Raw genomic sequence first — 60,948 nt, 5'->3', positions numbered from 1 at the left:
GAACAAGAAGGGGGAAGGTAGGAATGCCATCATGGCGTCTCTATTATTTCTATAAGCCAAGCGGTTACAGAAGGGCAAAAGAGCGATTAGTAAGCAATTAATAACCTAATTAATAACCTGGTCTATACCTAAAAGCCAGCGGTTTACAGAAAAGCAAACAAGCGGTTAGTTATCCTATCTATCTTCTAGGGGAGGGGTCTTTCATTCCCCCCTTTTTCTTTATCATGGATAGAATCTTATATCCATTCGTCCTGTTCTTGCACTAAGTGGGGTGCAAGGGGCCAGCTTTTGCTTTCTCCTCAGCCAGCCTCCTGCTCCTTTATTTCCCCCTGAACAATCTTTTTTTTTTTTTATGGTAAGTTGTTTATTGTAAGATAATTTACAAACATCTTGCTGTCGTTATTGGTTAAACAATGGACCAACAATTTCTTCTGACAAGGACAGCAGTAAGCTAAAAATAAAATCAGCTGGCTGAATTATTCTTCTTTACCTCTTGTCTGAGGATGAAACTTGGTTTTCATTAATCCAGAGCTGCTGCACCAGAGATGATTTCAATCAACTCCTTCGTGATGACAGCCTGGCGGGTGCGATTGAACGTCAAAGTCAGTTTGTCAATCATCTCGGAAGCATTCTTGCTGGCGTTTGTCCATAGCCGTCATCCTGGCACTTTGCTCACTCGTGGTGGACTCCTTTAGCGAATAGTAGATGATGTTGGCCAAATTGTATTCTTGGTAATTCTGCAGCACGTCAGCATCGACATCATCATAGATGCTCATGCTCTCAGCACTTGCAACGGTTTCAAGGGAAAAGATAGGTTTTTCTTCTGTCTTGTACGAGATGACAGACCTGAACCGATTAAAGATGATAGACCCTTCGTCAAATTCATATCCAGAATTTAGCAGTTCAAGGGCAATGATGGATGCATCTCCAAAAGTAGGAGGTTTTCTTCCCACTTCTTTGAAGGACACCAGAAACTGGTCCAAGTGAGTCCTATGAAGTATACCCCTGATTTTATCACCAATTCCAACAAGCATGACTTCCTTCCCGGCTGCTGTGAGCGTGGCCACCTCATTTTTCATCTGTTTAGCAACCGAGGAATGAATAGCACCACAGAGCCCTCGATCTGAGGACACACCGATAAGCAGGTGCTTCTTGTCTTCAGGCACCTTAATATCAGCTTTTTCATACAGAGCCAAAGATCCTATCCCGTACACTCGAGCTGGTTTCAGCTCCCTCTCAGCTCGGGCATATTTTGCTGCTGCTACCATTTTCATAGACTTAGTGATTTTCTGGATGTTTTTGATCGACTTTAGTCGTCTGGTAATATCTTTTAAAGTTGCCATATTTCGAACTTGGATCCATTGCGGCTGCACTGCCCAGCCCGAGAGCACAGCGACGCCCCGCCCGAGAGAGAACATGGTGGTACCGGCCCGGCTGAAGGTCGGTCAGACCCCCCCTGAACAATCTTGACCCTGAAATCTTTAAGGGGGTTGAAGGTGGAAGGTCTCATCTTCTATAACTTCTTCGTGCTGAATAGGGGCGTAGAGCTGTCCCTACCTGCTCGGGTCAATATTGATCAGGGTAGGAACGTATAGGGGAGTTATGAAAGGTGGAGGCAGCTGAATCCAGCGCTGACAGTGAAGAGGCGTCCTCGCGCGCGACAAGGATTGTCTGCTGTGGTGTAGTCATTGCAGCAATGGAGTCTCGGCACCAAGTAGAGAAACATTGAACAAAGCAACATATTAAGGTTAATGAGGTGATAAGAATAAGAAGCCCGAAAAGGAGATTCGGCCATAGTCCTCCTTCAAACCAGGAACTTAACCAATCACTAAAAGAGAGAGAGGGATCTTGTAGGGCCTTAATCTGGGTGTTCATATCCTTTATTATTCCTGTGACATTTTTGCGATAGTCTGGGATGTACACGCAACATTCTGTTTTGATGATTGCACATGTGCCACCCTGGGCTGCTGTCAGGACATCTAAGGCCATCCTATTTTGTAGGACTGCCTTGCGTATCTGTGACACTTCGGTATTAAGCAGAGAGATGCTATTTAGTGAATCATTGAGTGCCTTTGTAGTATATTTATTAAGGGCTTCTACATGCCACATGACATCTTTTAGTCCCGCAGATGGAACAAAAATGGATGCTAAGTAATCATACCATTTAAAAACAGATCGCTTCCATCTTTGTTTTAAATTGGAGAGATTAGCTGGAGTTGTAATGGTTTTAGTAATGCGCCCATGGATCCAGGCAAATCCTAAAGTACAGCGACCTATCCACCCTGGAGGAAGCCAGGGCCACAGGTTGGTTCCACATATCCAGTGGGTTCCGTTTGGAGCTGGCCATCTAATGCCAGGTCACCTTACCCAATCAGTAGCAAAACATTCAGTAGCCTGGAGTACTATTATTTGGGAACACATTTCTAATGATAGCCATCCTCGATACTGTGTGTTATTTGTCCAAGTATCCTACGTATGATTCTTTTGTTCCCAGCATAAAACTGCCTTTTAACTGAGCTGTCCAATCGTGGGTGTGAACCACAAATATGTATCCCGGATCTGATATATGCCATCTTCAGTATAGCGATAAGGAGGGTTTTGTAACTTAGGCCCATATTTGATTGGGGAGTTATGGCTTGATAGCAATCCCCTTTCCTTCCAAATAGCTCCATGGGCATGTAGTACCAGGAAAGCATATTTGGAGTCAGTATAAATGTTAATTCTTAGACTTTGGCAATTGCAAAGTGCTAGTGAGCACTATGGCACACCTAGCTTTTCTTATTTTTTTCTATGAAAACTACTGTCATCAGAAAACCAACTGTCATTCATATTTTTAACAGGGGTATCTTAAATCTGGCCAAATAGAGTGAGCAAGATCAAATAAAATACAAAGAACATTTTTGCTCTATAGAGAAAGAAGTACAGTGGTCAGGTTCAGGCATACAGGTAACTAGGTTTAAAGTTTGACAAGTTTTAAGTATTATTTCTGGCATATCTGTAAGTATGGCCCAATATTTAATTAGTTGGCCTCCATCACACACTGGTGGCCTTTGATTTCTAAGACAAATCTGGACCTGATGTGACATCATTACAGTCAAGGACTGTCCCCTAGTGAGCTTTGAGGCTCTTTTATAGGAGGGCTGTTCCATGCTTAGCTAAAGCATCTGTTTGCAATTGCACCTCAACAGAGGTGGCCTCTAGGATAAATATGACTAAGGGATGAAACCAATAAGACGACCTTTGAGTGGTCCAGCCTTAACAATATCCTGATTACAGAGGATCACTGGCAAGTGAGAAAACTTGTCAAGAGATAAGGGGAGCCCCCCATGGATCATCCAATCCACTCATAAAGAAAGTGGGGTCATCCATTATCTCCACAAGTCCATAGTTAATCCTATGGAGTGTGGTATGGTGGTTTTTAGACAATTTCATTATCCCAGCCACACATAAGGTGTTAGTTAAGTTATACAATTGTAGGGGAATCAATCCCATTTTCCAGTTGTTTAATCATGTGCTGTGGGGTCTGCTAATATCCCCACAAAATAATAAGATCGACTAAAGAAGCTATTGTGCAACTTCTCTGAAGTTTACCTCAAATTGTTTAGCTTAGATAAACAAACATTTAAAGACAATCAAATCTAGAATTTAACATCCATAAAAGTGTGTTACTAAAACAATTTTTCTCTCTAAAATAACCCTCATTTCCAGAGATAGCCAAATCAGGACTAATTCACTTGTGAAACAAGTCCAGTTTTAACAAACTTGGCCTAATTATTTACATAAGCTCAGCAAGAACAGTGACTGTGATCAATAGATCTTTTAGAATCTGCTTTGCTGGAACTTTGTATAAGGAATCTCTAGGTTGAAACTTTTAGTAGCCTCTCCGGGCCAGAAGCCAAGCCCTGTACTTGCCATGAGGCATGCCTGCAATACCTTTGGGCGAATTCCTCTTCCCGAGACTGCACCTACCAAGGAGTGACATTCTTTACTCACCTGGTGGGGCTGCTGGGAACTCTGTAAGCAAGGTATCAGGCCAACAGTCCCAAGGGGCTTTATGGCTCCAGGTTTCATAAAGTCAACCTTAGTTCCTTAAAGCTGTCTGGTCATATCTGAGTCTTTTCAAATATGACATCCCAGTCAAAGCCTTGGTAAAATAACCTGTGTTTCCAATTCTTTCCTGTTACAAGGAGAACAGATTCTTATTGAACTTATGCAAATGACTGATTGCCATGGAAGAAAGAATACTTACTAAGACCTTTTGGTTTCAGAGGGTTCAGATAGAGAGAAAAGGTGAATGCTTTGAGCACTTTTACAAATGAGCACTTTTACATCTCTATAAGTTACAGATAACTAGGAGGGAGTATCCCTAGTCTGTAAGAGCAAACAGTAGAGAGAACCAGCAAGGTTTAAAGTAAGACAAAACATTAAGAGACACAACACTATCATCTTTTAGTTCATTTAGTCCCATGTTACTAATTCTGGTGAATGCGGCTTTAGTCCGTTTTGGAAATTCTTACCCATTTCAGTTTTAGGATTTTCAAGTATATCTGTATTTGTCCTGAAAGTCCTTTATAGGAATCTCCTTGAAGATAAAACTCATTTTACCAGAGAATTAAAACAATTATAAATTACAAAAACTCAGAATAGATATGGTTAGAGCTAAAGAGACATGGGAGTTTACAATTTAGCTGCAAGGAAATCAGGTTATTTCTGTGATACATAACATTTCCATAATTACAGTATCAAGCGGTGGTCTCTCAAAACGTTAAAACTTTAGGAAGTGCATAGAATCTCTAGAATAGTTATAGTATTTTCCCAAATGTAATCCAAGGTTTATCATTGGTTCCGTAGTACTTCATGAGCAACTTCACATACCAAGGAAAAGCCTGAGTTAAAGAGATTTACAATTTAAATCTTGTCAACATTTGCTAAAATCTTAGAAAGTTTTAAAGCACATGCCTAAATATAATTAGGGATGTTAAACACCTGATAAAACTGAACATAGAAACTCGTTTTTCTGGGCAGGCAAAGAGAAAACCATTTACATTTTCTTAACAACAGATCAATTGATCTAAGAAAACATTGTCCTTTTGAACAGAGAATTTCAGTCTTGTACCAATGTACCTTTAAAACCCATTCATTTCAATCTTCGTTCATTCTTGACTATAGCTAAAATTCCTTTTCTGAAGATTTCCCTTCACAAACCTTCTACAACTTTCCTTTGCATTCAGGTTTTGTCCCAAGTCATTTCTTTCTAAACAACCATCTCATTTAGGACAAAATTACCTTCCCTTACCTTCCACAAAATGTATTCCCATTCCTTAAGTCTTTCTTACATATCTCCTACTTTCCTACATACAGAGTTTCCCTTTATTTCCATCAGTCTTAGTTACACTAAGCAGAACTTTGTATTCTTAGAAACACCTTTAGTTATTAACCAATTGTGAACTGTTACAACAGAATTCTTCAGGTGGCAATTTATGAATCAGTTAAGTAGAAAACAAGCTTACCAGCAGATTTAAATACTCTTAGTTTCTTTGCAGTAAGTAAAAAAGCACAAACCTACATCCAGTAATTAATGACTTAGCATTTTATCCTGTTTGGTTAAGACCTAGATGTCCACAATTTAATTCCACTTGTCATCCAAGCAAAACTTTAAAACTTTCAGGTTACCAAAGACTTTGAAAGCTACTTCAGCAATTACCCATTAGAACTTTGAGACAGACAATTAACCATCAGTTTAGTCATTTCTTTGCTAACAAATTTTAATAAATAACATGAGCTTATTTGACCTTTAGTAAACTTCGATAGAATAAAGCTTCACATTTACTGCTGTTAACTTCAAAGATGCATCTATCTTAATTAAACCAACAGACTTAACTTAGTTCCAACACTGATTTACGTTCCACCTGGGCCCACTCCGCTTTGAATGTTTACCTGAGACATGTGTGGGAAGATCTGGAGTGGGTGTTAGGTCCAGGGGGTTCTCTTCTTGCTCCTTGACAGTGAAGAGAGAAGGAGCTGTGGTGCATGATCTAGAGGCTTGTCATGCAGGTTGCACGCGCGTTGGTACAGAAACAGAAGGGGAAAACAGAGGAAACAAAGTGCTGCCAGGAGGCAGAGAAAAGATTCCCGGTTTCAGAGCTCATAAGCCCCAACAGAGGAGCAGACGCCATGCTTTCCCACCAGCAAGGGGGGAGGGGTTAGGCAGTCCAAGTCAGGCCAGAGAACACAAGGAAACTTCCCCGAAACAAAGAGTTTCGGCAGCTGCTTGGGAATATTCCTTATAGTCTCTGTCTTGAGTTAGACCAACCCCAGTTGGCTCCAGTAATAGCCATTTACATGGGAAGTGAGTGAGGGAGAAGCCCCCCACATCTATTAGGAGAAACAGAGAGAAATAAAGCCAGAGTCCCCTTAAAAAGAATGTAACCTTCATGACCAGTACAAGGAACATATATCCACATTTAAAGACATAACATGGAGACATACATTGTTGGCCTCCATTCGGAGTCAAAGAAAACACCAAGGACAATAAGTAAGACACACAAAACAATTAACAAGAAGGACGCTGCGCGATTTCGGTACCGAACCGAGAGTACAAATCCAACCAGCCCAGGGGAACCACGAGGCCCCCCTGAGGCGGACAGAACCAGCCCAGGGGAACCACGAGGCTCCCCTGCGGCGGACAGAACCAGCCCAGGGGAACCACGAGGCCCCCCTGCGGCGGACAGAACCAGCCCAGGGGAACCACGAGGCTCCCCTGCGACGGACAGAACCAGCCCAGGGGAACCACGAGGCCCCCCTGCGGTGGACAGAACCTTGATCCCTGGGGCGTCCCCCAGGGTGGCAGGGGAGAAGTCCGAGTTCGTCAACTCCTTCTCAAGCTGCCTACAGAATACAGAGCAACAACGCGCGCTGTCGTACAGTCCTATACTACCGAAGCATAGGCAAAACAGAGGCCTACAAACGAGAACACGAGACTGGATACAAACGAGAACATGAGACAGGAGACAAGAATGCTGGCCAGCTTACCTCCCGGTGGGAGTCAGTTGGATCCGTGGGCAGGAGTCCGATGATCTCGGTGGGACCTCCAAATGAAAGACCCGCGGATCCCCTTACCCAAGAATCCAACACTGCCACTGGATGCAATCAGCAAGAGGTTCTTTATTGTTACGCAGGCGCCTACGGGTGGTCAGCAGCTCCTGCTAGCTGAGCACACCCGGCTGGGGTGGTGCCGGGTTTTTATAGACAGGTACAAACAAGTTTTGGGTGGGGCGCAACTGATTGGTTGACAGTTAGAACTTTTGAAAAAGGCATACGTGGAGTTTGCTGATTGGCTCTAAGGACCCACGCGCGGGAAGAGAGAGGCGGGAAGGGGGAACAAGCTGATTGGTTCTGAGGGCCCGCGCACGGGAGGAGAGAGGCGGGAAAGGGGAACAAGAAGGGGGAAGGTAGGAATGCCATCATGGCGTCTCTATTATTTCTATAAGCCAAGCGGTTACAGAAGGGCAAAAGAGCGATTAATAACCTAATTTACGCCTAAAAGCCAGCGGTTCACAGAAAAGGAAACAAGCGGTTAGTTATCCTATCTATCTTCTAGGGGAGGGGTCTTTCACTTACATCATCCATAATCCCCTTTGTCCTCACCCACCACCGAGTCCACCCCTATTCTGCCTTTAAAAACTCTGACTGTAATCTGGTTCGGGATCCAAGTCCCTACTCCGTTGTGCCGGGTATACTTGGGCCCAAGCTTAAGCCTGTCAAATAAACCCTCGTGTGATCACATCCGTGCTTGGCTCCTTGGCGGTCTCTCGGGGGCAAAAACTAGGGCATAACAAAAGGACGCATCATCACTGGCATTCCCAATGGACTGAAAACAGGATTTCAGAATATAACTCTAATTTTGGAAATACAGTAGATACACATAAACAATTCAATCACTATACGATCTGTAGAGGCTGCTTTTAGGCAAGGAAGCTTGAGCAAAGGAGTGGAGGAAGAGCCCCAGTGTCCCCTTGGCTGAGTCCAGACAGTCCCAGCAGGACAACCATGTACAGTGAGCACACACACACTGCACATTGCAGACAAGCTCTGCTGTGTCCTCTTGCCTGCTGATCTCTTACATACTCAGGAAACTTCCACCGCCTTTGTCCTGCCTCAGGGAATTCCATCAGCGCTGCTGGACGGGCTTCCAGCCAGTCATGGACCCATGTCTGGGACCCCAAGTAACTGACAGGGACACTACACTGAGATGCCCTGAAATCCAACAACAGAGCTCCTTCTCTTCACACTGCTCACTAGTAATAGCTAGTTTACACCTTTCTTTTCTTTGAATTTTTAAGATTTATTTTTATTTTCATCTTCTTTTAAGATTCTATTTATAGGGGCACCTGGGTGGCTCAGTCAGTGGGCATCAGCCTTCTGCTCAGGCCAAGATACAAGGTCCTGGGACCACCTCCTACATGGTAGGGGGGTGGAGGACTATGATGTGGGGGTGAGGTGGGTGGGGGTGTGTCTTTGCTCAGCGGGTAGCCTTCTCTCTCTGACCATAGCACACCCTACTCATGCATTCACTCTTTTTCTTATAAATAAAGAAAATCCTTTTTTTTTTTTTTTTAAAGGAGAGAGCCAGATATGGGGCTTGATCCCAGGACCCCGGGATCATGACCTGAGCTGAAGGCAGAGAGAGGCTTTAACCATCTGAGCCACCCAGGCACCCCAATAAAGAAAATTTTTTACAAAGACTGTATTTATTTCAACAAGAGCCAAGTGAGAGAGTACAAGTAGGCAGAACAGGAAAGGAAGAGGGAGAAGCAGGATCCCTGCCCACCTGGGAGCCAGATGTGAGGCTGGACCCCAGGATCCTGAGATCATGAATGACCTAAGCTGGAGGCAGAGGCTTAACCCACTGAGCAACTCAGGTGCCACAATAAATAAAATTTTGAAAAAAATATTGTATTTATTTCAGAGAGAGCGAGCGAGAGATCACAAACAGACAGAAAAGTAGAGGAGAGAAAGCAGCAGGATCCCTGCCCACATGGGAGCAGGATGTGGGGCTGGAATTGTGCAATTCCCCGGAATTGCGACCTGAACTGGAGGCAGAAAGCCGACTCTTAACCAATGGAACCACCCTCGGTGAGCAAGCTTGATTTATATTTTAGAGGAGATGGAGACCGGTAGGAGAGGGAGAAAGAGAATGTCAAGCGGACTCCCCTCTGGGCACAGAGCCAGAAGCAGGGATACTAGTCCAGAACATTGAGATCCTGACCTGAGCTCAACCAACAGTCCAAGCTTAGTCCACAAAGACCCCCAGGCACCCTCCCCTAGTGGATTTTAAGTAGAATATCTCCTTCATGTGCTAAAGATGAAGACACACACACACCCTTTCTTAGAATGAGAAGTTTCCAAGTTTTCCAGGACTCATACCCACTGAGCTTATATCTGCATTTCCTTACTCCCCAGCTGCATACAACTGATCGAGAATCTAGACGAACCTGAATCAAAAATGATTCCCCTCCCGGATATCCCAGGACTGCACCTCATCAGCCACAGCAATCTTGGACTCGACAACTTTCCCTCCAGATCCGCCACCAATGGAATTTGTCACTCCACGTGGGACTTTATTTTTTATTTTTTAAAAGATATTGTTTATTGATTTGACAGACAGAGATACAAGCAGGCAGAGAGGCAGGCAAAGAGGAGGAAGCAGGCTCCCTGCTGAGCAGAGAGTCTGATGTGAGGCTCAATCCCAAGACACTGAGATCAGGAACTGAGCTGAAGTCAGAGGCTTTAACCCACTGAGCAATCCAGGCGCCCCCTCGAGGATCTTTAAGTCTAAGTGACAACTAATGATACCCTATTGAAGCCAGGTTGGGGACACAGGACAGAAGGCTCTAAGACATAGAGAAGCATTCTCTATGCAAGACTTAACCGTGATTATCACTTCTGAACAGATCTTAAAAAAAAAAAAAAAAAAAAAACCCACAGGTGAACGCAGAAGCGAGAAGCACCCAGATTCGAGGCATCCACATCTGCAGCTTCTAAACGCGATGGTCTGCGGAGAAACAGAGGACACGGCTCTGCGGGGACACCAGGCTCACCTGAGAATGGGCCATTTCTGTCTTAACCTCCACCTCCAGATTTTGTTCTCATGAGGGATCTGTGGAAAATCACAGCTGCATCAGGAGAAAATGCCCTGAAATCCAACAACAGAGCTCCTTCTCTTCACACTGCTTGTCTGCAGTCAGGACTTGGAGATGCAGAAAAGGCCCAACTTCCCAGTCCTTTGTGTCCCGAGCAGCCCAGAAACTGTGAGCTCCCATGAGGACACCCATCCCTGCATTTTCCTCACCTGCTTTGTGGGGGGGGGTGGAAGGGGTCCCCTCCCACCGCCACTCACAACTTCAGCGTCAGCATCGAAACAGTGGGCTGATGGACCCAACCTTCCCAGACTCACGGAGCAGAGACCCTGTCACCTCTCCTGGACCAAAGCCGCAAATCCACTTTCAGAAAACCACGGAAAGCCCTCGGGCTCCCCCTCCACTCCTCACTGAGAATCTCTGGAGCCCTTAATTAACACAACAGTGTTGTTTTCGCCCAAACCAACCGACAGAATCTGAGGGGGAGGCCCGCAGAGGAGATCCTTCTTGAAACTCCACAGGTGACCCTGCTGGGAAGGAACAGGGGAGGTGACCAGGCCAAGCAGGGGAACCAAGGCTGAGGCTGGGAGCAGAGTTCGAGCCCTGCCTTCCCACCATCAGAGTTTTGGGAGACTGCCTCCTCCCCCCTCTTTCTGCTACACAGAGGAAGACCCCTGACAGACAACGTTCCCATATAAAAGTAAATGTCTCTTGCAAAATAAAGGCTTTCAGAGCTTTTCCTTTATCTACCTTTGATTCAAAATAAGCGTTCAAAAATAATGCTCAGGCCAAGAGACATTTTCCCTTCAGTAAGAAGGGGGACATATATTCCCCTTCAGTAGGTAAGTGTTTCTGTTCTGTTCTGTTCATAAGGACCTGCCACACTGTTTTCCACACTGCATACCCTTTTTGCCCTCCTATTGGGGATGTATGAGAATTCTAATTCTCAGCATTCTTAAGAAAATTGGATGTTGGGGTGCCTGGGTGGCTCAGTGGGTTAAGCCGCTGCCTTCGGCTCAGGTCATGATCTCAGGGTCCTGGAATCAAGTTCCAAATAGGACTCTCTGCTCAGTGGGGAGCCTGATTCCCTCTCTCTCTCTCTGCCTGCCTCTCCATCTACTTGTGATTTCTCTCTGTCAAATAAATAAATAAAATCTTAAAAAAAAAAGAAGAAAATTGGATATTATACTTTTGTTATTTTTTATTTTTTTATTTTAGCCATTCCAGAAAACCCTGAGTGGTTGCTCAGTGTAAAGTATGAAGTCCTCTTAAAATAGCTATCTTGGAAAAACAAACTGAGGGTTGCTGGGGGGAGGGGGTTTGGGAGATAAATAAAAAGAAAAAAAAAATAGCTATCTTGGTGACTGAAATTAAAACCACTTGAAAGGCATCAAGTTGAACAAAGAAAAAAGTAATTAATGCTTCAGTGAGACTCCCATTTCCAACAAGTAACCTTTCTCTTCTCCACAGACCTCCTCAACTCACTTCTCAACTCATTTCTCAGCCCTTTCTTTCAGGAAGATGATTCCACCCTGAGAACATGATTAACAGGCAGCACAGACACAATTCCCCTGGAAATTGGCCATTATCCAGCATTTTCCAACAAACCCTTGGCTCCTCTCCCAGTGGGCTGCAGGTTTCACAGCCCCGACCTTCTGATGCCGACTTGGCTGGCAAAGCAATGAAGCTACCTCTGCCCTTGATCCCCAGCTCTGTCTGAACGTTCTATTCTGGGGCTGAAGTGTGGAAGTTCAGTTCACACAACAGAATGAATGTGAGGAGAGGAAAATTTGTTATCCTGCACTGTTCTCAATGGCATCAGGCAGTTTCACAACAATTAAGTTATTAAGTATGGGAACAAGAAAGTATGGGAACAAGACAGACATGAGGCTCAAAGAGAAGGTGAGGCTTCTGTGTGACGGTGACTTAAGGAGGAGGAGGTAGGATTTAGAATTTCCAAAGAGGAGATTATATTCACAGGAGAAAGGAAAGAGGAAATATTTTTTTAAAAGATTTTATTTATTTATTTGACAGAGAGATCACAAGTAGACAGAGATGCAGGCAGAGAGAGAGGAGGAAGCAGGCTTTCTGATCTGAGCCGAAGGCAGAGGCTTCAACCCACTGAGCCACCAGGTGCCCCAGAAAGATGAAATATTTATCAAAGAATGGTCTGTCCCTCCAGGTAGTCAACTATTTTTTTTTCTTTTCATAATTTATTTTTACAGTGTTCCATGATTCATTGTTTATGCACCACACCCAGTTCTCCATGCAATCTGTGCCCTCCTTAATACCCTCCACCAGCTCACCCAACCCCCCACCCTTTCCCCTCCAAAACCCGCAGTTTCTTAGAGTCCACAGTCTCTCATGTTTCATCTCCCCATCCGATTTCCCCCAACTCACTTCTCCTCTACATCAACCAATGTCCTCCGTGTTATTCCTTATGCTCCACAAATAAGTGAAATCATGTAATTTACTCTCTCTGATTGAATCAGTTCACTCAGCATAATCCCCTCCAGTCCTGACCATGTTGATACAAAACTTGGGTATTCATCTTTCTGATGGAGGCATACTACTCCATTGTATAAATGGACCACATCTTTTTTAACCATTCGTGTGTTGGCTCTTTGCGCACTTTGGGAACTGTAGCCATGGCTGCTATGAACATGGGTGTACAGATGGCCCATATTTTCACTACATCTGTATCTTAGGGGTAAATACCCAAGAGTGTAATTGCAGGCAGGGGCATAGGGAAGCTCTATTTTTAATTTCTCAAGGAATCTCCACACTGTTTTCCAACATGGATGCACCAACCTGCATTCCCTCCAACAGTGTAAAAGGAATCTCCTTTCTCCACATCCTCTCCAACACTTGGTGTTTCCTGTCTTGCTAATTTTGGCCATTCTAACTGGTGTAAGGTGGTAACCCAATGTGGTTTTGATTTGAATCTCCCTGATGGTTAATGATGATGAACATTTTTTTCATGTGTCTGTTCCAGGTAGGAAAGTCTTTTTTTTTTCTTTCTTTTTTGTATGATTTTGTTTATTTATTTGACAGAAAGAGAGAGATCACAAGTGTGCAGAGCTGCAGGCACAGCAGGCAATGAGAGAGGGGGAAGCAGGCTCCCTGCTGAGCGGAGAGCCTGATGCTGGGCTTGATCTCAGGACCCTGGGATCATGACCTAAGCAGAAGGCAGAGGCTGTAACCCACTGAGCCACCCAGGCACCCTGAGGCAATCTTTCTGATACCAACAGTTGTGGTGCCTGGGAGGCTCAGAGGGTTGGGCTTCTGCCTTTGGTTCATAATCCAGGCTCCTGGGATCAAGCCCCATGTCAGGCTCTCTGCTCAACAGGGAGCTTGCCTTCCCTTCTAAATCTGCCTACTAGTGATCTCTCTCTCTCTTTCAAATATATAGACAAATTTATAAACAATATATAGACAAATATATGTCAAATATATAGACAAAATCTCTAAGAAATATATATATCTGCATATATATATGTGTATATATAGAAAAGATTTTATTTATTTACATGACAGACAGAGATCACAAGTAGGCAGAGAGGCAGGCAGAGAGAGAGGGGAAAGCAAGCTCCATGCTGAACAGAGGGCCCAATGTGTGCTCGATCTCAGGACCCTCGGATCATGACCTGAGCCGAAGGCAGAGGCTTCAACGCACTGAGCCACCCAGGTACCCCATCTAAGAAATATATTTCATTTGAGAGAATGAGAGAGACACTTGTGGTGCTGGGTGGTGATGGGAAGAGAGAAAAATCACCACTGAGCAGGGAGCCCAAGGCAGGGCTCATGACCTGAGCCTAAAGCAGACACTTAATGACTGAGCCACCCATACATCCAAACTACATTCGGATTCTACTACTACATTCATGATGGCACTGAAGAAAGGGAGCAAGGTCCGGCACAGCTGTGAAGCAGTTTCCCTGAAGGATCTCCCAACCACACTGGATCTGACCTTGACTGGGGTTACCTACCTGAGAAATGAGGGAGCAACCACAGCACATGCCCAGCTGATCCACCCTACTCCACTGTCCAGAAGACTTCTTTATCTCAAACATCTATTCAACTACGTGACTTTTTTTTTTTTAAGAATTTTTTATTTATTTGTTAGGGATGGAGGGAGAGAGGGCAAGCGAGCACAGGCAGACAGAGAGGCAGGCAGAGGCAGAGGGAGATGCAGGCTCCCCGCCGAGCAAGGAGCCCGATGTGGGACAAGATCCCAGGACGCTGGGATCATGACCTGAGCCGAAGGCAGCTTCTTAACCAACTGAGCCACCCAAGGCGTCCCTACCACGTGACATCTTAAAACTGCCAACATGACGGCATCATCAAACACCCTCCTCCATACCTTGTCAGGGATCTAGGCAGGGATAGTACAGTCATCACTGATACCCAACAACATTATTCCTCAGGAAGACACAGCAGGTCAATCATATCATCAGGAAAAAGCAGACCTACCCTACTCCTGAGAAACCCGTATTAGTCATCTCTTCTCCCCGTGACAAGTATTCACCAATTGACACCAACAAGAGCTGCCTGTGTCTTGCAGTGACTAAAGGGAGCCACCTCCAGGTCCCTCCCCACATGGGAAAGAGTTCCTCACATTTAGATTTAATAGGTTTTGTCTTTCTCTTGAAGAATGGTAACTTCCTTATATTAAAATTAGATTCAATTCACACAACCCCATGCTTTATGTCTTAATACCCATCGGCTTTCCATCTGTCTAATCTCAATTAAGCATCTTCTGAAGACACTCTCTCCACAACACAGGCAAAAAAGAGAATGGCTGTGGTTCCTATGTAGCAAAAAAAAAAAAAAAAAAAAATGAGGGTGAATACAACTGGAGATCTGGAGATAAGTAGGTCATAAAACAAGTACAAGTTATTTTTCTACATCTAGGAAGTCACTTGGGAAGCTCAGCACAGTTGGCCTACCCTACATGCTAAGTCCTCATCTTAATTTTTTTTTTTCTCTTCCCTAGGCTACTACATCACTCTACTTGGGAAATATTTCTTTTTCTTATGGGGTATCTATGACACACATAGGATGGTCATATGTGCATGTGTACCTCACGGACACATGAAAACCACCCTCAATGCAGGATGTGGGGCACATACTTAAATTTGGGGCCATGGGTCAATACTATAGAGTCCCAAGTCTATGTCCAGAATACGCCATTCTGACTAAAACAGATTTAGGGGGAGTCTTCTCTATGGGACATGGGAAGGAAGGTATTGGAAGAAAGGAGTGATGGTGGCTCACTGAGAGAGAGTACAGATGTCTTATAAGACGTTCTATTAACTTGTCCCCCTACAGCGTGCTACTGGGGAATGCACTAGTGGAAGAGCTCATGTCAGTACAAGGCCCCGAAAACACTACTGGCTAGACAAAATCAATGCCAAAAAGCAGTATCAAGGAGTACACAAGCTAAAAGACCAACAATACGTATTCTCTATGTCACAAAGCTTGGTAATACACATACAGTAATATCATCCTATTCACAAAGAGGAGAAAATCATAGCATAGACTGGGGAAAAATAATCACATATCCCTTCGACCTTCAGAGTACTGGGAAAATGGTGTCCTAGGTATATTGTTTTACTCCAGTACCAAACACGTGATGGATTCCATCAGCTCGAACAACCCGCAATGAAATAGATTAATACTAGACGTAGAACAGCACGTCATTCATGGCATACCCATATCCGTATGTTAGAAAACAGTTTACTGGGGCACCTCGGTGGCTTAGTGGGTTAAAGCCTCTGCTTTCGGCTCAGGTCATTATCCCAGGGTCTTGGGATCCAGCCCCCATTGAGCTCTCTGTTGCACCGGGAGCCTGCTCCTCCTCTCTCAATCTGCCTGCCTCTCTGCCTACTTGTGATCACTTTCTGTCAACAAAATAAATAAAATCTTTTTTTCCAAGATTTTATTTATTTATTTGACAGAGAGAGATCACAAGTAGGCAGTGAGGCAGGCAGAGAGAGAGGAGGAAGCAGGCTCCCCGCTGAGCAGAGAGCCAGATGTGGGACTCGATCCCAGGACCCTGAGATCATAACCTGAGCTGAAGGCAGCGGCTTAACCCACTGAGACACCCAGGCACCCCCCCAAAATAAATAAAATCTTTTAAAGAAAAAACACCACTGTTTTATTAATGAAAATACATTAATATCATACATACACTGAGTAATGCATATCAAATCCACTCTAGTGTCTCCATTTGAAATACAGAACACACATGTGCAAATGCATTCAAGTGTTGTCATAAGGATGTGGGAGTACCTATTTCCGAAAATTTCGGGATTGAGGTACATTGCTCAGAAATGTGTATGTTCAATTGTATGGCATTGTAGGGGTGAAGAGTTAGCTACCCTCCTGCAGTCATCTGTCAGGATTTTCTCATTTAATCACATCAAGTCATACTCTCTAAGGATTGCACTTACGAAGATACATTCAGAGTTCACTGCACGACTCCCTCTTCTTTCTTCAAGGACAATAAGCAGTCCTTAGGCACTCTCTCAATTCATTACATCCATAATTTTCTCTGCAGTATGAATTCCGTGATGTGCAGGAAGGGTTGTGTGCCTGCTAGTAGTTTGGCCACATTTTTCATCTGTTGTCTTTCCAGTATGAATTCTCAGTTTAGAAGGCGTGCATGCTGGACAAAGGCCTTGACACACTGGTTGCATTTGTGAGGTTACTGTCTAATATGAATTCTCTCATAGGCATGAATCAGTGAGCACTCTTTAACCAATTTTTCTCACACTCTTTATTTTCTTTCCTTCTTAAAGATTTTATTTATGTATTTGACAGAGAGATGGAGAGAGAGCACAAGTAGAGAGGAGGGTCAGGCAGGGGGAGAGGAAGCAGGAGGCTGTCTGCTGAGCAGGGAGCTAGCTCAGTGCAGTGCTCAATCCTGGGACCCTGGGATCATGACCTGAGCCACAAAACCGCCTTTGCCACCCAGGTGCCCCATTCAAACATCCTGTACACTGGTAAGCCATCTATCCCATATGAATATTATGATGATTAGTGAGGACCGAGTGCCTGTAAAGGCCTAACAACATTCTTGACGTTGGTCAAGTTTCTTTCCAGTATGAACTCTGAGATGTCGAGTGAGGTTTGAGCTGTGTATAAAGGCCTTACCACATTCTTGACATCGGTAACGTTTCTCTCCAGTGTGAATTCTGTAATGTTTAGCATAGAGTGAGCTGTGGTTAAAGGCCTTGCCACATTCCTGACACTGGTAAGGTTTCTCTCCAGTATGAATTCTGTGATGTTGAGTAAGGGATGACCTGTCACAAAAGGCCTTGCCACATTCTTGACATTGGTAAGGTTTCTCTCCAGTATGAATTCTGTGATGTTGAGTAAGGGATGACCTGACACAAAAGGCCTTGCCACATTCTTGACATTGGTAAGGTTTCTTTCCACTATGAGTTCTGTAATGTTTAGTCAGGCCTGAGCTGTGGATAAAGGCCTTGCCACATTCCTGACATTGGTAAGGTTTTTCTCCAGTATGAGTTCTGTGATGTCCAGTAAGGGCTGACCTGTCACAAAAGGCCTTGCCACATTCTTGACATTGGTAAGGTTTCTCTCCACTGTGAATTTTGTGGTGCCGAGAACGATTTGACTTCCAGGCAAAGGCCTTGCCACATTCTTGGCATCGGTAAGGTTTCTCTCCAGTATGACTTCTGCGATGTTGAGTAAGGGTTGACCTGTCACAAAAGGCTTTTCCACATTCTTGACATTGGTAAGGTTTATCCCCACTATGAATTCTGTGATGTTGAATAAGGGCTGGGTGCTTGTTAAAGCTCTTGCCACATTCATGACATTGGTAAGGTTTCTTGCTATTATGAATTCTGTGATGTCTATTAAGACCTGAGTGATTGTTAAAAGCCTTGCCACATTCTTGACATTTGTAGGGTTTTTCTCCAGAACAGATCTGCGAATGTTCATTTTTTGATAAACAGTCATTCAAGGTTGGACCACCTTCTTCACAAATGTGTATTTTTTCTCCAGTATGCATTCGCTGATGTTGACATAGTGTTGAGTGGCAGTCAAAGCATTTACCACATTCCTTTAAAATGTTAGTTTCCTTTCCCAAAAGGATTATCTCATTGATGTTTACGCTTGATGACTGACAAAACATGGTCCCTGCTTTATTAGAACTGAATGCATTTTTTCCCTCGTGAATTCTCTGATGATCACCAACACGAGAGGACTGGTTATGAGCTTTCCCACATTCATTCCATTTATGAGGACTGTCTCCCAAGCGGTGACCATTATGTATACTGAGGTTAGAGCTTGGATGAAAGCCTTCCCCACATTTATCACATTCATAATGGTTCTCTGCAAACCAAGCCTTGACACATCGGTGAACACTGGAGCCCTGGTTCAATGTTTTCTGAGATTCAGTGCATTGAATAATTCTGTCTCCAGTGAAAAGCCTCTGGTCATTCTGGAGGGTTGACTCCTCAGTGGAGCGCCTCTCATATGGATCCCACTGAGCACATTGTTCTTCATTTCTAAATCTCTGATTTAAGGTCAGGCCAGTCCTATTTTCTAAATGGCTCAAATCGTTATCTTCAGCATGGACTAGGTTACCTTCCAAATCTGCCAAATGGTCTGTCCACGAATAGCTATGTTTGAATATCTGACTGGAGCTTGTGCTGACAGAAACACACTGCTCTGCAGAAACAGTTGACTTAAAAACGGAGGTTTTCTGCAGTGGTTTATATACTTCACCACTTGGGGCAGTGAGATTCTCATTAAGGGCAATTGCCTTGGTTTTGGTGTATCGTCCAGGATTTCTTTGATGCCCGTCACCATTCCCATCACTGTCCCAGTCTCTGCGTAAGTATAAAATCTCAACAGCACTGTGTTTGTATCTGGTCATTGATTCATTCTGGAAAAAAACTTCTATGCTCTGCTTTAGCGGGAAACTCTGGGTGTCATGTGAAGATACAGCTGAAAGATAACAAATAAAAGTAAAACCATTGCACTTACTACAATCAGAAGAATATACTGAAGACTAATAATGCAGAAACATCAAGGGAAACAGACCATGTCAGAAAGATGGCTGACAAGGAGTCATCAGGACCTCATTTCTCCATAGATACATAACATAGCACACAACGTATTGGCCATATATCCTAATAGATAATTCTGTGATATGGTCACGGTGTAGCAGAAATCACTTTCATGTATCTCTAATAGTCAGAAAAAGGATCATATAACCTCAAAATTAGCAGAAGAACGGAGGATATGGAAACAGATAAATGAACTGACTCAAATGGAGTAAAAATAGGAACCTATCAAGCACAGGAAGAGTTTTTTGGTGGAAAAGATCAACAACACTGGCAGCTGATTAACTAAAGAAATAACGATAAGTGAAGAAGTGAAAGCAGACACAGTATAACTGACTGCCGGAATAAAAGTAATTGTAAGAGGCAACAGTGGATAATCAGTGCCCACAAATTCATACTAAAAGACAAGTACAAATTTCAGAAAAGGTTTAACAGGGGCACCTGTGTGGCTCAGTGGGTTAAGCAGCTGCCTTCGAATCAGGTCATGATCTCAGGGTCCTGGGATAGAGTCCCACATCGGGCGCTCTGCTCAGCAGGGAGCCTGCTTCCCTCTCTCTCTCTCTCTCTGCCTGCCTCTCCATCTACTTGTGATTCCTCTCTGTCAAATAAATAAATAAAATCTTAAAAAAAAAAAAGAAAAGGTATAACAAATTTAGACTGGATCACTCAGGAAAATAGAGAACATCTCAACAGATCTACAACTGGGAAGCCAAATGAAAGAGGAACAGATCAAAAAAACCCAACGAACAAAAATTGCGTCTGAGAGGGGCTCACTGGATATTCAAACAGACACTGAGGAGAAAGGACTGCAAATCTCCTCAAACATTTCCAAGGCATGGATATCAGAGAAACTAGCTGAACACTCTCTCTGCGGCACCAGCATTCCCAGCTCACGCAGGCCAAATAAAACCAGAAATTCAAGACTCTGCATTAACAGAAGGAAGGGCAAAAATGACATGATCACATTAAGGGAGACAGAATACAAATATGGGCATACTGGACAACGTGTCATGTTAAAAGCACTCAAAGTAGAGAGAGAAGGAAACCCCAACCTAATGAAAGCCACAGATGTATGAAAAGATGAAACCTATTCAGTAGGAACCGTCTGCAACATTCTCTTCTATCATCAGCAGGTAATGAAGTGACCCCACCACTGCCTTTGTGTAGAATACTAAACATTCTAGTCAGAAGAATTATGCAATGAAAAATAGAGTAAAGGAATCTAAACTGAAAAAGAAACAGTAAAACTCCTTGTTCACACCTGACATGATTACAGAAATGCCTTAAAATCATCATTTTATTTTTTTTACTGCTTTTGGTCATTGTTGTATTGTTTATTTCTGCCAGTATTTCCCTACTAGACTTGCCGTTTCCCAAGTTGTTCATGTTATACAATACGGAGCTAAGAAAAATCTTGGAATAAACAACTTAATTTCCACCAAGGAACTAAAAAAGGAAGAGACTAGGATGAAATTTCGTAGAGGAATGAAAAAAAGAAAAATCTTAAGTAAATAAAATAAAAGGTTAACACTAATGGAACACAGAAAGTAATGCCCATTTCAATCAATAAAACAAAACTGGCAATGCTTTAACTCCATAAACCATTACATAATAATAAATAGGGAAATTTGTTTTTTTATGATTTAACTTATTTACTTGACAGACAGAGATCACAAGTAGGCAGAGAGGCAGGCAGAGAGAAAGGGAGAAGCAGGCTCCCCAATAAGCACAGAGCCCGATGCCGGGCTCATTCCCAGGACCCTGGCATTGTGACCAGAGCTAAAGGCAGAGGCTTTAACCCACTGAGCTACCCAGTGCCCCTAAATAAGGAAATTTATGAAAACAAACAAACAAAAAACAAAACAAAGCAGGGAATTGCTAAAATTGGACAAGTTATTAAGACTGATTTCCTAACCCTGAACCAAAGAATCAGAATGAATCACTATAGTTTCAAAGGTTCCTAAAAAGGGGGCAGAGCATCCAGGTGATTATGGAGTTCTTCGCTTCCCATCAATCTTCATTCAAGTCCTTTACAACAAATGCAGGTGAAATCTCCTGCTGGCTGCAACGCTGGATTTTGTAGCTTGGAGCTCACTGCATCCATGGCCTTTATCAATTTCAAGTTTCCCCTGCATTTTTTTAAAAAAGATTTTATTTATTTATTTGATAGACAGAGGTTACAAGTAAGCAGAGAGGCAGGCAGAGAGAGGGGAAGCAAAGCAGGCTCCCTGCCAAGCAGAGAACCCGATGCGGGGCTCGATCCCAGGACCCTGGGATCATGACCTGAGCTGAAGGCAGAGGTTTTAACCCACTGAGCCACCCAGGTGCCTCTCCCCTGCATTTTTGCTAATACCCATGGATTCAGGCTACAGGATCACTTCTTTGAACATAGGCTTAGTTCTGAAAACTGACTTTGCCTAAAATGAGCACAGTTATACAACATGGTTGCACTTTCTGGTCTTCCCAGAAGAATCCACCTCCAAAGAAAAGACTTCCTAACAGGCCTCAGTGTTGAGAGAAGAAGAGACCAAGTTAAAGGAAATGGAATTAAGAAGCTCTCTCATGTTCTTCCATCAATGGCCTGGGCTGCTCGTCCTGGGCTGCCTGTGAGCACCACAGGATCTTCTTGGTTTTCCAGTTCCCTTCTTTGCTCTGCTGGGCACATGCTTCTCTTTCCCTGTCCCTTCCCTTCTACATAAAAGAACATTTATCTCCGCTCTGATACAGATCAGTTTGCTTTCCTAGGACATTATCCTAATATGAGTACTTAGGATTAGCTTCTTTCGAAGAGTAGGTTTAGTTTTCTTTACCTGCAACTTCGTAAGACACTAATCTATGTATGTATATGCTTCTTGGTATCCGCTTTGATTTCATTTCTATTAATATATACTCTACAATGTCCCATTACATTAGCTGTACAACATGTGGACTCAAAAACTCTATAGGTGCTACTATACTCACTAATAGTAACTAATATCTGGCACCATAAAATGCTATGGGAAAACCACTGGAGGGGGTCCCTGCATTCTTTTCACCCCACGGAAGCCTGTACTTCCCAATCCCACTTCCTCATGTTGCCCATCATCCTTCTCCATTCCACACTGGTAACATTCAGGCTATAGATTGTATTTGTGTCTCTTTCAGCTTTTTTCTTTGTCTGTCGTCATTTGTGATATGTGGTTTGGCCCAGAAGGTGTTATGCGATGTGAATTAAGTGACATACAAATACTGTATGTATTCACTTATGTGAAACAATCTAAATGAACAAACAAGAAACAGACCTATGAATGTCTGTTTTGTTTTGAATTAAGTCCACCAATAATCTCAATAAATGTAAAAATTCCAAGATGACACACATCCTATACTATAACCTGTTGGTCTGTAGCAGTGTCCAATACTGGCAGAAGAGAATAGATTCCCAGGTCAAAGTCCAAGTGTCTTATGGCTCACGACACAGCAAACATCATAAACATATTCATCACACTAATTCCAATGGCCAGCCGGCCACCCTCAACTCATACAGAGACGCAGTGCACATGGGGTGGGTTTGTGTTGGAGACTCTGAGCATAGGAAACCCCAGTATCTTCAAGGAACATCTAGCATATATGCCCGATCCATGGCCAGGAAAACAGACTATCTGTTTTCCTGTACAATAAACTCATCTGTCCTTGACCCAAGACCAAGATGCTATTACTACACTACCAAGCATTCTTATATGCAGATATGAGTGGAATGGCCATTATAACTAAAACATCAATCAAGGAAACGCTCACGCAGATCAGGAGGTTACCACATGACTTCAAGGAAGAGTGATAATACTGTATAAGGCACATGTGTGATTTGTCTCAGATATCCACTACAGTTCAGATACATTTTCCATCATGATCTCTTGCTGCTCACCTGGCGCTGCTGTACAGTCACATGCAGGGTAAATCCCAAAGTTAATGTACCTGGAAGGTTTGACTTTACGATCTTCCAACCATCGGCCATAGGGCCAACTGCAAAGGTCTGGAAGGTACCCAAGATGCACACTGTAGCACCAAAGGCACATCCCTGGCAACTCTGTGAACCTATCAAAGTAGCATTCATTCAACATCATGGTAGAAATCTTTCACCCAAATGCTGTCAGTGTGGGTCTATTACAGACAATGTCCACTGATTGCCTATTCTCCTGTGTAGATGAACCTACCTGGCTAAGGAGACCTGTCAGCACCTGATTTGGGTGTCCAGCCAATGCTTTGAACTAGAACATTCTCTGTTCTCTGTCTGTGTAGCTATGCATGTTCTAAGTCACTTCCCAGGGCTGACCCTAGCCTCCATTCCTGCGCCATTAGAAGCCTGAACAGAGACCCTAGACAACCTCAGAGCTTCTCTTACAGGCTTCTGGGGAGAAGACCAAGCCATCAGCACTGACTAATGTCATTTCTGGGGTGGCTCAGTTGGTAAAGTAGCCACTCTTCATTACAGCTCAGTTCATGATGTCAGGGTCCTGGGTTCGATCATGTCATCAGCTCTCCACTCAGCAGCGAGTGTGCTTCAGGATTCTCTCTCTCTCTGTGTCTTCACTCTACTCACTAGTGTGCTTTAAAATAAATGATTTAAACAAACAAACAAACAAATAAACAAACACACAAACTGGGGCTCCTGGGTGCTTAGTGGGTTAAACTTCCAACTTTTCATTTCAGATCGGGTCATGATCTCAGTCTCAGGGTCCTGAGATCGAGCCCTGTGTCATGCCTCAAGCTCACTAGGGAGTCACTTTGAGATACTCTCTCCCTCTCCCTCTGCCCCGCCCCTGTCTCTCACCTGAGCTTTCTGTAATATAAATGAATATGTTTTCTTTTTTAAGATTTTATTTATTTATTTGACAGAGATCACAAGTAGGCAGAGAAGCAGGCAGAGAGAGAGGAGGAAGCAGGTTTCCTGCTGAGCACAGAGCCCGATGCGAGGCTCGATCCCAGGACCCTGGGATCATGACCTGAGTGGAAGGCAGAGGCTTTAACCCACTGAGCCACCCAGGCGCCCCTGTTTTCTTTATTTTAAACTGATCTGGAACTTATGTATATACTTTTTTTAAGTTAAGAAATGCATGAAAGACATTAATATATGTTATGGATTATATAGTATTGAATATAGCATTCTCACGATAAAACTGTATTTGACTATTTTTATTGGAAGATCATAAACAATTGCAGGCTTAAGCAGTTCTTCATCAGCACACCAATACAGGCAGCAGAAAATCCGCATACACTAACTTTAAGGACACTCTCAATTTTAGGGCTTCCTTGAAACAGCTAGTTAGTTTCAGGGCAAAGTGTCATTGCCTTTGCGCCACACACTGTGAAAGAATTCAAAGAAGAGACATTCAAAAACATCTTCCACATCCACCTCTGCTACAATTAATGTGTTTCACCATAGACTGGCCCCTGTGACAGTTCTGGTCAATGGCGTAGAGAGAGTGCTGCCTTGGGGAGGAAGGCTTTCCCTGAATGAGAACAGAAAACACTTAAAATCAAATCCACTATGTCCCATGAGGTTTACACTGTCGCCTTTGCTACAAGAAACATGGATTGCTCTCTGGTGCTGGGCAGTTATCCTGGGTCCAGGATAAGTCAGGTATAAGCACATGGCTGGGGGTAGACAATCCCAGAAAGAAGACATGTAAAAATCAGATTATACTTGAGGTTGTCTGGGCTATTTCAGAAGACCTGAGCATCTACCAACTCACTGGATATGTAAATAATCAAATATCCACCTTTTTTTCTGCATGTATGCAACAGGCTTTCATGGTATTGCTGACCACAGCAGAACCGCTACTGAAAAATGTATTATCCTTCAACTGATTCCATGTTCAATATGAGCATACCATGCTACCCAACTTGAATGGTACCGGTCTCTACAACTCATTCAAATCCTCTTTTCACTCAGGTCAAGAGGCGTGTAGGGACAACGTGAGCTCTGGAACAACATAGGGACAGCTCCAAATGTTGGGAAGGCTGTTTGTAGCAGAAATTGTCACTGCTGGTAATTGGTGACTGACTTCTCAATGATTCAGGGCCTTGCACATGGATCAGAGCACAGGATAGATTCACCCCAGGGCTGAGTAGAAGTGAGGGCATGCCCTGCCAACCACAGGTCATCATGCTTGCAAGGTCACCCATCTATCTTGGTGGAGACCTATGTTGGGTTATATTCCTGGGATACCAATGCTGCTCCATCACACCTTACAGAACACTATGTTCTGTTTAAGTTAGAACAACTAGTCAGCACCAAGCCCTGTTCCATATTTGTTTCCTTCAAATAAATGTTAAAAAAAAAAAATCATGAAGTCTCCACATTTTTCCCTAATAAGTGCTGACACTGAAGTGAACAACATGGATGACATCACTTCCTAGAAGGGAAAATAACAACAACTAAGGAACTGTTACTTCGCCAAACGTAAAGGAAGGAGCGATGTCTCAATTTAACTAAAGGAATTTATAATTCCCCCTGGAGAATTACACTCACATTTATTTATATTTTTTAAAGATTTTATTTATTTATTTGACAGACAGAGGCCACAGTGGGCAGAGAAGCAGGCAGAAAGAGCGAGAGGAGGAAGCAGGCTCCCGGCAGAGGAGAGAGCCTGATGCGGGGCTTGATCCCAGGATCCTGGGATCATCACCTGAGCTGAAGGCAGAGGCTTTAACCCACTGAGCCACCCAGGTGCCACTACTCTCACATTTAAATTAAATTTTGAATACCATGACATTCCATGGAAACTCTTGTTAAAAATCTCTATCAAGGCAGGTAAGCAACACATCAACACAGGAATAAGGACAACAGAGTAGATCCTACAGGAGTAAAACCCAGTTATGTAAGAGACGATTCACATGGGGAGAGTCTCAAATTAAGGTACACCAGATGTAGGAAGCATAAATTCAATACAATACAGAGAAAACTATTTCTATTATGAATCTAGAATCTCTTTACTTGCTAGGAAATCATCAGTTTTCAAACTTGGAAATGACCTGGTTTGAACCAAGGTTTCTTTTCCTTCTGAAGATACAGGTACACACACATATGTATGTACACGTGCTTCTTCCTACTTAGTTCTGCGACTTCAAAATTGATCTTTAGCTTAATATGACACATCGCATTCTGTGCAGATCAAAACCCTAAAACTCTCCTTGTGTTTTCTATGCTCACAAAACAACAGGAGAAACATACAGGGTAAAATTTGATCGATAGTCCTTGAGAATTTTGTAGCTGTGGCTTCTCATTATATCGGCAGTGACTTTGTTCAATTAGCCATCAGTAGGTAAAACCCCTGGGTGTTAGATGGTGAGCCCTGGCTCAGGACAAGGGCTGGGTGGTTCAGTGGGTTAAGTCCCTGCCTTTGGCTCAGGTCATGATCTCAGGCTCCTGGGATGGAGCCCCAAATCCAGCTTTCTGCTCAGCAGGGCGCCTGCTTCTCCCTCTCTACCTGCCTCTTTACCTAATTGTGACCTCCCTCTGTCAAATAAACAAACAAACAAACAAATAAATAAATCTAAAAAGAAACACATGGGAAATCCACTTCATCTTGTGCAAGAGCTCCTAGAAAATCACTGGGAGGATTCTCAGCAGTCCAAACAGGAATGGGCCCAGCATAACGTACTCAGGTACTCAAAGATTGAAAAAAGAGCCACCAACAATACTTTACCTAGCAAAATTATTTTCCACAGAGGCAGAAACGAAGACATTCCCAAGTAAAAACCCCTCTAAGCTTACCAGTAGATCTGTCCTACAAGAACCATTAAAGCAAGTCTTTCTAGATGACATAAAAGGATTCTACGTAGAATCCCCAGCCACCTGAGAACACAGAGCTCTCCACTGAACATAAATATATAGACAATTACACAAACCTGCTGTGTTGCAATGAAATACCAGTCACATTTATTTCTGCTACAGAGCTTTGTTTTGGAAAAATAAAAAATAAAAAATAAAAAATGAAGAAAAATCACAAATGTAGGTCACAGAGTATAAAAGAATTTGTGATGTCAGTAACAAAGTCGGGAGGGGGTGCAAGGGTGCAGACAGGAAGAGTTTTCTATATAACTGACACTGAGTTTTAACAAAGGTTTGTTTCAGGGCACCTGGGTGGCTCAGTCAGTTGAGCCTCTGCCTTCGGTTCAGTTCAAGATCTCATGGAACTGGAATATAGACCCACCCTGGGCTCTGTGCTCAGCGCGGAGCCTGCTTCCCCCTCTCTCCCTGCCTACCTCTCTGCACTTGTGATCTCTCTCTGTGTCAAATAAATAAATAAAATCTTTAAAAAATAAAAATAAAATGTTCGTTTTACAGCTAAGTTGTTTTAATGAATCTCTAAGGTAGCCACAATGAAAATACTCATAGAAGACACATAACTCAATGACAAAGGTATCAAGACATATCATGGGTATTAATCCTACAATTAATTAGATAAAGTATATTTTTGTATTTCATACCAAAAAATGATACAGAAGTATAAAAAGTTTTAAAATTCCTCTGAATTCAAAAGAGTCTTTCTCTCATGCAGAGAATAAAAATTCACCCACAAATACATGAAGAAATTAATTCTATGTGGATGACAACTCACATAGACATGGTACAACATTCACTGACCACTCACCAAGGAGAAAAAAAGTAAGGGCGACATAGTATATGTGCGACATACAAACCAAACACAAAAACACACATAATTTACCGGCAAAAAGCATAAAGCTCATTCTTTTTTGTTATACTCACATGGTCTTGAAATATGCCAAAATATACTGAACTGAAAATTCTCTTCCTCTAACAACCTGCACAGATAAAACCCAACCCACACCTAGCTAATGTCGTGGAATGAGCCAGACAAGGAAGCACGTTCTTAGGAAATTACCAAAGCAGAATAAGAGGAAACTCAACCCACAAAGTCCTAAATAAAACATTGATGTATGACAGAAAAGGAAAACTTCTATATTACCATAATTTTGAACTTTGTCTATGTACCCATGAAAAACAAGCAACTGATTGGCATGTCTTCATGGACTATAGTATCGTAAAGAATTCTCATTAAAATCAATCATAAACAGCTCTAAGTAAAAACTTTATGAACACTTAAAAAGCTTGAAAGACGTGTATTATGGTGTCGGAGGCAGGCCCCTGGTCAGGGCAGCCTCTGCCATTAAAAGATGGCGCCTGGCTAGTTGCCAGGTTAGGATTGCCTCGTGAGACTAAGCGGAACGCCCAAAGAGGAGGTAAACAGCATTGGTTGCTAGCGAAGTTGTTCCTTTAGGTGCACAGCCTGATTCGCTCCCTCCTGTACCTGGCTCGCTGATTGGTCATGTAACATATGTATTACATATTATGTATATAATTATGTATATTATGGTATTAATATATTCGTTCTCCTCCACAGAATGTAACGCTATAGTCCATTCGGTTAAGACACAGGAAACAAACATCATCTTCATTTCTGAATAAACAAACATCATAGATATTGAAAATATGTGGAGAGACACTGTAAGTGAAATTAATATTTGCGATTAAATTCTGATACATTCTGAGGAAAGTAGAAGAAAAAGCTCATGATTAATTTTCCATGAAGCAACACTGCATTACTGAACACAAGGATTTTTCAAACATGGAGGTCTGAGGTACCTGGGGGGTCAGTCAGTTAAGCATCTTCCTTCAGTTCAGGTCATGATCTCAGGGTTCTGGGATCCAACCCCACACTGGGCGCCCTGCTCAGCAGGGACTGGGCATCTCCCTCTCCTTTTGCCCTTCCCCTCCGTACTCATTTTCTCTCTCTCTCTCTCTCTCTCTCTGAAAGAAATGAAATTCTTAAACAAACTATATGGGAATATTACTAATTGTCTAACTCACTTCTTATAAAGCACATGCCCATGTCCTATCAAGACATTTGATGTAAAAAACTCAAAGATAAATCTCGTATAAAACTAATTACAAAGTGAAAAAACACATGACAAAGTCACAAGTTCACAGAACAATCATACAATGATGCAATTATTAAAAAATAAGGTAATTAATGAAAATTTCTTAAAGGCTACAAGTTCAAGTTCTAAATGTGGTAGTTCCCCAATATGATTTTATAGGTCGGAGTTCTTGTAAACAAATAGAGACATTACAGTATTTCACCACTTTAAAATGAACTCATAGAGCAGAAATTTTGATATGGGGGAAAAAAAAGAAAGAAAAAGAAAAAAGACCATTTGAAGGGAAATAAAGCAGTACATTTTCTCATTTTAGGGCAGTACTTTGTTACCTGAAGAATTTATTGAAACTGAATTTTGTAAGACTAAGATTAAAGCCTCTATGCCTTAGAAAGTAGAAGCCAGAACACATTAAAAATCTGTCTCCAGTGTTCTGGGAATTTCCCCACCACACTCCAGTGTGCATACAACTATCCTGACCTACTTGTCCCATAATGATAACCTGAATTGACAAAGGCCATGGTGTATAGGTCCTCAGAAATAGGCATGATTTCCCCAGGGCCCTCACAACAATAGAAAGCTCTCAGATTAGGGGAGTCCTCCCCCTCAAAGGAGAGTCTCCTGGCTCTTCCTATGGACATGATGGACCATCACTATGGCAGAAGGAGAATTCCTAGAGAATAGAAGAACTTGATAATGTTAGAGAGCAGACCGTTTCACTTGGAAAGAGAGAGACATTAAACTAGGCAAGTCTCCAACTGACATTCAAGGAGAGCTACTCGAAACACTGCTTAAGGTCCACCCTCCTCCTTCAGACTTGGACCTCCCCTCTGTTATCTGCCTCACTTGTTCCCACCTACCTGAATGGAAGCCTCTGGTCTCCTTTCTCTTCACATCCCAGAGCTGCTTCTCTTGCTCCAAAAACATGATCAGGTCTGGCTTTGACAGAAGACCTGCTTATGAGGAAAAAGGAAAATGACTATTGCTGCCAATTCTAACTGTCCATCAGTCTTGTGCTCAGGAGAGAAGAGACAATATTGTACAATCCTAGACAATGGTTTCCCAAAAGCTGTTCTCCAACAGACCCTTTAGAAAACACAGGAGGCACAGCACCTGAGTGGCTCAGGATGATAAGCCTCCTTTGGCTTAGGTCATGATCTCAGGGTCCTGGGATCAAGCTCCACATCAGGCTCTCTGCTTGGTGGCGAGCCTGCTTCCCAGCCCCCTGCCTGCTTCTCTGCCTACCTGTCATCCTTCTCTGTCAGATAAGTAAATAATGTCTTAAAAAAAACCCACACACACACAAGAGAAATTTCCATTGTTCACATCTTGACCTACACTTCCAAGTAGTAGACATGATAATAAGAAGGGGAAATGTTGGTTTAAGGTGTGAGCAGCACCATTTATGTCACTAAAGGTTGAGAACTGCCCCTCCTCTGCAGAAGCAATGATATTTCCTTGAGGAAGGAGAAGCTAAGGCTGAGAAGGAAACCCCATGAAGACTGTTCTCTCCATCTACTTATTTCCCTTTCTGCCTGAATCTGAATTCTAGTCATTCCAAGAGAAATCTCCAAAAAGACAGTCTTCATGGGAAGGAATAAAACCCTGAGTAGTGTTTGGGAAATCTGGAAGGAGTCGTCCTCACCCAAGAAGAGGAGGTGTCCATAGCTCTCCAACATCACATCCCGGTACAGTTGCCGCTGAGTGTGGGTCAAGCATTCCCACTCATCCTCCGAGAATTCTATGGTCACATCCCTGAAGGTCAGCAGTCCCTGTAATAAATACCACAGTCTCCAAGTGTCCATTGACACAGTTCACAATGTATCCTAAGATTAAACCTGGAGTTAATGTCACCAACTAGAACTAGATCCGACCATTCCTTCTCCCTGAGATGGGTGTGGAGTTAAAAACAAAAAAACAAAAAACAAAAAACCCTATGGGGCAGAGGGCTGCCTGGTTGGAAACTTTCACTCCCAGAATTCAACTCTGTTCACTACACAGAGGTGACAGCCTTCCTTGTGCAGTGCAAAGTGTTGGGATGTGGGAGAGGAGCCAATGGTCAAGAAATTCGAGGTATGTTTTGATGTGAAATATTGGGGCTCTGGAGTGAGTGATGAAGAAAGGATTGTTGAGATAGCCATGGTACAAACACTGTGGTCCTAACGCAAGTGGAGAGGAATGTGAGCAGGACTGGTTCTATGCTGTCAGGTGGGGAGGGGGTGAGTGATAGCAGGAGGCTCTAAGGAATTTGGAAGCCAGTTTCCAGGACCCTCAGGGCCTCCCAGCTGGTGTTTTGATGAGGCCACTCACTGTATATTAACCCTTTAATCAAGACACCCTCCCGATATTTATCAGTGGGTCCCAAGCTTGAAGGATGGTGCCTAAGCTACCTTTGAGGAATGGAGTTCAAGTTTCCAAAGCAATTTTCATATGTTAAAGAGGAATTACAGGATTCTGGAGGTCTATTGTTAGGCTAAGGCTTCTTTTTGCATCCGACAAAACATTAACCTTGAGGCAGTTGTGAGTTCTCTGAGGAATGTCCTACTCTGCCTTTCTCAGGTATTTATCAACAGACTGGAAGTTGAAGGACAATTCATTTTATCCACACCTCTTCTGACTTTGTTCTCCTCAGAAACTACAAGCAAGGAGGACCCAGATAGTTCAGCTGGTTAAGGGTCTGCCTTCAGCTCAGGTCATGATCCCAGACTCCTGGGATAGAGCCCTGAGTTGAACTCCCCACTCAGTGGGAATATGCTTCTCCCTCTTTCCCTTTCATCACTCTCAAGCACTCTCTCTCTCAGCTGAGAAAACATTTAAAAGAAGAAAGGAAGGAAGAAAAAAGAATGAACCCGGGTGCCTGGGTGGCTCAGGTCATGATCCCAGAGTCCTGGAATCCAGCCCTGCAAGGGGCTCTCTGCTCAGCAAGTAGCCTCTGCTTGCTTCTCAGACTACTTGCAATCTCCGTCTCTCAAGTAAATAAAATATTTATTTAAAAAAAGATTATATTTATAGGAGCACCTGGATGCCTCAGTCAGTGGGCATAAGCCTTCTGCTTCAGGCCAGGACACAAGGTCCTGGGAATTCCTCCTACATTGGGGCAGTGGGGGAGTGTCTTTGCTCAGTGGGGAGCCTTCTGCCTCTGCCCATAACACACCCTACTTGTGCTCTCTTTTTCTTACAAAGATGTATATATATATTTTTTTTACAAAAACAGTATTTATTTCAAAGAAAGCAAGTGAGATAGCGCAAGCAGGCAGAACAGGAGAAGGAGAGGAAGAAGCAGGATGCCTGCCCACCTGGGAACCGGATGTGGGGCTGGACCCCAGGAACCTGAGATCATGACCTAAGCTGGAGGCAGAGGCTTAATCCACTGAGCCACCCAGGTGCTACCATAAGTAAAATTTTGAAAAAAATATTGTATTTATTTCAGAGAGCAAGAGAGAGACCGCAAACAGGCAGAGAATCAGAGGGAGAGGAAGCAGCAGGATCCCTGCCCACCTGGGAGCCTGATGTGGGGCTGGATCTCAGGTCCCCAAGATCACTACCTGAGCTGAAGTCAGAAAGCAGACTCTTAACTGACTGAACCACCTTCGATCCCCAAGATTGATTTATATTTTAGAGGAGATGGGGAAAGGCAGGAGAAGAAGAGAATCTTTAAGCGGACTCCCCTCTGGGCACAGAGCAAGAAACGGGGATACCAGTTCAGGACCCTGGGATCCCAACCTGAGCTGCAATCAACACTCCAACCTTAGTTCACTGAGCCCCCAGGCACCCTCCTCTAGTGGACTTTAAGTAGAATATCTCTTTCAAAGGCATCTGGGTTGCTCAGTGGGTTAAAGCCTCTGTCTTCAGCTGGGGTCATGATCCCAGGGTCCTGAGATCGATCCCCGCATCAGGCTCTCTGCTCAGCGGAGAGCCTGCTTCCTCCTCTCTCCCTATGCCTGTCTCTTTACCTACGTGTAATCTCTGTATGTCACATAAATAAACAAAATCTTTTAAAAAATAAAATTAAAAAAAAAAAAAAGAATATCTCTTTCACGTGCTAAAGATGAAGACACTCACACCCCCTTTCTTAGAGTGAGAAGTTTTCAAGTTTTTCTGGACTCCTACTCATCGAGTTTACATCTGCATTTACTTACTCCCCAGCTGCCACAGCTGATCGAGAATGCAGAAGAGCCCGAATGAGAAATTATTTCCCTCCCTGACATCCCAGGACCAGACCTCATCAGCCAGAGGAATCTTGGACTCAACACCTTACCCTCCGGATCTGCCACCAACAGAATAGACACTCCTCGCTTGGCTTTAAGTCAAAGTGACAATGGCTGACGCACTATCGAAGCCAGGCTGGGGACACAGGACAGAAAGCTCTGGGACATAGAGAAGCATTCAAAAAACCTAACCATGAGTATCAATTCTGACCACATCTTATAAATAGGTGAACGCAGAATCGAGAAGCACCCATATTCGAGGCATCCACATCTGCAGCTTCTAAACACGACGGTCTGCGGAGAAACAGAGGACATGGCTCTGTGGGGACAGCAGACTCACCTGAGAACCGGCCATTTCTGCCTTCGCCTCCACCTCTAGAATTCGTCCTCACGAGGGATCTGGGGGGAAATCACAGCTGCATCAGGAGAAAATGCCCTGAAATCCAGCAACAGAGCTCTTTCTCCTCACACTGCTTGCCCGCGGGCAGGACTTGGAGATGCAGAAAAGGCCCAACTTCCCAGCCCTTTGTGTCTGGAGCAGCTCAGAAACTGTGAGCTCCCCTGAGGACACCCATCCCTGCATTTTCCTCACCTGCTTTGTGGGGAGGGACGGGTCCCCTCCCACCGCCACTCAAAACGTCAGCAACAGCATCGAAGAGCGGGCTGCATTGGACGCATGGACCCGTCCTTCCCAGACTCACGGAGCAGAGACCCTGTCATTTCTTCAGGACCAAAGCAGCAAATACACTCTCAGAAAAACACCAAAAGCCCTCGGGCTCCCCCTTGGCCTCACTGAGAATCTCCTGGAGCCCTTAATTAACACAACAGTGTTGTTTTCGCCCAAACCAACTGACAGAATCTGAGGGGGAGGCCCGCAGAGGATATCCTTCCTGAAACTCCACAGGTGACCCTGCTGGGAAAAACTGGGGAGGTGACCAGACCAAGCAGGGGAACCAAGGCTGGGGCTGGGAAGAGAGTTCGAGCCCTGCCTTCTCCACCATCAGAGTTTTGGGAGACTGCAGGTTTTGCGGCCCCGACCTGCTGAGGCCTCCATGGCTGGCAAAGCAATGAAGCTCTGGCTGCCCTTGATCCCCAGCTCTGTGTGCACGTTCTGTTCCGGGTCTGAAGCATGGAGCTCAGTTCACACAACAGAATGAATGTGAGGAGAGGAAAGTTTGCTTTTCCTGCGCTGTTCTCAATTCTTCGGCTGGTCTAAGACTTAAAATGATGTAAGACATTTTCAGTAGAGAAAACAATGAAGTTCTTTATTATGGCAACAAGAAAGACATGAGGCACAAAGACAGGTGATTGAAGCTCCTGTGTCACTGCCTTAAGAAGGAGGAGGTGGATTTAGAATTTCCAAATGATGAGGGAGCAGGAGGTTGGCTGAAGACAAAGCAAAAGCTGGCGCCATGCACCCCCACTCTCTACCTGCTCCTCTCTGCAATATGTGTAACATTCCTCAGGCACCCCTGACTACCCTAGAAGGAAAACAAATAGTTGACTTGCAGAGATCACAATCCTGCAAGGCAGGAGTCTCCCTTGGTTTACAAAGGTTCTTGAGATTCACAACAAAGAAGTTACCTTATCAATTGTCCAATTTCCAAAGGCACATAACTCAATTCCTCAAGCCCTAATGTCACCCTCCCCTCCATAAAAACTGAAGGAGGCTGAGGTAGAAGGAAAAGTAAATAAAGTTACATTTCTTCTAAACCCAAATCTCACTAACAAGGACCCTTGATAGCAGGAATGTAACATTCCACCAGGAGACTCCCAATTGTCTTTATGTTAGTGCCTCATTAGAGGGAATGTGGCCTTGGCTTGATAGTAAAAAGGCCTTCAATATCCTGATAGTATTCTTTACCCCAACAGCCATTCTGAACACCCCTTTGTCCTCACCTAACCCAACTCCTGTGTATATAACCAGCCACTCCTCACATGCCCAGTGCAGCAGCATCTCCATCTGCCCATGGTCCTGTCCCCGTGCTCTAATAAACCACCTTTTTGCAGCAAAGCCATCTAAAGAATTCTTTCTTAGCCATCGGCTCCGAACCTCACCTAGGTTCAAGAACTTCATCACAAAGAGGGGATTATATTCAGAGGAGAAAGGAAAGATGAAATATTTATCAAACAATGTTTGCCCTCAAGGTAGTCAACTCTTCATTTTCTTTTCTTTTCTTTTTTTTTTCAGTTTCATTATTTTTTTCCAGTATTCCAAGATTCACTTTTTATGCACCAAACCCAGTGCTCCATGCAATACATGCCCTCCTTAATACCCAACACCAGGCTCACCCAATCCCCCACCGCCCTCCCCTCCAAAACCCTGTTTGTTTCTCAGAAACTACAGTCTCTTATGCTTCATCTCCCTGTCCAATTTCCTCTAACTCACTTCTCCTCTCCTTCTCCTAATGTTCTCCTCCTAATGTCCTTTCTTATGCTCCACAATTAAATGAAACCACATAATTGGTGCTCTCTGCTTGACTTAGTTCACTCCGCATAATCTCCAGTCTTGTCCATGTTGATAAAAAAAATTGGATATTCATCCTTTCTGATGGAGGCATAATACTCCATTGTACCTATGGACCATACCTTCTTTATGCATTCATGTGTTGAAGGTCATCTTGGCTCTGCATATTTGGTGACTGTGGCCATAGCTACTATGAACATTGTGGGACAGTTGGCCCTTTTTTTTCACTGCATCTGTATCTTTGGGGTAAATACCCAGGAGGGCAATTGCAGGGTCCTAGGGTAGCTCTATTTTTAATTTCTCAAGGAATCTCCACACTCTTTTCCAACAGGGCTACACCAACTTGCATTCCCACCAACAGTGTAAGAGGGTTCCCCTTTCTCCACATCCTCTCCAACTCATGTTGTTTCCTGTCTTGCTAATTTTGGCCATTCTAACTGGTGTAAGATGGTATCCCAATGTGGTTCTGACTTGAATCTCCCTGATGGCTAATGATGATGAACACTTTTTCATGTGTCTGTTAGGGGTGGGCAAGTCTCTGTGATATAAACTGTGAATCTCTGGTATCCATATAGGAAAGAACATTAGGGTTTGAAGCCGATGGCAAGGAAAGATTTCTTGAGATGTCTCTGGTGCAAAAGGTGATTTTATGAAAGCATGGGGACAGGACTTGGGAGCAGAAAGAGCTGCACTGTGTCACGAGGCATGGCCCATTATAAACTTTCAAGTTGGAGGGAGTTTGAGATAGCCAAAGTCTATACGGGATTTTGGAAGCAAACCTATCAAGGTTAGGAGGAACTTGAGGGGCTAGTGGTAATTGGGAAAAGGTCATTTATTACCATCTAAAACACCTTAGTCATTGGACCCTTCTCGGTGGGCCATCTGCTTCGGGGATGATTGCCAATAGGGAGCTGGGGGGTTGAGAGAAGGAATTTCCAAAAGAAATGTTATCTGTTAAAATGGACTTACAGAATCCTGCTGGGCCTTGGGGGGTTCAGATCAGGATTGTCTTTTCCTGTTAGCATCATATTAACATCAAGGCAGTTAAGTTCTTGGAGGAATGCCACTCTGCCTGTTTCAAGCACATGTCAATGACCTGTAGATATAAGGATATTAGTAAGTTTTCTTCTGCCTTTGTTTCCCACATGATCAGCTCTCTTCCTAAAAAAGGCCCTCAATCTAATTGATTCTAAATGACATTATTTCCTTCTGCTGTGATGATGAGTATATACAAATATATACATATATATGTATATATATACATATATATCATTTATACATGTACATATGATATATATGTATATATTATATATGTATGTATAAATATACATATGTACATATGCATATGTATATATATTATATATGTGTGTATATGTATGCATAATATATGTGTGTATATATGTATGTATATATGTGTATATACATATATGTATATGTGTATGTATACATACGTATATATGTGTGTGTATGTGTATATATAGAATTTTTATATATCATTATCCTTCCGCTGTGATGCTGAATATATATATGTATATATATATATACTCAAATGGCATTTGTGTGTATACAAATGGCATTTAATATATATATATGTATATATGTATATATATACATATATACATATACTCAGCATCACAGTGGAAGGAATAATGCCATTTGTTTCACAAACCTAGAAGACAGGTTTTTTTTTCTTTCTTTAAGATTTTATTTATTTAGTTGACAGAGAGAGATAGCACAAGTAGGCAGAGAGGCATAGAGAGAGAAGCAGGCTCCCTGCTGAGCAGCGAGCCCAATGTGGGGCTCGATTCCAGGACCCTGAGATCATGACCCGAGGCAAAAACAGAGGCTTAACCCACTGAGCCATCCAGGTGCCCCTAGAAGACAGGTTTCTAACTTAAATTGAAACCCTGCCTTGACCTGTTGGGCCAACTTAATAGTCTAAATTTCTGCATGCACCTTTCCATGAAGGATGGATGAAACCCTTCTTTCTACATGTGTACATCACACATTGTTTTCAAGAAAGACTGGTAATCCCACCTTCTGGCACAACCACGCATGGAGACACATACATAACATCCAGGTCCTTAGGAGGCACTGTGAGTGCACAGGCCAACAAGAACTGTGTCAGACTTCCCTGGTCCCTTTTTACCGATTCACTGTCCTCAAGTTCGTTTAAAACTCTGAGGACCTGGCAAAATCCTTGGAATTGATTTTGAACATAAGCCCTCTTCTTTCCAAGTGGCTCACCTTCTGAATAATGCTGATATTCCATTCCAATCAAAACTCATGCCTTATGCATTGGCTTTTCAAAGGAATGGCAACCAGCTTGGGTTTTTGGATAACAAAATTGTAGGATCCTTCAGCACAGTGATCAGGAAGAACTGTGATGATTTGTGGTGCAACTTAGTAAGTTAATTGAAGTGGCATATGGTTGGGACTTGTGCTCAGAAAGAGCTACACATTTCTCTTATTTTTATATATTTTATTTGAGAGGGTGCCTGAGTGGCTCAGTGTGTTAAACCTCTGCCTTCAGCTCAGATTATGGTCTCAGCGTCCTGGGATAGGGCCCCATGTTTGGCTCTCTGCTCAGCAGCTACCATACTTCCCCTACTCACTGTGCCTGCTAGTCATCTCTCTCTCTCTCTGTCAAATAAATAAATAAGATCTTTTTAAAAATATATTCTATTTGAGAGAATGAGAGAGGCACTCGTGTTGGTGGGTGGTGATGGGCAGAGAAGAGAGAGAAATCAACTCACCACTGAGTTGAGCCCAAGGCAGGGCTCATGACTTTAGCCTAAGGCAGACACTTAATAACTGTGTCACCCAGGGGCCCCTGGAACTACAGCCATGAGGGTGCTGAAGAAAGGGAGGAAGGTCCTGGACAGCACTGAAGCAGCTTCTCTGAAGGATAACCCAACCACACTGGATCTGACCTTGACTGGGGTCATCTACCTGGGAAACAAGGGAGCAACCACACCACATGCCCAGCTGATCCAGCCTATTCCACTGTCCAGAAGGCTTCTTCATCTCAAACATCTATTCTACCACATGACGTCTTAAAGCTGCCCACATGACTGCATCATCAAACACCTTCCTCCATTCCTTGTCATAGATCTAGGCAGGGAAGTACAGTAATCACTGACATCCAACATCATTAGTCCTCAGGAAGACACAGGAGGTCTATCGAATCATCAGGATGAAGCAGGACCTCCCCACTCATGAGAAACCCACATTTGCCATTTTGTTTCCCCCATTACAGATATTCATCAGATGACACCAGCAAGACCTCCTTGTGCCTTTGCAGTGACTAAAGGGAGCCACCTCTGGGTCCCTTTCTACAGCGGAAAATTTTCCTCATATTTCCTATTAACAGGTTTTGTCTATCTCTCTAGGAATGGTGCCTTCCTCATTTTACTTAGATTCACATCCCACATCATTGTGCTAAATGTCTTAATACCAATCGGCTTTCCATCTGTCTAATTTCAATTAAGCATTTTCTGAGGACACTGTCTCTGTAGCACAGGCAAAAAAGAATGCTTGTGATGCCTACATAGCTGGAAAGAAAAATGAGGGTGAATATAACTAGAGATCTGGAGATAACGAGGTCCTAAAACAAACAGAAGTTATGTTTCTACATCTAGGGAGTCACTTGGGCAACTTGGGACAGTTCTCCTCCTGTACATGCTAATTCTTCATCTTAAATATTTTCTGTCTCTTCCCTGGGCTGCAACATCACTCCTATTAGGGTAGATTTCTCTTTCTTATGGGGTATCTATGACACACATAGCATGGTCATATGTGCATGTGTGCCTCAAAGACACATCAAAACAACACTAAGTATAGGATGGGGGGCACACACTTTCATTTGGGGCCATGGTCCAGTGCTAGAGAGTCCCACGTCTAAGTCCAGAATATGCCATTCTGACCAAAACAGATTTAGGGAAGGCCTATGGGAGGGGGAGTCTTCTCTAAGGGACAGGGAAGGGAAAGCACCGGAAGAAAGGACAGATGGTGGCTCACAAGGACAGTATCAGATGTTCCTACTAACGTGAGATCCTGCAGCGTGCTGACTGAGAAATGCACTAGTGAGAAGGGCTCCTGTCAGGGAAAGGCCCCGACTAAACTACTAGCTACACAAAATTGATGCCAAGTAGCAGCATCATGGAGTATGTGAGCTAAAATGTCAACATTCTTTCTATGTACTGTAATATCATCATATTCACAAAGAGGAGACTAGGGGAAAAATAATCACGTATCCCTTAAATGTTCAGACTACTAGGAAAATGGAATACTCAGTTTATTGTTTTATTCCAGTACCAAACATGTGGTTGACTTGATCAGCTCCTTACAACCTTCAATGGGATAGATGAACACTAGATGTAGAATAACACATCATTCATGACACACCCATATCCATATGTTAAAACATACTAGGTTTGGGGTCCCTGGGTGGCTCAGGGGGTTAAAGCCTCTGCCTTTGGTTTGGGTTGTGATTTATGGGTCCTGGGATTGAGCCCTACATCGGGCTCCCTCCTCAGCAGGGAGCCTGCTTCCCCCGCCACTGCCTGCCTCTCTGTTTACTTTTGATCTCCGTCAAATAAATAAACAAAATCTTAAAAAAAAAAACACTAGGTTTTATTAATGAAAATATATTAAGTTCACACATACACTGAGTTATGCATCTCAAATCCACTCTATTGTCACCGTTCAAAATACAGAATACACATATGCAAAAGCATTCAGGTGTTGTCAGAAGGATGTGGGAGTACCTATTTCCCAAATTTCCAAAAATTTCCGGACTGAGGTACTTTCCTCAGAAATGTGTATGTTCAATGGTATGGCATTGTAGCGAAGAGTTAGCTACCCTCCTGCTGTCATCTGTCAGGATTTCCTCATTTAACCACATCAATTCATACTCTCTAACAATTGCACTTAGGAAGATACATTCATAGTTTACTGCACAACTATCTCTTTTTCCTTAAAGACCAATTAGGAAAAAACCTCCTATTTCTAATATTGAGGAAGTTCTTTAGTTTTAATACATCCAGAAGTTTGTGCTCCAAACACCTATTCCATGGAATCTTACATCAGTGTTATAACCGTAAGCACCATCTCCACTGAGATGTACTTCCTATATTGTATATCATACAGTCCTCTTCCATGGAAAATTAGGTACGCATGAGTCCCACTTAATGGAGTGGGACATCTAATATCTTTGATGTAGCAGCAATCAACCACATGGTCTTACATACCCACGAGGAACAGAGGAATTTTTGGGAGTGATTTTGGAGGAAAACACGTTAAAATTGTTAGCCACAAATCCCAAATAGGGTCAATGTAAAAAATATTAAAAAAATATGGAAACCCTTTATCCATATGTTAAAGTCCATCCTCTAAATATGTTGAAACAAAATGCCACATATATTCTCTAAGTGTTTAACTTTGATTTTTCCTTATAATCACGATTTTCTTACAGAGTAATCTGAGTAATTTCCATTGGCTTGATTTCTGTAACACTTATTGGCAACTGATGTTCAATTAGTTTTAAAGCATTACTACCTTTCAATTTACTTGACTTAATGCACTCCCTGGTGTCTGCTCCAAAGTAAACTAAAATGAAGGTCTTTCCACATTCAGTATGTCCGAAGGGTTTGAATGTAGTATGCATTTTGAGACACTGAGTAAGGATAAAACTCAAGTTAAAGGCCTGGCCACACTTTTTACATTTCATACTTTTATTCCATATGATAAGTGTGATGTTAAGTATCTTGTGAGTTGCAGTGAGAGGTCAGACACAGTCTTTTTCTTTTTTTTTTTTTAATTAAAGATTTTTTTTTTAATTTATTTGACAGAGAGAGAGATCACAAGTAGGCAGAGAGGTAGGCAGAGAGAGAGAGAGGAGGAAGCAGGCTCCCTGCTGAGCAGAGAGCCTGATGCGGGACTCGATCCCAGGAACCTGAGATCATGACCTGAGCTGAAGGCAGTGGCTTAACCCACTGAGCCACCCAGGCACCCCAGGTCAGACACATTCTTAGTATTTGTACACTTACTCTCCTATATAAAATCTCTCATGTGGAGTGAGGAGGGACCAGTCCTTACGCATTTTCTAACATTCATTATATTTGTAGGTTTCTCTAGGGTATGACTTCTGTGATGTCCAGTAAGGGTTCCTGCTAAAGGCTTTGCCACATTATTCATTAGCTGACACTGGTAAGGTTTCTCTACAGTACAAACTCTGTGATGGGTAGTAAGGTTTGAGCTGTGGTTAAAGGCCTTGCCATATTATTGACATTGGTAAGGTTTCTCTGCAGTATGAATTCTGTGATGTTCAGAAAGGGTTGCGCTCTGGTAAAAGCTCTTGCCACATTAGTGACATTGGAAAGGTTTCATTCCAGTATGAATTCTGTGATGCCGAGTAAGCCTTCAGTTATGGCAAAAGGCCTTGCCACATTCTTGACATTGATAAGGTTTCTATCCAGTATGAATTCTATGATGGCAAGTAAAGATTGAGCGCTGGTTAAAGGCCTTGACACATTCTTGACTTTGGTTTCTCTCCAGTATGAATTCTGTGATGTTGAGTAAGCCTTGAGCTCCAGTTAAAGGCCTTGCCACAATCCTGATTATTTATAGGGTTTCTCCCTAGTATGAATTCTGCGATGTTGAGTGACGTGTGGGTGCTGGTAAAAAGCCATGCCACGTTGTTGACATTGGAAACATCTCTCTTCAGTATCAATTCTGTGATGTTCAGTAAAGTCTGACCTCTGGTTAAAGGCCTTGCCACATTCCTGACATTGGTAAGGTTTCTCTCCAGTATGGATTCTGTGATGTTGAGTAAGTTATGAATGGAAGGAAAAGGCCCTGCCACATTCTCAACACTGGCAATGTTTTCCTCCAGTATGAATTCTGTGATGTTGAGTAAAGCTTAAGCTGTGTTTAAAGATAGTGCCACATTCTGGACATTGGTAAAGTTTGTTCCCAGAATGAATTCTGTGATGTCGAATAAGGTTTGAGCTTCCATTATGCCTTGCCACATTCTTGACATTGGTAAGTTTTCTCTCCAGTATGAGTTCTGTGATGCTTAGTAAGGGTTGAGCTGTGGTTAAAGGCCTTGCCACATTCTTGACATTGGTAAGGTTTTTCTCCAGTATGAACTCTGTGATGCTTAGTAAGATTTGACCTCTGCGTGAAAGACATGCCACATTCTTCACATTGGTAAGGTCTTTCTCTAGTATGAATTGTGTAAGGTCAAGTAAGGTGTGAATTCTTGTTAAAGGCCTTGCCACATTCTTGGCACTGGTAATGTTTCGCTCCACTATGAATTCTGGGATGTTGAGTAAGTTTTGAGCATGATTGAAAGGCTTTGGCACATTCATTACACCTGTAATTTTCCCCTGCAATATGAATTCGGTGATGTCTATTAAGACCTGAGTGATTGTTAAAAGCCTTGCCACATTCTTAACATTTGTAGGGTTTCTCTCCAGAATAGATCTGCGAATGTTCATTTATTGATGAACAGTCCTTAAAGGTTGGACCACCTTCTTCACAGTTGTGTATTGTTTCTCCAGTATGCATCGCTGATGTTGAAATAGTGTTGAGTGGCAGTCAAAGGATTTACCACATTCCTTAAAAATGTAAGTTTCCTTTCCACAAGTTATTATCTCATTGATGTTTAGGCTTGATGACTGACTAAACATGGTCCCTGGCTTATTAGATGTGAATGGGCTTTTTCCCTCATGAATTCTCTAATGATCACCAACACTGGAGGACTGGTTACGAACTTTCCCACATTCATTATATTTATGAAGACTGTGTCCCAAACAGTGACCATTATGTATACTGAGGTTAGAACTTGGATGAAAGCCTTTCCCACATTTATCACATTCATAATGGTTCTCTGCAAACCTAGCCCTGACACATCTGTGAACACTGGAACCCTGGTTCAAAGTTTTCTGAGATTCAGTGCACTGAGCAATTCTGACTCCAGTGGAAACCCTCTGGTCATTCTGGAGGGTTGACTCCTTTGTGAAGCCCCTCTCAAATGGATCCCACTGAGCACTTTGTTCTTCATTTCTAAATCTCTGATGATCAGAAATAGTTGACTGAAAGGACAGGCCAATCCTAACTTCCAAATGGCTCAAATCATTATTTTCAGCATGGACTAGGTTACTTTTTAGATTTTCCAAATGGTCTGTCCACAAATCGCTATGATTGAATATTTGATTGGAACTTGTGCTGACAGAAGCACAGTATTCTGTAGAAACAGTTGACTAAAAAAAGAGGTTTTCTGCAGCGGTTTATATCCTTCACCATATGGAGCAGTGACATTCTCATTAAGGGCAACTGCCTTGGTTTGGTTACATGGTCCAGGATTTCACTGATGCCCTTCACTGTCCCCATCATGGTCCCAGTCTCTGCATAAGTGTAAAATCTCAACAGCAGTATGCTTCTATCTGTTCATTGATACCTTCTGGAAAGAACCTTCTATGCTCCACTATAGCAGGAAACTCTGGGTGCCATGTGACCATAGAGCTGAAAGATACCAAATAAAAGTAAAACCATTGCACTTACTACATTCAGAATAATATACTGAAGACTTCTAATATAGAAGCATCAAGGCAATCAGACAATGTCTGAATGATGGCTGAGAAAGAGTCATCAGGACTTCATTTCTCCATGGACACACAACATGGCATCAGCGTACTGAGCACAGAGTCTAATAGATAATTCTGCCTTATGGTCAAGGTGTAGCACAAATCACTTTCCTGTATCTCTATTAATCAGAAAAAGGGTCACATGAGGTCAAAATTTGTGGAATGATTGATACTGAAGCAGAAAACTGAACTGAACCAAAGAGAGTACAGTAAAAATAGGAACATATGAAGCACAGGAAGAGTTGTTTGTCAGAAAATATCAACAACATTGACAAACCATGAACTAAATTAAGAATTATAGAGGGGCGCCTGGGTGGCTCAGTGGGTTAAAGCCTCTGCCTTCGGCTCAGGTCATGATCCCAGCGTCCTGGAATTGAGTCCCGCATTGGACTCTGCTCAGTGGGGAGCCTGGTTCCTCCTCTCTTTCTGCCTGCCTCTCTGCCTACTTGTGATCTCTGTCAAATAAAAATAAGTAAAATCTAAAAAAAAAAAGGAATTATAGAGAAAGACTGACTAAAATGAAAGGTAAAGAACTGAAAACAGACACAGTATAACTGACCGTAGGAATAAAAGTAATTATAGAGGAACAATGGACAGTCCACAAACTGATAGTAAAAGACAAGTACAAATTTCAAAAAAGGCCCAACCAATTGAGACTCCATCATTCAGAAAAGCAGAATAAATCTCAACTGATCTACATCCATGAAGCAGAATGAAAGAGGAATAAAAGAAAAAACTCCAACAAACAAAAATTGTGTCCCAGATGAGTTCACTGGATATTCAACTGACACTGAAGGAACTATACCTGAAGTCTCCTCAAAGATTTCCAAGGTGTGAAGATCACAGAAACTAGCGGAACACTCTGTCTGTGGCACCAGCATTACCAGCTCATCCAAGCCAGACAAAGACACTACAAACAACAAAGTTTACAAACTACTGCCTGTAACAAATATTCACTCAAAGCCCACAATAAATAGCCATCTGAATCAACACCACATTTTCCCTTTTTACAAGATAATCAAGTGCAAGATGGTCCTGGAATGAAGGGCACTCCAACATATAGAAAAACATAAATTCAAGACTCCACACTAACAGAATGAAGATCAAAAATGATATGATCATACTAAGGGAGACAGAATTCAAATATGGGCACACCAGACACCATGTCATGCTAAAAACACTCAACATAGAGAAGGAAAGCCCTCAACCTAATGAATGCCATAGATGTGTGAAAAGCTGAAACCTATTCAGTAGGGACAGTCTGCAAGCTTCTCCTCTATGATCAGCAGGTAACGAAGTGACTCCACCACTGCCTTTGAGTCCAGGATAATCTAGTCAGAACAATTATGCAACCAAAAATAGAGTACAGGAATCTTAACTGAAAAAGAAACAGTTAAAACTATCTCTAATCCCACTATGACATGATTACAGAAATCCCTAAAAGTCATCATTTTAACTTTTTTACTGTTTTTGGTCATTGTTTATTGTTTATTTCTGCCAGTTTTTTCCCTAGTATATTTTCTATTTCCTAATTCTTTCATGTCATATAACACAGAGTTAAGAAAAAATGTTGGAATAAACAAGTTAATTTCCACCACAGGAACTAAAAAAGGAAGAAATTTAGATGAAACGTAGTAGAGCAGAAGAAGAAATAAAGAAAAATCTGAAAGAAATAAAATAGCAGATTAACACTAACTCAACACTGAAAGTAAGACCCATTTCAATCAACAAAATTAATAAAACTGGCAGTGCTTTAACTCTGTAAACCATTACTTTGTAACAAATAGGGTAATTTTAGGAAAAATAATGAGAGAATTCCTAAAAACAGACAAGTTATTAAGACTGATGTACTAACCTTGAACCAAAGAAATTGGAAATCTCCTTAAACCAGTAAGAATCAGGAAAGTTGAATTTGGAATCAATACTCTCCCAGCACAGAAAAGCCTAAGACCTGGGAATCTTACATTGACGGAAGCATTGAGCTCCCTAAATAAATTCCGTGTTGCATGAGTCTTCTCCATCCCTTTGTTCAGATTCAGTATTTTCCTTTATTTTGCCTTCTATATGACAAAGTCATTTTTCTGCTTCTTCCAGCCTCCTCTTTACATCAAGCCTGCTTCCAATCTTGCTTATTGAATTGTTCACCTATGTTTGATTTTTTTAAATTTTGAGAGAGAGAGAGAGAGAGAGAGAATGGGATTACAAGAATACAGGAGGGGGCTATAGAGGCAGAGGAGGAATCACAAGCAGGCATCACACTGAGGGCAGAGCCAGCAAGCATGTTACTACTCTCTGTTTCCCTTTTATCTCTGGCCTTGGCCTTATCTGTTTGTTATGTTGCAGATAAATTCTTTCATCTTGGCATTCTGTCAGAGTCTGTACCATCCTCTCTCTCTACAGTGGAGAAGCCAGTGAAGGGTTCTGCTGTATCTTTCAGGCCAGGGATCTGCAGGGGCTCTCCTTGCCCTCTATGGGCAGTGCTTGGTCCCTGACCTGAATGTGGCCAGTTTGAACTAGGTGAGCTCTGGTCTGCTCCAGAAAGGAGACTGGATGTCATCTCCATCAGAGCTGAGGCCCTGCAGAACTCTCTGCTCAGGAGACACGATGTGTGCAGGGGCTCACCTTGCTGAGCCTGAGACAAGCCTCACTGAGAAGGGCAGTCCCCTCAGATCACAGGGGGTGGGGCCTGGTACAAGCAAGGCAGACAGCCAGTGTCCTCACTGAGTGGGGCTATACTCCTCTCCTCCCTAAACCATGTCTCCACACTATCTGCCATCTTCCATGTGGCCTCTTCCTCCTCTTACTTGGGGAGTTTCTCCTGTCACTCCTCAGCCCAATGTCTGGGGCATTTAGGATGACCTGACAGTTACCTAGTGGTGCTCATGACAGGACACATGAGTCTAGGATCCTCCTGCTCCACTGCCATTGCTTCTCCTGGGAATCCTTATTGTTTTAATCCTGTTAAAACTCATATGGATTTTATAAAGCTGGTACACAAATCAACATATAAAAATTAGTTTTCTTTCTACACAACAAAGAACAACTCCCAAAACAGAAACATCATGCATTACAGCAAACCCCTTCCCCCCACAAAAAAATCCTTCCAATTTAACATAATGGTAGAGGTCAAACCAGAAACAATGAAAAGTACAATATACTGTACGAGAATCAAAGAATGAATAAGTAGAAAACCTAACTATGTTCTTTCACTGGAATAACTTAAACATAATAAATCTTGAAGCGATGTACACAAAATGCAATCTCTACCAAACCTCCAATGCCATTTGTGCACAAAGATCAAAATCCATGCTATATTAACATGGACGTCATGGGTTAACCCATACCCAAAATAATCTGGGAAGCTAAGAGCATATATCCTGATTTATGACATACAACAAGGCACAGATATCAAACTAATGTCCTACAGATATGACATCAGGAGCAGCATAATGGATGAGTCTGGCTGAGCTAGATGTGCACGTCTCCAATGTTAATGTGTATGTCAATGAATTGAAGATCCTATTAAAATTCATATTCTGATTTGGATGTTTGGGTGGCATCTGAGTTTCCACTTTTCACACATATGCCACTGGTGTCTTACATCGACAATGCATACTTCCCACAGAATTCCAGGACTGAATCACGATGAAGAGTTTCAAAGGTTCCTAAAAGGTGGGAAGAGCATAGAGGTGAGCATGGAGACCTTCCCTTCCCTTCCCTCTTCATTCAAGTCAACTCTACCCCTGTAAAATTTTCTCTGGACCTCCTCTTATTTTTGTTTCTTCAATTCATCACACCACCCTATTCATGGAAATAGCTCCCTCTTTCATGAGAAAAGCAGGTGCAATCTGCTTCTGGCTGCAACCCTGGATTTTGTAGCTTGGACCCCACTGCATGCATGGCCTTTATCAATTTCAGGTTTCCCTGGCATTTTTTCTTAATACCCATGGCTTCAGCCTACAGGATCACTTCTTTGAACCTTGGCTGCCTTCTGAAAACTGACTTTGCCTAAAATGAGCACAGTTATACAACCTGGTTGCACGTTCTGGTCTTCCCTGAAGAATCCACTTACACAGAAAAGACTTCCTGAAACCTGTGGACATTATCACACATTCCTCAATGGTGAGAGATGAGAGAGCCCATACTCAAGGAAATGGAGTTAAGAAGCTCTTACAGAAATGATTGTTCTTCCATGTACCCCCTGGGCTGCTCACTCTATGAAGACCACAGGCTCTTCTTGGTCTTCTAGTTTACTTCTTCACACTGCCGGACAGACGTTTCACTTTCCCTGTCCCCTCCCTTCTACATTAAGGAACCTTTATCTCCACTGTGATACAGATCAGTTGGCTTTTCTGAGACTTTATCCTACTAGGAATACTTAGGATTTGCTTCTTTGGAAGAGCAGGGTTAGTTTTCTTTACCTGCAACTTCTTAAGACACTAACTTAATCTACATAGGTATATGCTACTCAGTATCCATCTTGATTTCTTTTCTATTAATGTATAATGGACAATGTTCCCCTAATTCGGGTGTACAACATGGGCATTTGACAACTCTGTGGGTTCTACTGTGCTCACCACAAGAGGCTACCATCTTACACCATAGAATGCTATCAAGATACCACTGGAGGAGTTCCCTGTATTCTTTTCACCCCATGACTAATTATCCCATAACTGGAAGACTGGACTTCGCATTCCCATTTCCTCATGTTGCCTATCATCCTTCTCCATTACACGTTGGTAACAATTGTATTTATGGGTCTGTTTCTGCTTCTTTCATTGTGTCTTGTCATTTCTGACAACATGGTTTGAACCACGAAGTATTATGCAATGTCAAATAATGCACACAAAGACAAATACCATATATATTCACTTATGTGTACAATCAAAACAAGAACATAAATGAACAAACAAGAAACAGGATGCCTGGGTGGCTCAGTGGATTAAAGCCTCTGCCTTCAGCTCAGGTCATGGTCTTAGGGTCCTGGGATTGAGCCCTGCATCGGGCTCTCTGCTCAGCAGGGAGCCTGCTTCCTCCTCTCTCTCTGCCTGCCTCTCTGCATACTTGTGATTTCTGTCTGTCAAATAAATAAATAAATAATTAAAAAAAAAACAAACAAGAAACAGATCTATGAATATCTATTTTATTTTGAATAAAGTTCATGGATAATCCTAAGAAATATAAAAATTCCAAGATGACACACATTTCACACTCTAATCTGTTGGTCTGTAACAATCTCCCAGTACTGGCAGAAGAAAAGAGGTTCCCAGGTGAAAGTCCAAGTGTCTTATGCGTCATTTCACAGCAAACATCTTAAACTTCTTCATCACACTAATTCCACTTCTCAACAAACCACCCCCAACTGATACAGGGAGACGCTGCACATGCTGTGTGTTTGTGTTGGACACTCTGAGCATAGCACACCCCAGTGTCTTCAAGGAACATCTAGCATAGATTCCTGATCCTTGGCCATGGAAGGAGACATCTGTTTTCCTGTACAATGAACTTATTTGTCCTCTACCCAAGAGCCAGATGTGTTCTCTGTATTCCCAAGCTTTTTTTATACACAAACATGACTGGAATGACAAGTACAACTAAAATATCAATCAAGGAAATGCTTGTGCAGATCACAACATCACCACATGACTTCAAGGAATAGTGATAAGTCTGTAGAAGGCACATATATGAATGTATGATCTGGGGCAGATATCCACAACAGCAATCAATATGTTTTCCTTCATGATCTTTTGCTGCTCACCTGGCAGTGATACACAGTCACATGTAGTATAGATCACAAAGTCAATGTACCTGGAAGGTTTGACTTTAGGATGCTTCCAACCACTTTAGGATGCTTCCAGCCATAGGGCCACTTGTGAGGGTCTGGAAGGCCCCCATGATGCACACTGTGCTACCAGGGACACATCCCTGGCCACTCTATCAACCTAAAAAAGAAGTGTGCATCCAACGTCATGACAGAAATCTTTCACCCAAAAGCTCTCAGTGTGGGTTGGACTCCATTACAGCCGATGTCCAATGTTCCCCTGTTTGGCAGTAAAAGCTGTAGAACTTATCCTACCTCCAGTGAAGTAAAGAGCAACAGTGGTACAACATCTATCAGATTGCCATGGTTGCAGGGACAGTCTGCAACACAAAGCTTATGGCAAGTGCCCAACTCCTGGAGGCATGTCTGCTGTGGGAAAACAGGAATAATCATTCATCTGAGCACAGAGGCCCATGCATGATCTATGACACCACAACTGACACTGGGTGTCTGGTCCTGAGAGGCTGCTAACACCACTAGAGGAAGAATACATAGAGATAAGTCAATGGAGAAGTCAGCATCTAAGATCTTGCCTGTGTGAATCTATATCAAGACATGACTTGTGTAGGGAAGCCTGGGTGGCTCAGTCAGTTAAACTTCTGCCTAAAAACTGGATCCTGATGCAGGGTCCTGGGATAGAGCCTTGCCTGGGGCTCCCTGCTCAGTGGGGAGTCGGCTTGTCTCTCTGTCTCTGGCCCTCCCCTGAACTTGTGTTCATTCTCTCTCTCCAATAAAGAATAAAATCTTTAGAAAAAAAATGATTTGTGTAAGGAAATGGGAAGAAAACATAGTTCAACTTCTCCAGAATACATTTCAATTTGTTAGACATGTTGAGGGAAAAAATACAAAACCTCAGACACTAAGGAAACCACAGAGGACAGTAATTTATAATCCATTTCTGACTTAAATTTTACACAAAATGATGTGTTTATAGAGAAACACAAAGGATTCAGTCTCTGTGGTAGGGTAGAAGAAAAAAAAATTTCTAAGACGAGGGAAAAAACATACACTAACCACGAAGGGAAGGGTGAAATGAAGAATGAGGTTACAATAAAGTTCAAAACTTTTCTGCATCACAGGCTCAAAAGATAGAAATAGAGGTAGACTGAGACAGGGGGACAAAAGACTCATTCTCACAATATACAGCCCTACAAAGATTGAAGAAAAAAGTGTAACAAAAAAATGACCACAGGAACTCATTAGACACCTTGTAGAAGAGATTATCCCATGCTTCATGTCCAACTCCGTAATAACAGAGAAAGACAACACCAGCAAAAAAGCAAATAAAACCCAGACTTAGTATCATCATGTATGAACCAGGAACCCAACATCAAATTCACATAACCTACCAAAATGTGGACAAGCCAGAATCCCCATGTGCTGCTGGTGGATGTGAAAATGGGCACAACTGTTAGAGAAAGAACATGGTAGCATCTATTAAAGCCGAACATATCTAACCTATTTACCAACAATCCGGTCCCATATAAACAGCAAGCAGATATGCATGCACGTGCTAGTAAAAGACAAATTACAGATATTACGTACCAGTACTGAGAACCCTCCCCCCCCATTTAATAGTATTCATGCAATGGAATTGGAGCAATGCATTCTTCTTCTCTTTCTCCTTCTTAAGATTTTATTTGTTTACATGAAAAAGTGCTACACATCACTTGGCATCAGGAAAATACAAATCAAAACCACAATGAGATACCACCTCATAGCTGTCAGAATGACTAAAATTAACAAGTCAGGAAATAACAGATACTGGCGAGGATGCAGGGAAAGGGGAATCTTCCTACACTGTTGCTGGGAATGCAAACTGGTGCAGCCACTCTGGAAAACAGTATGGAGGTTCCTCAAAAAGTTGAAAATAGAGCTACCCTACTACTGAACAATTGAACTAGTGGGTATTCACCCTAAAGATACAAGTGTGCTGAACCGAAGGGGTACATGCACCTGAATGCTTTAGCAGCAATGTCCACAGTAACCAAACTATGGGAAGAACCTAGATTCCATCATCAGATGAATGGATAAACAAGATATGGAATATGTGGGCGCCTGGGAGGCTCAGTGCGTTAAGCCGCTGCCTTCGGCTCAGGTCATGATCTCAGGGTCCTGGGATCGAGTCCCGCATCAGGCTCTCTGCTCAGCAGGGAGCCTGCTTCCTCCTCTTTCTCTCTGCCTGCCTCTCTGCCTACTTGAGATCTCTCTGTCAAATAAATAAATAAAATCTTTTTAAAAAATGGAATATGTATATAATGGAATACTATGCAGCCATCAAAGCGATGAAATCTTGCCATTTGCAATGATGTGGATGGAAGTAGAGGGTATTATGCTGAGCTAAGTCAGTCAACCAAAGAGGGACAATTATCATACGATCTCTCTGATATGAGGAACATGAGAGGCAGGGTGGGGGTCATGGGGGTTGGGAAAGAAAAACTGAACCAAGATGAGATGAAGAGGGAGACAAAGCATAGGAGACTCATAATCTCACAAAACAGAGGGTTGTGGGGAGGTGGGAGGGTAGGGCAAGGGTGGCTAGGTGATGGGCACTGGGGAGGATATGTGCCATGGTGAGTGCTGTGAAATGTGTAAGCCTGATGATTTACAGACCTGTGTACCTGGACAAATAATACATTATATGTTAATTTAAAATAAGTGTGTGTGTGTGTGTATACACTTATTTTATATATATATATGAATACTTTATTTATTTGTCAGAGAGAGAGCACACAGTGAGAGTTGTGCAGGCAGAGCAGGCAGAAGGAGAAGCAGACTCCCTGTTGAGCAAGGAGACCCATTCAGGACTGGATCACAGCACCCTGGGATTATGACCTGAGCTGAAGGCAGATGTTTCACTGATTGCGACAACCAGCCTTCCGGGGACCGTGCATTCTAATGAATGATGCACAGTAACCTGCGGGAATACACATCAACTCGCAAATAGACAGAAACAAACCCAAATACAAGAGTCCCCACTGCCTGACTCCATTTATGTAAAGTACAAAATGAGCACAGCAACCTCTTGCCTTACAGGTGAAAAGAGTGCCAAGCTTGGGGGAGGGTTACTGAGGAGCTCAGAGGGAATGTTAGAGGACAGTACTCTGCGTTCTGATCTCACTGGCTTGGAGAGATGTGAACAGTTTGTGAAATTCCACTGAGTGGTTCACTTCTCTTATGCACATGTGACTTTACTTTAAAAACAAAAACGTACTCATGAAAACCAGATGTACATAAATGCATAAGCATCACAATGTCCACGTACTGACAGACTGAAATCACCGGTATGACGTAATGTCCTACCATGACTAGATTCAAAAAGCATGCTTAAGGGAAAAAAAAGCATGCCTTCATTTCTAGCTAAAGCAACGTTACTGAATGCATAATGGTCACAGAGAAGGACTGAAAGAAAGTTTATATTTTCTTAATATGAACACAGGAAAACACAAAACAGAAATAGTAAAACAAAACAATAGGTAAGGTATAAAGCAAAACATTAAAATACATGGTCAATCCAAATCCCAACATCTCCATTGTAATATTAAACATGAATGAAACAAACATTCCAGGTAACACTAAATGATGCGTCAATATATTTCACTGGCATTTTTCCTGTATCTATAACTTAAAAGAAAGGACTATCAAAAAAAAAAAAAAAAAAAAGGAAAGAAAGAAACAACTCAGGTAGTGATAAGCAATCAAATAAGCAGCATGGCAACATAAACATCTCACAGAATAATCGTTAACACGAAAGGAATTTGTCTCTGTTAGTGTTATGGTTCAATATCAAAATATTCATGATTTAAACATTGTACCTCTTGCATGTCAAACATGCATATGTGCAAATTCATACACACATATATACAAATACATACCCACAAACACATGCACACAGGTTAACATCTCTTTTTAGCCTAGGAGAGAGAAAACCGTTTCTCACAGAGGGAGGACCTCATCCAGATAGTGACAAAGTAGTTCCATCTTCGCTCAATGAGCAACTGCTCACATGAGACACACGTGCGTGATTCTCAATACAAAAGCGTGAGGCTGAAGCATCCCGGGACCCCAGAGACCAAGAAGGGCAACCATAGAAGGATAAGGAGCAATTTCACATGGATCCCAGCGCGCGTTCCCCAGGCCAACACAGTGCTCCACTAGCAGGGACCAGAAGGAGTCATCTGTCAGGATTTCCTCATTTAACCACATCAAGTCATACTCTCTACCAATTGCACTTAGGAAGATATATTCAGAGTTCACCGCACGGCTACCTCATTTTTTTAGAGAACAATAAGGAAAACATCCTATTTCTAATATTCAGGAAGTTCTTTAGTTTCAATACATGCAGAAGTCTGTGCTCCGAATAGCTATCCCATAGAATCTTACATCAGTGTTATAACCGTAAGCATCATCTCCATTGAGATGTATTTCATATATTGTATATCATACGGTCCTCTTCCATGGAAAATTAGCTACGCATGCATCCCACTTAATGGAGCAAGACATCTAATATCTTTGGTGTAGCAACAATCAGCCCGATTTCTTACACACCCACGAGGAACAGAAATTTTTCAGAGTGATTTCAGAGGATACACATTTATATTGTTAGTCACAAATCTCAAATAGGGTTAATGTAAAAAATTAAAAATACTGTAATTCTTATATATATGAAAAAGTCCATCCCCTAAATCTGTTCAACAGATTACCGTATACATTTTCTAAGTGTTCAAGTCTGATTTCTCCTTATAATCACTATTTTCATGCAGGGTAATGTCTGAGGAGGGTGAATAATGTATTCCATTGGCTTGATTTCTGTAACATTCATTGGCATCTGATGTTCAATTCAATAGTTTTATAAACGTTGCTAATTTTCAATTGACTTTCCTTAATGCACTCTCTGGTGTGTGCTCCAACGTACACTAAAATGAAGGCCTTTCCACATTCACGATGCTCCAAGGGTATGAGTCTAGTATGCATTATGACATATTGAGTAAGAACTGAATTCCAGTTACAGGCTTGACCATGTTATTTACATTTCACACTTTCACTCCTGTATGAAACCAACGATGTGAAGAAAGTTGGGAGTCCCACTGAGAGGTCAGACACATTCTTAGTATTTGTACACTAACTCTCCTATTTAAAATCTCTCATATTGAGTGAGGAGGGTGCAGTTCTTAGGCACTCTCTCACATTCATTGCATCCATAATTTTCTCTGCAGGGTGAATTCTGTGATGGGCAGCAAGAGTTGTGTACCTGCTAGAGGTTTGACCACATTATTCATCCGGTGTCTTTGCAGTATGAATTCTCTGTTTAGAAGGCGTGCATGCTGGACAAAGGCCTTGCTACACAGGTTATGTTTGTGAGGTTATTATTTAATATGAATTCTCTTGTAGGCATGAATCAGTGATCAGTCTTTAACCAATTTTGCTCACATTCTATTTTTCTTTTGTTTTTTAAGATTTTATTTATGTATTTGACAGAGAGATGGAGAGAGAACACAAGTAGAGAGGAGGGTTAGACACGGGGAGAGGGAGAAGCATGCTGGCCACTGAGCAGGGAGCCTGATGTAGAGCTCAATCCTGGGACCCTGGGATCATGACCGGAGCCTAAGGGAGCTGCATAACCGCCTAAGCCACCTAGGTACCCCAGTTCTTACATTCTATACACTGGTAAAACTTTTATCTAGTATGAATATTATGATGTGTAGTGAGGACTGAGTGCATGTAAAGGCCTAACAACATTTTTTTTTTAATTTTAACGATTTTTTTTTTAATTTATTTGAGAGAGGATGAATGATAGAGAGCATGAGAGAGAAGGTCAGAGGGAGAAGCAAACTCCCCAAGGAGCTGGGAGCCGGATGTGGGACTCGATCCAGGAAGTCCAGGATCATGACCTGAGCCGAAGGCAGTCGCTCAACTCACTGACCCACCCAGGAGCCTCGCCTAACAACAATCTTTTTTTTTTTTTTTAAGATTTTATTTATTTATTTGACAGAGAGAGATCACAAGTAGGCAGAGAGGCAGGCAGAGAGAGAGGAGGAAACAGGCTCCCCGCTGAGCAGAGAGCCCGATGCGGGACTCGATCCCAGGACCCTGAGATCATGACCCGAGCCAAAGGCAGCGGCTTAACCCACTGAGCCACCCAGGCGCCCACAACATTCTTGACCTTGGTAAGCTTTCTCTCCAGGATGAATACCCTGAGGCTCAGTAACATTTGACCTCCAGTTAAAGGCCTTGCCACATTCATGACAATTGTCCGGTTACTCTCTAGTATGAATCCTGTGATGTCGAATAAGTGTTGAGCTGTATGTATAAAGGCCTTGCCACACACTTGACATTGTAAGTTTTCTCTCCAATATGAATTCTGTAATGCTGAGTAAGGCCTGAGCTGTGGTTAAAGGCCTTGCCACAGTCTTGATGTTGGTAAGATGTCCTTCCATTACAAATTCTCTGATGCTAAGCCTTGAGCACCAGTTAGAGGCCTTGCCACATTTTTGGAATTTACAGGGTTAGGCTCTAGCATGAGTTCTGCTGAGGTGTGAGTTCACCTTAAAGGCCTTTCCACATTCATGACACTGGTAAGGTTTCTCTCCAGTATGAATTCTGTGATGTTAAATAAGGTCTGAGTTTTGGTTAAAGCTCTTCCCTCCTTTTTGACATTCGTAAGGTTTCTCTCCAATATGAATTCTGTGATGTCGAATAAGGTCTGAGTTCTGGTTAAAGCTCTTCCCACATTTGTGACATTGGTAAGGTTTTTCTCCAGTATGAGTTCTGTGATGTAGAATAAGGGATGACCTCCAGTTAAAGCTCTTGCCACATTTTTAACATTGGTAAGGTTTCTCTCCAGTATGAATTTTGTGATGTCTAGTAAGTTGTGAACGGACGGCATAGGCCTTACCACATTCATGACATTTATAAGATTTCTCTCCAGTATGAGTTTTGTGATGTTGAATAAGAGATGACCTCTGGTTAAAGCTCTTGCCACATTTTTGACATTGGTATGGTTTCTCTCCAGTATGAATTCTGTGATGTTGAATAAGGTATGAGTTCCGGTTAAAGCTCTTCCCACATTTTTGACATTGGTAAGGTTTCTCTCCAGTATGAATTCTGTGATGTTGAATAAGGTATGAGTTCCGGTTAAAGCTCTTCCCACATTTTTGACATTGGTAAGGTTTCTCTGCACTATGAGTTTTCTGATGCTGAGAAAGATTTGCCCTCCTGTTAAAGGCTTTGCCACATTCCTGACATTGGTAAGGTTTCTGTCCAGTATGAATTTTCTGATGCTGAGAAAGGTCTGACCTCCTGGTAAAGGCCTTGCCACATTCCTGACATTGGTAAGGTTTCTTTCCAATATGAATTCTGTGATGTTGTAAAAGTTTTGAGTTGTGGATAAAGGCCTTGCCACATTCTTGACATTGGTAAGGTTTCTCTCCAGTATGAATTTTGTGATGTCTAGTAAGTTGTGAAAGGACAGCATAGGCCTTACCACATTCATGACATTTATAAGATTTCTCTCCAGTATGAGTTTTGTGATGTTGAATAAGGGATGACCTCCGGTTAAAGCTCTTGCCACATTTTTGACATTGGTATGGTTTCTCTCCAGTATGAATTCTTTGATGTTGAATAAGGTATGAGTTCCGGTTAAAGCTCTTCCCACATTTTTGACATTGGTAAGGTTTCTCTCCAGTATGAATTCTGTGATGTTGAATAAGGTATGAGTTCCGGTTAAAGCTCTTCCCACATTTTTGACATTGGTAAGGTTTCTCTCCAATATGAAAGCTGTGATGTTGAGTAAGGGATGACCTGTCACAAAAGGCCTTGCCACATTCTTGACATTGGTAAGGTTTCTCTCCAGTATGAGTTCTCTGATGTTGAAAAAGGGATGACCTCCAAATAAAGCTCTTGCTACATTTTTGACATTGGTAAGGTTTCTCTCCAGTATGAGTTCTGTGATGTTCAATAAGAGTTATGCTGTCCTTAAAGGACTTGCCACATTCTTCACATTGGTAAGATTTTTCTCCACAATGAACTGTCTTATGCTTAGCAAGACCTGACCTCCAGTTAAAGGCATTGCCACATTCTTGACATTGGTAAGGTTTCTCTGCACTATGAGTTTTCTGATGCTGAGAAAGAATTGTCCTCCTGGTAAAGGCCTTGCCACATTCTTGACATTGGTAAGGTTTCTCTCCAGTATGAATTCTGTGATGTTGTATAAGTTTTGAGTTGTGGATAAAGGCCTTGCCACATTCTTGACATTGGTAAGGTTTCTCTCCAGTATGAATTTTGTGATGTCGAGTAAGTTGTGAGTGGACGGCATAGGCCTTACCACATTCATGACATTTATAAGATTTCTGTCCAGTATGAGTTTTGTGATGTTGAATAAGGGATGACCTCCGGTTAAAGCTCTTGCCACATTTTTGACATTGGTATGGTTTCTCTCCAGTATGAATTCTGTGATGTTGAAAAAGGGATGACCTCCAGTTAAAGCTCTTGCCACATTCTTGACATTGGTAAGTTTTCTCTGCATTATGAAGGTTGTGATGTTGACAAAGATGTGACCTCCACTTGAAGGTCTTGCCACATTCTTGCCGTTTGTAAGGTTTTGCTCCAGTATGAATTCTGTGATGTCGAGTAAGGCTTGAGCTGTGGTTAAACCTTTTGCCACATTGTTGACACTGGTAAGGTCTATCTCCACTATGAATTCTCTGATGTTGAGTAAGTTTTGATAATGATGTAAAGGCTTTGGCACATTCATTACAGTTGTAATTTTTCCCTGCAATATGAATTTGGTGTGGTCTATTAGGACTTGAGTGATTATTAAACGCCTTGCCACATTCTTGACATTTGCAGGGTTTCTCTCCAGAATAGATCTGCGAATGTCCATGTGTTGATAAACAGTCCTTAAAATTTTGACCAGATTCATTGCATTTGTATACTTTTTCTCCAGTGTGCACTTGCTGATGTTGAGATAGTGTTGAGTGGCAGTCAAAGGATTTACCACATTCCTTAAAGATGTAAGTTTTCTCTCCCTGAGGAATTATCTCATTGATGTTTAGGCTTGAGGACTGACTAAACATGGTCCCTGATTTATTAGATGTGAATGGGCTTTTTCCCTCATGAATTCTCTGATGATCAGCAACACTGGAGGACTGGTTATGAGCTTTCCCACATTCATCATCTTTATGAAGGCTGTCTCCCAAACGGTGACCATTATGTATACTGAAGTTAGAGCTTGGATGAAAGCCTTTCCCACATTTATCACATTCATAATGGTTCTCTGCAAATCTAGCAATGACACATCTGTGAACACAGGAGCCCTGTTTCAGTATTTTATCAGATTCAGTGCATTGAGTAATTCTGTCTCCAGTGAAAAGCCTTTGGTCATACTGTAGGGTCGACTCCTCAGTGAAGTCCCTCTCATATGAATCCCACTGAGTACTTTGTTCATTTCCAAATCTCTGATTTAAAGTCAGACCAATCCTATTTTCCAAATGGCCCAAATCATTACTCTCAGCATGGACTAGGTTACTTTCCAGATGTTCCAAGTGGTCTTTCCACAAATCGCTATGATTGTCTATCTGATTGGAGCTTGTGCTGACAGAAGCACACTGCTCTGCAGAAACAGTTGACTTAAAAAGGGAGGTTTTCTGCAGTGGTTTATATTCTTCACCATTTAGGGCAGTGACATTCTCAAGTAGAGCCATTTCCTTGGTTTGGGTGTATCGTTCATGATTTCCTTGAGGCACTTCCCTCTCCCCATCATTGTCCCAGTCTGTGCATAAGTATAAAATCTCAACAGCACTATCTTTGTTTCTGTGCATTGACCAGTTCTGGAAAGAACCTTCTATGCTATACTCTAGCAGGTAACTCTGGGTCTCATGTGAAGATACAGCTGAAAGATACCAAATAAAAGTAAAATCATTGCACTTACTACATTCCAAAGAATATACTGAAGACTTCTAATAGAGAAGTATCAAGTCACTCAGACAAAGTCAGAAAGATGGCTGACAAGGAGTCATCAGGACCTCATTTCCCCATGAAAACGTAACATGGTACACAACATATTGACGATATATCCTAATAGATAATTCTGTGATATGGTCTCAGTGTAAGAGAAATCCATTTCCTGTATCTCTAACAATCACAAAAAGGATATGAGCTCAAACTTAGCAGAAGAATGGAGGATATGGAAACAGAAAGCTGAAATGAATCAAACAAGAGTACAGTAAAAAAGGAATATATCAAGAACAGGAAGAGTTGTTTGGCAGAAAAGATCGACAACACTGACAGCCCATGAACTAAATAAAGAATAACAACAACAACAACAACAAAAAGAATGACTATAATGACAAGTGAAGAAGTGAAAGTTGACAAAGTATAAGTGACTGTAGGAATAAAATTATAAGAGGCAACAATATTTGAGGGGGGAATCACAGGATTTTGGGTGGGAGCTACAGAGAGAGGGAATCACATGCAGGCATCACACTGAATACACAGTGTGACTTGAGCCTGTATCCCAGGACCCTGAGATCATGATTTGAGCAGAAATCAAGAGTGAGTACTTCCCCATGTGAGGCAACAAGCACCCAATTATTTTTTAGCTCTTATCTCTTTAGTAAAGTTCTCAC

The 60,948-nt window shown here is 42.4% G+C and overlaps 2 protein-coding genes and 1 pseudogene across 3 annotated transcripts; all 3 read right to left on the bottom strand.

The window, feature by feature from the left end:
- Positions 1–345: 345 nt before the first annotated feature.
- On the bottom strand, positions 346–1,418 carry LOC123391171 (annotated as a pseudogene).
- Positions 1,419–17,056: 15,638 nt separating this feature from the next.
- On the bottom strand, positions 17,057–34,259 carry LOC123391169 (zinc finger protein 345-like). 2 transcript variants are annotated; one of them, XM_045076994.1, is made up of 5 exons: positions 33,977–34,259; positions 33,725–33,783; positions 30,822–30,948; positions 30,037–30,129; positions 17,057–19,118 (listed from the first exon to the last, which is right to left on the bottom strand). In XM_045076994.1, the coding sequence occupies exons 2-5, from the start codon at positions 33,737–33,739 to the stop codon at positions 17,209–17,211; spliced, it is 2,145 nt and encodes a 714-aa protein (XP_044932929.1). In that variant the 5' UTR covers positions 33,740–33,783; positions 33,977–34,259; the 3' UTR covers positions 17,057–17,208. The 2 variants fall into 2 exon arrangements, with proteins under 2 accessions (XP_044932929.1, XP_044932928.1); XM_045076993.1 differs by lacking the exons at positions 33,725–33,783; positions 33,977–34,259 and having other exon boundaries at positions 30,822–31,201.
- Positions 34,260–56,829: 22,570 nt separating this feature from the next.
- On the bottom strand, positions 56,830–60,024 carry LOC106004673 (zinc finger protein 420-like). Its single transcript, XM_045077269.1, is given in 1 exon segment — positions 56,830–60,024. A coding segment is annotated over 1 exon segment (3,195 nt).
- Positions 60,025–60,948: the final 924 nt, after the last annotated feature.

This window comes from Mustela putorius, unplaced genomic scaffold (genome assembly GCF_011764305.1).
Source record: "Mustela putorius furo isolate JIRA1106 unplaced genomic scaffold, ASM1176430v1.1 tig00000196_pilon_pilon_pilon, whole genome shotgun sequence".
Taxonomy (NCBI): domain Eukaryota; kingdom Metazoa; phylum Chordata; class Mammalia; order Carnivora; family Mustelidae; genus Mustela; species Mustela putorius.
The sequence above is the reverse complement of the archived record's forward strand: the minus strand, read 5'-3'. Positions and strand labels throughout refer to the sequence as shown.

Bases quoted from the DNA above. Each gene is read 5' to 3' on its own strand.
- LOC123391169 (XM_045076993.1), bottom strand. From the start codon at position 30,981: ATGGACACTTGGAGACTGTGGTATTTATTACAGGGACTGCTGACCTTC. The intron at 30,130-30,821 runs GTGAGGACGACT...CCTCATAAGCAG, and splicing joins TGGACACCTCCTCTTCTTGG to GTCTTCTGTCAAAGCCAGAC. The intron at 19,119-30,036 runs GTAGGTGGGAAC...GTTATCTTTCAG, and splicing joins GACCAGAGGCTTCCATTCAG to CTGTATCTTCACATGACACC.